Source organism: Pyrus communis, chromosome 6, assembly GCF_963583255.1.
Source record: "Pyrus communis chromosome 6, drPyrComm1.1, whole genome shotgun sequence".
NCBI lineage: Eukaryota > Viridiplantae > Streptophyta > Magnoliopsida > Rosales > Rosaceae > Pyrus > Pyrus communis.
This window is the reverse complement of record NC_084808.1, coordinates 26,794,554-26,860,984: the sequence shown is the minus strand read 5'-3', so window position 1 is coordinate 26,860,984 and position 66,431 is coordinate 26,794,554. Positions and strand designations below refer to the sequence as shown.

The window sequence follows — 66,431 nt, the reverse complement described above, 5'->3', positions numbered from 1 at the left end:
ATCCCCTCTCTAATTTTCTTTCCAACTCTCGTTTTTCTCCTGCCCATTGCTCCTTTTTAGCTAACATTACAGGTCCCTCTGAGCCCACCACCTATGCCGAAGCTATCCTCGATCCACATTGGCAACAAGCTATGCGCACTGAATTAGATGCCCTACACCATAACCACACTTGGGATTTGGTTCCCCTTCCTGCTGGTCACAAGCCTATCGGCTCTAAATGGGTTTTCAAAAAGAAGTACAAGTCTGACGGTTCTCTTGATCGTTACAAGGCTCGTGTTGTTGCCAAAGGCTACACCCAAGTTGAAGGTATTGATTACCAAGAAACGTTTTCACCCACTGCCAAACTCACCACCCTGCGTTGTCTTCTTACTGTTGCTGCTGCTCGTACTTGGTTCATCCACCAGTTAGATGTTCAGAATGCATTTCTTCATGGTACTCTTCTTGAAGAAGTCTACATGGAACCCCCTCCAGGTCTTCGCCGACAGGGGGAGACTCTTGTATGTCGGCTCAACAAGTCCCTTTACGGACTCAAACAGGCATCTAGAACCTGGTTTACTACTTTTTCAGATGTTATTCAAAAGGCCGGATATCATCAATCGAAAGCAGACTATTCCTTGTTCACCAAGGTCCGAGGTACCTCAATCACTGTTGTTCTTATTTATGTTGATGACATACTTATCACAGGAAATGATCTCCAAGAGATGGAACAACTCAAAGCTTTTCTTCTTAAACGCTTCCGCATCAAAGACCTTGGCGATCTTAAGTATTTTCTGGGCATTGAGTTCGCACGCTCAGAAAAGGGCATTTTTATGTCACAACGAAAGTATGCACTCGATATTCTACAGGATTCTGGACTACTTGGTGCACGGCCAGATCTTTTTCCAATGGAACAAAACTTAACACTTACATCCACTGATGGTGCATTGTTGAATGACCCAACCAAATACAGAAGGTTAGTTGGGAGGTTGATATACCTCACAGTTACTAGACCAGACATCGTTTATCCCGTTCGTACTTTGAGCCAGTTTATGCACGAGCCACGAAAACCACATTGGGATGCAGCTATGAGGATTCTTAGGTATATTAAAGGCACTCCAGGTCAAGGTTTACTATTTTCAGCGAACAATAATCTTGACTTGAAAGCCTTTTGTGATTCTGACTGGGGAAGATGTCGTGCCACAAGAAGATCAGTTACGGGATATTGTGTCTTTCTCGGCAATTCACTCATTTCGTGGAGGTCCAAGAAGCAAGATAATGTATCCAGATCATCAGCTGAGGCGGAATATCGTGCTATGGCAAATACTTGCCTAGAAATAACTTGGCTACGATACATATTACAAGATTTACAAGTTCCCCAGAAAACTCCTGCTTCATTGTTTTGTGATAATCAAGCAGCTTTGTATATCGCAGCAAATCCTGTTTTTCACGAACGTACCAAGCATATTGAGATAGATTGTCACATTGTTCGTGAAAAATTACAAGCTGGAATAATCCGTCCTACGTATGTGCCTACACTCTTCCAGTTAGCTGATATATTTACAAAGGCTTTAGGGAAGGATCAATTTATGAAGCTGCGAGGCAAGTTGGGTGTTCTTAATCTTCACTCTCCAACTTGAGGGGGAGTATTAAGAATATATTGTAATCAATGAATAATGTTGTGTTTGTACTAGGAAAGGTTATCCCGTGAATTATGGATAGCATCTTTATAGGATTAGAATTAGGGTTTGACTCTTCTATCTTGTACTTGTATATATATGGCTTACCTAGCCTCTGTAAAACATATGAAACACATTCAGCCGTATTGCTTCTTCTCACATTCTCGCATACATCCCAGAACCTACCTAGCTCTTTATTTAATTATTCTTGATAAGATATGCCAATATGTGGTTGTAAGTAAAAGCTCAGGCAGATGAGGATTCTTGGCGCGGCAGTCCGTATACGTCGAGCAGGCTCACGAGGGACCAATGTAGGATTGGGAAGACCAAATAAATGGGGTCTCGTTCTTTTGTTGAAATGGGTAGAAGTTTTTCCCTACTTTGGAACCCTTTTTTATTGCGGCATCCTTATTTGGCAGTAGACTTAAACATGTGAGATCGGGTGAGTAAAGATGTGGAATGTCGCTCCTTCGTGAGGTGTGTCCAGTGTCCCACGAGTTATGTGGTTCGGAAGTTAGACTCGACAGTTTTCTTAGAAGAGATTAAACAACAAAAGTTCAACGTCGACAAGACGAGAAAGTCCTTAGTAGCACAATTTGATCATCAAGCTAATCCGTGTGCATATTGAAAGTGGCATCTACTTAGAGTTAGATTGTACCTTAATATAGTGGGGGTCGTTCTTTTGTAGGGTGTTTCAGATGAGTTATGATGTCTACAAGACGAGAGAATTCGACCATCCAGCCAATCCGGGTGTATTAAACGTTGCATCAACATAAGAGTAGTATTAATACCCTAGTATCGTCGGAGCCGTTCTTTGGTAAGACTTGTGCTGACTAGCTGGATGGTCAAACAGCTCTACCCCAGTTCTTCAACTACAAGACTCCGTTTTGCTTCGAAAGCAAAACAATGGATCTTATGCAAGTGTGACCCAACATGCAACTTGGTATGAGGACTAGTGACTAGTCCCTCTCTGATTTTAGCAAGTCCTGGCTGCTTCCATTGAAAAGTTGGAAAAAAACAATCTCTTGTTTCTCTGGCTGTACATATTATCTTGGGCTAACTTAAATGGAGAAAAAGAAAAGGGAACATGCTCTTTTTGGTGTCCCTGAAATTTCAAAGCTTATAACTTTGAACTTAATTAGTGGTATTTACTTCGTAAACCAAATGTATTATGCCGAAATTTACAAGACCATTGCTTTCTTTCCTTATTTTTATGTTCTGCAAATGCAAAGAATAGAGGATAAAACGTACGCATTGCCTTGTTCGACTGGCCTAACCTATTTCTGCAATGTCTCATTTAGTATCAGCTACATCCTTTTAACATTTACCAACGTCAACATAAATACAAGGAGGAAAATATTTGAAGGAGGCAGTAAATGTGTAACTAGTGACTAACTAAAAATGAGGACTTGAGGAAAAAGAAAGAACAAACATTACTTCTGTAAGCGCAGAAAAAACACAGTTAAGTTTTGAACAGTAAATCTTCATCCTTCTTCCTACTACTTCCCCAGCTTGGAATTGGATGATGCCTGAAAATCCACCTCCAACCCTTCAAACTTTTGCTCCCCCTCTTTATCCCTCTCTCATTCACTGTCAATCTACATGAACCACCGTGTCTGAAAACACCAAACGAACCCTCATCGCATTCATCCCCCACAAGCTCACTCCTTCTCATGCTCCCAAAAACAGTTTCTCCATCTGCAATGCTCCCCACCCTCATGCCCGAAAACTCCGGCTTCGAATCCGCCGTGAAATCGAGCTTCAAATCGATAAACCTCGATTCATCCATGCCGAAATCACTCTCTTTCAGCGAAAAAACGCGTTTCGTTGCGCTGCTAAACCCTACAACATCTTCTTTCTTCTCACCATCAAAACCGCTTTTTCTCGGCTCTGCCTCACTAAATCCACTCCTTCTCCCTTCACTAAAACCGCTCTTTCTTCCCTCACTAAATCCGCTCTTTCTCCCTTCACTAAATCCGCTCTTTCTCCCGGAATCCAAAACCATTCCGGCAGTTGTAACGCTAGAGCTTCTCGCAGCAGAAATGGAGCTCCGGGCACCGGAAACCATCAAATGCTCGCCGCCATCCTCCGATCCGAAGAGGGCCCCGCCTCTGAAACTGCACAGAGACCTTGATCTCGAAACTCCCATGTGATCAACCAGCCACATCTCACTTTTCTCATCAAACCCACCAACACTCTTATTCCCACCATCTTTTTCCGATCGTTTCTTCCGAAAAAACCTCCCAAATCTCCAAAAATTACTTTTCTTGATCTCGACACAACTGCTGCTGCTTCGCTGGAGCACCACCACGTCCTCTTTCTCTTGGGTTTTGCTGGGTTTTTGTAAAGGCTCCTGCTTTTCGTTCTCGATCAAAAACGAGACTCTACCGACGCTGCCGACCTCCACAGTGGAGTTTCGGTTCGACGAGACGGCGGAGCAGGAGCAGGATGAGAGGCGCTGCTCGCCGCAGTCGGAGCAAGCCAGCTGGAGCAGACGATCTTTCAGACAGAATGCGCATATCCCGACAGAAGACGAATTGGGGTGCCTTCGACACGGCATTTCAGACGAAGAGTAATACTCCATGTCGATATTTTCACGAGCTGCTTCTACAGCTTTGCCCCTCTCTTTCATGGCTTCTCCGCCGCTTCAAAGAAGATAAATAAAGCTTCGACCTCTGCGAAGAAAGATAAAGCTTAAAAAAAAAAAGCGTATGTGAGAACTAAAAAAATTTGATGGGATTTTGAAGAAAGATCGAATGCCAGCTCCAACAAGCGTTGCGGGACTTGAATTTGAAAGAATGGTGAGAGGTTTTTTTTTTTGGGAAATTCAAGAAAATCAAGAGTGGCTGTGAGATTTCTGGAGTGACTGAATGGGAAATTGAATTGAAATGAATTGATGGATGGGAGGAGGAGGAGGCGTCAACTTTACGTTTTGCTTTCCAGAAAAACAGTGGGAGGGAAGAAAAGGAGTGATGCGAGAAAGCACTAAAGCCCGCTGCAGGCATTATTGTGTAGAGAAGTGAATGTCACAGCAAACTCGAGTAAAATCAGTGAAGTTATTTTTTCATAAATTTTTACTGTTACTGCGTGCATTTGTTAATTACGACAGATTTTTTAATGTGTTTAGAATAAAGAATAATATGTCATATGTTATTAGGTAGATGAAAGTTTTTTTCATGTATTCCTCTACTTGTATAATATTGGAAGCTAACTCGAAATCCAAAAAAAGAATATCTCATGACCTCAGTTAGAAAGTTAACTATCTCATCTTGAGTTTCGGCCTCGTTCATTCAAGCCTTGAATAAGGCCTAAGAAGGGTTTTCTCGAGGCTGGGCATAGATGTGCATCTATTTGGGATCGATACATGGTATATGCATATATGTTTCAGACACACTGAACAATATCTGATTAATTGCACGTTAGACCATCTCCAACTAAAGGGTCTAAAGGGACAGAAGGTGGAAAATAGTATGAAAATCGTCTCCAACCAAGGGCTAGGCCAAAGGGCTCGTGGGCCCCACGGGACAAAAAATGGTCAAAGGGCCAACCGGCTAGCCCAACCCAACCAACCCTGGGTCGGGCCGGATTTTGAATGCAACGATAACTAGTTGACATCAGCTAGCCGTTATATTTCAATTTTTTTTTTACAATTTTTTTTTTACAAAATTTTAAAAAAAAATTAAATTTTTTCCTATAACTTCCTAAGCCATTAAATAACATTAAACAATATAAAAATTATACAACATAAAAAGAAACATTTAACAACATGAATTTAAGTTGTTGAGTTTTTAAATTTAAATAATAAATTATGTTTAGCCCTATAGTCTTTTGACCCTAGGTTGGAGATAGTTTTTTGTCACATGACTATGTTTTGCCTATGGCTCTTTGGCCTCTCGGTTGGAGATGGTAAGAAATATAATCATGCATTGTTCATTAAAATATTAATTTTTTAGAGGATTATAGTATCAAAGATAACCTTCTGATCCTCTTTCGATTGAAGATGACCTTAATTACTATCAGTTCAGTGCTTTTCCGGACCCACCACTGTTCCCTACTCGACATAGATATACAGCCATGCTTCGCACTGCAAGTAAAGTTATTAGATCATAAGTCTAAATCCATCAAGCTTTCCATCTGTTTTGTCAACTTTTTTTCTCTCAAGATTTTTATACCCCTCCTTTTTATTGGTGCAAGATTATTTGTTTTTCAATTAATAGATAAATTGTATTAGAGGATAGCGTCACATACCCCACGTTTATAGCGTTTATGCTTGCTCATTGCACTGATGCATTGTCTAGGTTTACTGACTTATGCTGGGTTACTGGCTCAAATTGCAGGGAGATGATTTTAACATACTCATCCTTGTTTTAATAATTAAATTAAATAAGTCAAACAATCAGGTCACTTAATGCCGCGGTCTAATAATATTTATTTTTACTTATAAATGAAAGGTTTTAGTTTCGATTCTCGTCAAATGCGAATTTGAATTACATTATTACTAGCTCATTGTAAGGCTAAGCCCACTCATTCTCTCCTAAATAACCCCGTTTTAAAAATAATAAAAAAATAAAAAAGTCAAATGATTAGATTGAATAAATTAAACGAAAATAACGGCTAAAAATAAATTTAAAATGCATGAGATTGTGTCTGATTAGCCCTCAAAGTCGCAAAGCTAAAACGTTGATGATGATGATGACCACGATGGTTACATCTGTCACATTGTGTGTTAAAAAAAATAAATAACTTGTATGAAACGAATTTGTTGTCAATGTGATATTTCGAAGTTAATATTATAACTCTGGTTCTTGAGAATTTCTAGCTCCCACATCTGGTTCTTCAACGTCTCCAAACCTTAGTCGTCGCCAACCCTAGCTGTGGGCTGGGTCTCTGGCAGCCTCTTTCCCCCTCCTTCTTCCTATGGTCTGTCTCCTTACCTTCTATTGGGTTGGTGCTTCCTTACCCCCTATTGGGTGGTGCTCGTCCTGAGCGATGTCTTGCTTTGTTGAGCGTTGTCTCACCATTGATTTCTTGTTTCGTTTTCCCCTTATTTTCTTAGATCTTCTCGCCCTCCCTCCTTTGAGGAAAGGGGTTGCCATCGTCTCTTTATGTTTATGTGTTGTTAGATCACAAACATTAAGCTCAAAACTTGGTAAATCACCAACATAAATAGCTCTATGTATTGAGATTCGAGAGAGACTTGGTTAAGGTCGTCTTACTATAACAGCTCTCATATCGAACAGAACTAATATGTGATTAACTAATACGAAAATATAAAAATCTTATATTTTTATGAGAACTGTTTTGCGTGAGATTGTCAACAGCTAGCATAAATAGAAAAGCTTATTTATGCTTAATTAGTGCCGCTTGCACGACAGATAATTATCGCAAGCACGAATCTAATTATGGAGAGGTTCAATAAAGTTGGTTAAGCTTCAATCTCCATCTGATTAACTGATCGAAAATGATTTGACATGGAACATGACTTAGCAACAAATCCCTCCCTTTTAGTCCCACCTAAATTTGAAGCACACAAGAAAAAAAACAAAGAAAACAAAAAAAGAAACAACAAATGTAAACAAATTCATTCAGTCAAATTGCTTGTTTTACTTTTGTTGAACTTAATCCTACACTTGAGTTAAAGAAAAATATACATGCTACTAAGATGTCAAAATAGATCGGTATTCTAAACTAATAATGTGAAGCTAAACTTTAATCATACAATATCACGTAATTATTATTTTTTCTTTAAAAATGGGACCAGCTGACAGCTTCATTACAGTAGTTTATTCTTTCAAGAACCATGAAGACTCACAAAGGCATCTCAGCCGCTCCCTATTTACCATCGTGTGATGTACTAATAACAAAATCAAACTCAATACGTATTGTGTGAGATATGAGCTAAAACACTTCAACATCTCGATTGATTGAATCTAGTCGCTACCCTTTCTAACCAAAACCAATAGCAGAACGAAAATGGAGGTGGAAATAATAGCAAAGATGGCACGCCCAAGGCATGCAGATCCCCGTGCAAGGATTGGGACACAAACAATTATTTACCAAAAGAATGTTTTGTTTGATTTAATTTAGTAAAGACATCATGATGTTTTCCATTGTTCTGCTGCCTTGATTAATAATTTTGTTGTGCTGCAAATTAATGATGTTTTAAAATGTTTTGGGGATCATAAGATTGCTCTTGTTTTGAATATGCTTATCATTACGTACAAACTTTACCTGCAGATTTTTTCTATAAACATGCTTCTTGTCTGACATGCACTTTCTTTGTCATGTGCTTTTGCCTAAGCTTCTCCTAATAATTCAATGCTTAGCTTCAACGGTTGTAACTTTGAAACCAAAATATAAAAATCCCAAATCCTTTAAGGATTTTTGTTTGGAACTACTTTTAAATGGCTGAAAGCGTTTTTGTGAAAATATTTTTGAAAAAAATCTTTAGTAAAAATGCAAGTAAATATTTTGGAACCATAAACATTTTATCTATAAAGAATTTCAATCATTTTAAAAGTACTTCCAATCTTTGCCCTAAGACTACATATCTAATTCATCAAGAATCCATGATTGAGATAAATGTCCAAAAAAAATATATATATATATATATATATATATTTTAATTATTGATTTCTTTATCAAATCTCTTTAAATTATTAAGCCAGTGCAATAAGGCAATGAGTGCATTGATCAAATTATTGGGTGCACCACGCTCTCAGAACCCTTAAAATAAAATAAAAAAAACTCACACCAAACCGGACCATCGGCATTTCTGGTACCAAGGCCCACCCCCGTCTCATTATAACAACATTAAATCAGGCCCAACACTTTGACGGCCCATTAAGCCCAATCTAAATGTCCTCTCCCGCTCTCAAATTTCTTCACTTTCTCAGAGCTCTCCCAGTCGGTGACCTCCATGATTCCTCTGCAAGTCCACCACCTCACCCCACGTTTCCTCATTTCCCAAACTATCCCTCTCCACTCCGCTCTCTCTCCCACCTCTCAAGCTGTCAAATTTTCCCTCAAACCCTACCCCTTTTCGTTTTCCCCAATTTTGCTATCCAACCCCACCTGCAAATTTCCCAGGGCCGCAGGGAGCCAAACGTCGTCGCTTTCTAGAAATGAGGAAGAAAGCGCTGGAATCTCAACCGGGCTCGAAGACTTGTCGGCGGACGGCGTCGTTTATAAGAAGACATTAGCGTTGGTGGAGTGCTCCATGTTTGCTGCTCTCACTGGCTTGGTGTACTTCCTCAGCAATTCTCTCGCAATTGAGGTTCGTTAGGTCGAATTGAAATTGGGTTTTTGATAATTCAGAGAAGAACCCAAGTTAACAGTTATAATTTTGTAATGGATGATGCTTTTGTTAATGTTCTTGCTTGTAAAGTAGCTTGCTTTACATATTTTGTTGGGATTTTTTCTTCTTCTTAATTTTCAATTTTAACAGTATAGACACTTAGTTTTGCTGTTAGGATTCGCTTCAATCTTTGATTGTGTGCAGAGATATACAAAAACAAGTTTTGAACAATCTGATAGTTATTTTGGTTCTAACTTACAAGTCCTCAAGTTAATTTTTCTTTTTCTTTTTTTGTTTTTGTTTTTGTTCTTGGTATGAATTTGATGTTTATAACTAGTGTACTCGTGTCAGGTTATGTATGAACTTTGCTGTGATTATCTGAGACGTTTTCCGAAAATGCCTGCCAGTGGACGAAAACCTAAGGATAAGAGCCTAAGAGGCATAGGGCTAGAGAGAGGTTATGCATTCTAGTATCGGTTATCTCAATAATGTTTGTTTTAGTGCAGAATTATTTTGGCTGCTTCTTCTCGCTGCCGATAGTGATCACCTCAATGAGATGGGGCATCGCCACTGGAAGAAAAACTATGGTTTGTGACCATCCATGACCTGCCATGTTTGAAGTGGTTTGGTGTAGCGTTTTGTGTTACATAATTGCAATGGTTTTCTGATCTTGCTAGGTTGCAACAACTATGCTGTTGTTAATCCTGTCTGGTCCGGTGAAAGCCTTGACCTATCTGGTGAGCATGCTGTCTGTCAAGTTGTTCTTGTTATTGTGAATTAGTATGTATAGCAATTTTCTAATTCTTCATGTTCGAACAAGTTGCATCTTAGTATTTCAGAATCTCTCCTTGCATAAAATAGCTGAGATATTGTCATAATTCTCAAAACCATTCCAGATTAGTCGATCCATCCCAATTGATCAAGATGGCCTGGTTTCACCTTGAAAAGTGTTAACTTTTTTCTTCAAAATTTGGTGAATATCGAATGTTTGCACTTGACCATGCTAATTGATTATCTTGTGCAGCTTAAGCATGGTTTAGTTGGTTTCACAATGGGAAGTTTATGGAGGTATGAAGTGATTGAAATTAGTTTAAGCAGTGGCTAAGGGTTACCATTTTGACATCACAGTTTTATGGTGAGTCTACGTTGTGCTGCTTGGCAATTTTAACTTTTATTTTTAATCTTCTCAGGTCGGGAGCAAACTGGAGTCTTTCAATTTTCTTGTGCACAATTGTAGTGTTTTCTCCCTTCTGCACCGAATTCGTTATATCTATTTGAAGCAGTGGTTGTCTCTTAACCAGTCAAAAAGCTTTTACTGATGGTAACAGTTTATTATATGTGCAGGTTCGATCACTGGGTGCTGTAGGGTATGTCCTGATATCATCGTTCTTGATAAGTGAAAACATACTTGCTTTGGTAATTTACTATCCTTTGATATTTGTTTTATGCAGTACCAGTATTTGAGTTAAAATGGTTTTGTTCGTGGATCGGTTTGCTTGCAGATCACTATAAACATTCATGCTTCTCTAACATACATATTCACTGCAACGGGCATCTATACAGTCCCGTCAATGGAAGCGATTTATGTCTTATTTGGTACTCTGGTATGTCTGTCTCTGCCTCTCGCACGCACACACTCTTTTATATACTGAAGTATTAAGGCTTTATACTTGTAACAGGTATTGATTAATTGCGGATCCTTCGTGTTCTTGATACACCTATTATATTCGGTGTTCCTTACGAGGCTCGGGATGAAAGCATCATTAAGATTGCCAAGATGGCTGGAGAAGGCTATATAATTTGACTTCCCAGAGATCGAATAATTAATAACTCTATAGTTGCACATGTTATAGGTCGGGGAAAAAAACCGCAACCGCAACGGTGGTTTCATTTCTTTAAGTGAGACCATGGCAAAGATTCAGTATCGTGTATCATCACATTATTCATCATTGTCCATGACTACATTTCTGTCATGTATGCATAAAGCTACATTTTTTATCGAAAACAGGCAAATGTCGATATCCACTGTATGCATTTTGTATTCAGAGCTGCATCATCTTATACAAACTTATATCGACAAGAAACCTCGCTCGAGCTGCACCATTCTCGACTTTGCGAGCGCGTCTGAAACGAAAACTGAAAAACGCAAAGAGAACTCAGGAAACAGATGCAATGTGAATATTTCTAAATTTCTATTTATACTAACAATGCATGGATTGGAAGATAAAAGTTACCCTAAAGTTAACACCAGCATAATTCAAGCTTCCTTCTATATTATCCTGTAATTCAACAAGAAACCAGAAGTTAGTATCAAAAGTTTAGTAGGTGAACGGAAGCAAATTGTCGTGTCGTATGGGAGAAAGAATGAGCACATAATGTTGTGACCTCGTGAACGACTGATGTTGCAAAGTGAAGATAGAGTGTCGCTGTATTAAGAAAATGAGAAAATTCAACCAAAAGACATGATATCGTTTAATGAAATTCGTAAGTAGACACTATATCCATAAAAATAGTGGTGTGTCATGTATTTCCAATACACGGACCTAAGTAACATATTACTGTACCTGTAAATGCACAGTAACGAAGAAGAACCAAGCTCTCGTCGACCAAAGGAACTCTGCAAACACAGGAAGTTCAATACATGAGAAACGTCAAGACTATCAACAACAGAAGAATAACATTTCCACTTGAAGAGCTCACAACGTAATATCAAATGCAACATACCCGTCGTTCAGTCTAGCTATCGGTGCATTTGCAATGGCAAATGGAAGATACAACAGTGACTGCACAGATTAAAAAATATTGGACTTAGTAATCTAATGTGGTGTTGAGTTACAAAAATGGCAGAAGTTGTCGATGCTAAACAATGGCCGAGAAATATGACGTTGCAATTAGTGTGTTTCCAGAAATAGACACTCAAGCGCCTGTAAATTTCCAGTAGTTTAGAACGTTACATTCCATGTGTTGGAGAACAATTTAGAAACAACAAAATAACAAAAATATAGAATCGAAATATTTATATTTTATTATTAAAAAATATAGAATGCAATTACACAATAATTACAAAAAATTAAAATGATACTAACTTGAATGAATTGAAGGTACATGCTAGCGCAAAAGCTATGTCATTCGAACAATATTTCCGTCCCACTCTTATGCTTATGGTTCTACACCGTCTACTCGACCAGGATACAACTACCTAATTCTACAACCCACACTGGATTATAGAACTCTAGCGAATTGCTTTGTGTGTTTACTCTCTGGAAATTTTGTACGGAAGACAAGGAGGAAGAAAATATGATTTTTGATTGAACTGAGAACTCCAGTTATATAAGCTCTTTCATAACTCTTCAAACACATTTTGGATGTATCTGAAGCTATACAACTCTTTCCAAAGAGTTGTGTCTATTAATCAAAACGTTTTTAATTAATTTAATTAAAAACTTAATTCAAAATTAAAACTAATTGATCAGATTAATTTTAATTCTTTGACCCCAAGGCCCAAGGGCCTTGTCTTAATTAATTAATATTAATATTATAGTATAATCATTAAGCCTAATCCACACAATTAATGGCACAAACCTCAATTCTCATTCCAAATGGTCCAACACCTAATCACTAATAAAAAAGACTTGACCTATATAAAGGGCTTTGACGAATTGTTGTTTACAATGGGAGCTCAAAACTCCATCACCATGCACATTCCAGTTTTCAAACCCTTCGGCTCATCACACACGTGCGCAAAACAGAGCTTTCCTGCCAAAACATACCAGGCCAAAACTCCTCCCAAAAGGATTACTAAAGGGTAAAGCTGCGAAGAAACAACATGAAACACCCATTAAGCCAATCAAGTGTCTAGAATTAGCATAAAATCAGAAAGATGGAAGCATCACCATTGCCAGTGCGAATAGCATATTTGCTTTCCTTGCTTGAACAACCTTATGAACGTTGGACACACTGCACACATGCATAAACCAACATAAGGAAAAGTATCGAATGGCCTTCAATGGACTAAAGGCTTACACGTGAACTCTGAGCCTCTAACACAGGAATAGTTTGGGGAAGTGGTAAAATATACCAAGGCACTCACAAAAGAAACATATTGTTGGGAATATTAACGCCAGGTTGCTGTTATATCTATAGAAAATAGTGAATGTTAATTCAACCCCATACCCCAAGGAATTTTAGGTTAATAAGATCATGAAGATAGCAACGTAATAATTCTGAGTTCATGCCCACAATGTTGGGTTAGCAATGCAACCCTGCTTCCGTAACTCGAGTCTTCACAAATATGCCAAGAGTAGTATGGATAACAATTAATTACAAACTTGAATGCGAGCGTTGGGAGAACAGCAAAAGCTATCATTAGAAACAACCAGTGTATTAAAAGCGTGAGGCGTAAGCGAGACGTTCGAGGGATAGCCCGACCTAGACATGAGGCGTGAGGCGTGAGGCGAAGCCTCAGGGAACCTAAATTTTTTAATATATATACGGAGCGTACATATATATTATATTTAAAAAAAAAAAATTATTAACCAATAATCATCCTGAACACACACATATATTTTAAATATATACACACACATATAGACATATATTTTAAATATATACACACACATATAGACATATATTATATTATATTATATATATTATAGAATATGAAAAACACAATGAGTACAGATATAACAATGCACGCTAACAGCACACACGTCCATTGTATAAAAAAAAAATCAGAAAAAAAAAAAAAAAAAAAAAAGAGACGATAATGCAAGAAAGAGGTATAAGGTAGTTAAAACCCTACCCAAAATTTGGGTTTGGGAGTTATATAAAAAAAAAATAAAAAAAAACAAGCCCTGAGGCCGCCAACAGAGGTGGCAACCCTCAAGCGCAACCTCAGAAAGCATCTAGGCGCGCCTGGGGCAAGCCTTTTAAAACGTTGAAAACAACACAGGTTTGTCTGTTGTGATTTCTGAAGTAAAAACAAGGCTCGGCCTTACCATTAAGAACGGGGCCCCAACTCATAAAAGGCAAAGACTTTGCAAGTTGTAAAGCCCACCAGAACCTGAAAATGTAAAGAGAGAAAATAAGAGGCTTTAGAGTAATGGTTTAGAAGTAACTTTAAGCTGTGCATACAAGTAAAGAGTAGCAGAATGAAATTAGGAGTCTACCAACGAAAGCTAATTTAAATTATATACCACATTTATATATCACCTTATGTGACATCTGATGTGGACAACCACATCATTTAAAATAATAAGAATTTAATTTAAATTAAAAACATTTAATAAACCAATAATTAAAAAAAAAAGCTAGAATTAAATAGTAATTGTGGTATACGAGGAGTCTTTTCATTCTATCCCCATTCAATCCTGCAACTTCTTCTGTTTCTTTTTCCACGCTAGTTCTTTCACGCCATTTTCTTTCGGACAAGGATTGTCTGCCCTCCCAGTTCCAGTGCCCTCACGTGCCCTCCTGTTTTGTATGATCACGGTTAAGCCACGTTAACATTTTTTATTTTTTATTTTTGTAGAGATAATAAGACAAAAATGAATAGTAATATAAAATGTTAATGTGGCTTAACCGTGACCACACAAACAGAAGAGCACGGGAGGACACCGGAAGTAGGAGGGCAGACAATCCTTGTCCTTTTTTTTCACCCCAATTTTTTTCACGTTAGTGCGGACTACCACCCTCTCTTGTACTTTTCACATCCACAATCTCCTTTTCTAGAAGAACCCTCCAAATCTTAAGATCCCAATAGTGGGTCGAAGGTAACTTTGATCATGGTCGTCACCGTTCCTGACTCCGTTGTCAAAAGTGGGTTAAAGGTAACTTCCACTACTTACATGAATTTACTTCAATCTTGCATTGACACCAATTCTATTCAACTGGTCGGAAGATCCATGAGCGTATTGATGTAGTTGAGGAATTGAACCCATTTGTTGAGACGAAGTTGGTGAGCATGTATACAAAAATGCGGGTTTTTGGATGATGCACGCAAGGTGTTCTACACAATATGTGAGAGAAATTTATACTCTTGGTCGGCCATGATCGATGCGTGTCTTAGAGACTAGAGGTGGAAAGAAGTGCTGGAGCTTTTTTACTCAATGATGAAAGATGGGGTTTTGTACTATGGGTTGAAAAATAATGACATCTGGTGTGAGTAGTGTGAAGTGGGTACAAAAGTATTGGCGTGGGTGGTAGTCCACACTTACGTGCAAAAAAAACTGGGGTGAAAAAAAATGGCGTGAAAGAACTGGGGTGGAAGAAGAAATGGGAGAAGAAGCAGGATTGAACGGGGAAGGAAGGAGAAGATTCCTTTGGCTTGCGTGGGCCCATAACCGTGGGCTCTGCCCCGAGCAGATGTGGGACTGCTAACACACTCTTACACGTGTAACCTCATTTAGTGGTTCACACGTGGAGAGTCACACACTTGTTTTCAATCTTTTTCAAGAAGTGGCTCTTAAAAACTCAGAAGCCGGTTCTATGTTAAGAGTCCAAACTTGTTTCCAAGCCCACACTTCCTAGTGACAAGCCTTTGTCTTGCACTGGCAAGTAACATTAAGCTCTAACACCATGTTGAAATTTTTTAGATCGTCGGACTCAGGGAGGCTCCATTCTAACGATACCAATAGAGTTCCCAACTTTACCAAATGCGTAATCCATTAGGTGTAGAGTTTTACCACAAAAGATCTCGATATTAGTTAGAGTAGGGTAATCATATTTAAAGCCATCCTTGTTGACTTCCCCCACCGATGTGGGATTGCCAAAGAAGACATAATCTAGTCCGAGAAAACAAATGCTACAAAATTTCGTTCTTGGAAGTCCACAAATCAACTAAGAGACGTATTCCATCTCCTAAGCAAAAGATAGCTGCATATTGCTGGGCTTGTAAATTTACATAAAGTCAGCTAAGGATCTCGAGCTCGATGTGCAAACTACAAATGTTTGCTCGTCTATTTGGCAGTTTTCTTAAAATAAATGTATCAAAAGTAGACTATTGACTAACCTAAATCCAAGATAAACCCAGCAGAAACTACTAAAACAGAAAACTTATGCTCCTAAATTCGAGAACAGACGCTTGAGCGCGCTCATAACACCAGAAAACTCATGACTGTAGCCACCAATTAAAGCCAAAGAGAAGAGTACATAAACTTAACTTTAGTCAATCATAACACTCGTAATCAATAGAATCAGAGAAGAAGATTAAGAAACTTACGGCATCCAAAGGGGAAAGATTTTAACGAAGCTACTCCAAAAGGGTTGCATGACATATTTGGCAACGCAAGAGTGATCCACACCACTGTACTTGTTTTTATGTAAAGCAGCCACACCATGTGCCCCAATATACCCCATCTCTTCCAAACCAAGCTTCGATATTTCGTATGGATTCAAAATCCAAATAAGCCTTAGTACAACCAACCTGCTACCAAAATGAACTGAGATAATACAATCATACATGCTTGTCAACTTGCCCCCAAGATAATCCGGAACAACACAAACCCAAATACTAATTTTTCTGAGATTCAACACATTTAAGCATCTCAACTGGGTAATGCCCAAAATGCAGAAACAATGAAAGATTAGAACCCCGTAGACCTTTTTTCCAAAACAGAAAAAAACATTCAAAGCTCTAAACTTTGTTAACAAAAATAAGTACCCAAAACTTTGGGGTTCTCCTCTTCCGAAAAAATGGGTGGAAGGGATGCTAAATATAACGACGCATGGATCTAAATTCAGAAAATAAGTTCCAAATTAGACAAATGAAGCAGATAAGAGAAACGCGAGAAGAACAAAACAAAATCTAAACTTAAATAAATAAATAAGTGTTTACCTGTTCGAGCCTTGAGATCGTCGGTTCAATGGTAAAAACAAAAGCAGAAAAAGAGCCGCTGGCCGAAAACAAAAGAGAGAAGGAGAAAAAGTTGATGCTTTTTTAAAAAATTTATTTACTATTTTAATTCTCGGGTTCCCGCCCCTAAATGCCAAAGCAGAAAAGGAGCCCAATTTCTGGAGAAATTTTCCCGGTATCAATCCAGTTGAGTTGGTGTTCCTAGCGAATAGAAGCTTGACACGTAATTCATCAGGCTTCTATCTGAGAAAATGTCAAACTAGCAATTTTTTTTTTGTCAATGAAAATTTCTAATTTACCCCCAACTCCAAGATCATCTCATATCCTTCGGCTTAAACTTAAAAGTTTGAACCTTGAAATAGTTTTCTCTTCCCACCCTTATGGTTAAAATTTTAAGTTGGGATTATTAAAAAATAAATTTAATATAATTATTTTCTTAAACTAATTTAAAAAATATATATTATGCAGATTATCCTAATTTAATTTTAAAAATTTTAAAAATATTTATATTTCGATAAAAATTAAAAAAGATTTAGGATAATTCAGTGATGAGTTGTTTCTTCTTGCCCCGTTGTATTTTCAATACTTTTGGGAGATGTGGGAACTTCGCACGTGGGTTGCTAATCAAAATTCTCGAAGCTAAAAAAATAAATATAAACTAGTCATATGCCCACATATTATATGTGTGTAATTAAATTTGTTTATTATTTGGAAGAAGCGGGGTTTGAAGTGGGACACGTGGGTTTAAAAAAAAAATTCTTCTCAATTATTTAATTTTTAAATAGGGTGTGTTATGTTTATTTGGGTGTGAGGTTAATGTAAAAGAAAAGTAAAATTTGTGTTGCATGTAATTATCAAATTGTTCATGTTTTTATTTTTGTTTAGTGTTGATGAGAGGTTTGGAATAGTAATTTTATGAAGTTTTAGTTAATGAACAGGTTTCTATTAATAAGTAGTTTAAATAGGCTTTTTGTCACCCCAATTAAGATATCTTAAGATGACACGTTGTTATCACATGTTACTAACAGCACATGTAACACAAGTGTTTACAATTCCATGGATATTCAAAATACAGAACACCTTTAAATTTTTAAATCGTTAATTCTTGATCTTTGTGTTTTTGAGCGAATACTAGATCATGTAATACTCCACTATAAAATATTTCATACTGCATATAGCTTATGAGTCCATTTTATTGTTCACGCAGTTGTAATTTGACCATTTATTTTTTATTTTTTATTTAAAAAAAAAAAAAGAACAAGTTTGTGGCAAAGCTAAGGCAGTCCAATCTTTCAGAAGCAAAAATTTTTTATAGAGGTATTTCAGTTTTCCATGATCACCATCATGCAATTATATCAACATCAAAAATTGAACTCAGAATTAGCCATGTGAAATGCAAGCCTAGAATTCTCTCATAGTATTGCATTGAATCGACTCGTGATTGCTATGAACTTTTTTTTCTCATAAAACGTAAGTGTTTTCATTAAAAGTATGTTTTACCTAAAAGTTATTTCTTCACTATAAAGCACTTTTATACCAGAAACACTTGAATTTTTTTCTTCAAATGTAGCCATAAAGCACTTTTTATTGCCTGCAAATATTTTAAGCCACTCCATAAGTAATCTCGACAACGTCACAAACTAATGTAATCAATGCATGCGTGACATACAAAGAGAAACTCACACATCGAAAAATAATTTAACATCAAATTAGGAAATGAACCAAGATCTAAATCTTGATCACACCAACATAAGAAGTCACCACTGATCCAATCCACAAAAGCCCATTGTGTTCTTCAACCTCACTAACAGCCTGCAAAGTTTTACCACCCTCTCCATCCAAAACCTGCAAAACCCCACCTTGTTCGTCAAGTTTCACCCCCACAGGATCATTCGCATTCAACAACTCCCCCGAGCTTTCATTATTATTCATCATATTCTGCACTTTGTTCTGCACTCCCTTCACTCCTCTTCCACTGTTGAGCCCAACCCAAAACTCTCCTTTTTTTGTTCTCTTGATGTTATCCGGGGGCCTCTGCAGCTGAATAAAAAGTTCCAACACATGAGCTTTGGGTCCTCGGAGCCACAGCCTGTGGATTCTAAACTCGGCCGATTCGACGATGAGGACAAAGGACTTGTCGCCGCTCAGAGCCACGCCGTTTGCAAAACCCAGACCGTGGAGCAGTACTTTCACTTTCTTTGTACGTGGGTCGTATTGTAGTAGCCTGCCAGTTTTGTCACCGGCTAGGACCGACTGAACCCATACCCTTTGACATTGACGACAAGAAAGTATAAGAAGGTAATTAATAGACCAAAACAAATTTGACAAATCTAACCAACAAGAGTATATAAGGTTAAAGTCCAAAACATTATGGGAGCAACAAATATCCTATTAATCTGTGAATTTTCAATTCCTTAATCTTGACAAAAAAAAAATAAAATAAAATTCTTCAATCACTTTTATTTTATTAAACATCGATTCTTTCTTTTAATTTTATTGAGTCTAAAACAACCGAATATCTCGCCTACATAAGTAGAGCATCGATTTTTTTTTCTTAAAATAAGAATGTGTCAACAAAATATCACTTATGAACTCAATAGACACTCTAATTTGAGTGAATCGCATACATGTCATGTCAGCCTATCTCTTCTCAAACATATTTGGTTCTTTACTTTTGGCATCACGATCTGCTTTGACGCACTATGAGCTCGGCTTGTGTAATTGAGACCATTGAGTTAGCAGGGGTTCATTGAATGCGAGAGTTTTAAGATAATTTATATGTGAGAGATTTTAAGATAATTTTTAATAATTGTTGAGAAATAATATTGTGATTTTCAATTGTAATAGTTAAATCTTAATAAATTATTAAATTGTCGTGACTTTTTCTTATATATGCGAGATAAATAGAATTTGCAGACTATATCTCCAATTTAAAAGCAGTCAATTCAAATTGATCTGGGCCATTTGGCATGTGAGCGTGTGGGTTGGAACAGTTGGAGCTTGGCTGGAGTGGTTTTGTTTCCACATTTACGTGGGTACAGTGCTTATCTTTCAAAAAGCCGAAAGGTGATAGGTTTGTATTTGTTCCCCCTTGGCTTTAATGTGATAAGGACATGATGAGTGTCGTTCAAAAAAAAAAAGAAGGATATGACGAGTGATTCAATGGGATAAGAATACTATCATGCATGCATGAGATAATGGGATAATGCATGGAGTGCATGTGGATGGGGGATGTGAACCGAATGAGAATGGGGGGTCATGTCTTCAAGTACTAAAAATACGAGATACCAACATAAAAGGGACTTCAACTCAATACACAAACGTTCTGCACAAAACTTCGCACTGCACGAACCCTTCTCACATTGTGAGAACAGCACAGCCTTACTTCAAAGTTTGAATTAACATCAGTACTTCAAGCTCTTCAAGTTCGGTTGAATATTCTATCCAAGTCTCAACCAGCGAAGAGTCTTTGATTCTTTCGCAGAACAAAGTCATTTCATTTAGCTAAGTGTTGTATGATTCGTTATCCCAATTCATTTCAAGGTTCAACATTCTGACGGTTGAATGATTTACCATCAAGACATTTATCTCCTTCGAGTACATGTGTTCTTACATTTTAATGCCGATTCAGTCCACCTATATATATTTTTACGAATATAGTTAAAGCGGCCAAACCTGGTGCAAAAGATCTTGAACTTCGCATTAACTAGCAACCTTGTTTCCAGGTTTTAAAACCCAAGGCCGAGACATGTTCCTTCCTCGGCTGTGACCGCTTGAGCACATAAGTCAGTAGCGCATTTGACATCACCACCACATCCATTTTACTCGCCGATCGAGCACAGTTGTGAGTTGGCACGCCCGCATTCAAAAGGACGTAATTAGCTCTTAATTATTTGATCTACGTGCCACGTAGGCTTAGTAATTTTTAGAATCAACACAACCTCGTTTTGTGATGGGAATAATTATTTAGGTATATAATCAAAATTTTAGACTTAAACCTAAAATCCAAGCAGTCGATTAAACAGTGATTATACTTCTTAAGTAATCAATCATATCAATAATTGTGGTCAAAAGTGAAAATACTTGAATAGAAATGGGATTTCACTGACGTGCCTGTGTTTTTTTTTTCTTTAAATCAAAAGAACTCGTGCAGTCAGCAAAGGAAAATGAAGGATGAGTTAGAAATGATGTACCTTCTTTGGAACACACTGCTTGTGTCTGTGAAATAAACGATTCCTGTTTCTTCATCAATATCCAAAGAGTTTACAAAAAGGAAGGGGACTCCTCCTATAGAATTGGCAAGAACTTCCGCCTTACCACCATTAGGCCCCGTCTTCATCAGCCCGAAGTAGGCATCTGCAAAGTAGAGATCACAGGTTTTAGGGTGGAACATCAGACCCAGTGGCCTCCCACATATTGGTTCGTTCGTCACGTTGGTTGAACCATCACATAGTTTCCTTGCCCTGGTTTATACAAGACGATATAATAAATTATTTTGATTTAAGAAGAAGATTCAAACTTGAATGTATGCGAATAAGTTTTGTCAGCTGACTTAAACCACACTACGGCCTACTTTTGGTTTATCAACAAAGTGAATGTGGAGACTCAGCCTTTGATTGTTATTTTTGAAAACATTAGAAGTCAACTTTGCTTAGCACCCTAAAACAAAAACCAAAAAGTCAACTTTCTGGAGTTGGCGTCACGATTTTACAACTCGATTGGTGGGTAGGTAAGCATAACCCAAAAACTCCAACCTACCACTGTTCCTTATCCTTGGACAAAAAGAAGGAACAACAGAAATCTAAGAACTACAAACTGCAGTGATTTTATTGGAAGGATCGTTGATTTACTAATGCTTTCAAACCAAGTATATATCAACCTATTTTTCATTTGCAAAGAAAAAAAGTGAGCTCAACTAACGTTCTTATATATTAGTGGCCATATTAATATGTTGCAACAACAATCGAAGTTAGTTTTGTATGTTGTGTGTGTGTTTGTGATGTATTTTGGATCTCTAAGACTCAGGCTAGCTAGTTAGTTTTGTTCTTCTTGTTGGGTTTCGCGGGAAGTTGGTGGGCGGAAACCCAACAAGAAGAACTAAAGTGATTAATATAGCACGAGTCTGGAGACCCTACATACACGTTTCATCAAAGAAGATAAGCAAAGAATAATGAAGGGAGATCTTGCCTGTTTGGGGAGGTGAAGGCGAACTCCGTCCAACCCAAGCGAGGTCCTTGCCATTTGAGGATCGTACCATCCGAAACCCCAACGTAGGGTCCTTTTCCACGGCAATCAAAGGCAATGCTTTCAGGGCCAACAACCCTAGCCAGCTCTATCTCACGGTAGTTTCCAAGGTTGACGGACTTACAAGAAGCTGGTTTGGATGATAGAATGGCGTCAGGAGCTATGACAGTTAGGAGCAAAAACAACCAAAGAAATGAAGGTGGCCACATGGCTTATGGCTAGCTGCTGAAATTATGCAGATTAATCTGACTTTCTCTGTCTGTGGTAGAGGAGAGGAGAGGAGAGTATTTATAATACAACTTAGCAAAGAAAAATAATTCATATTAATTAATGTATGTATGTATGTATGTATGTACGTACGTACGTATGCATGTATGTATAGCCTATTCACTTTTTTGTTTTTTTTACTACGGTCTGGTGCTATTTATCTTCACTTGGAAGTGAGAGATCTTAGGTTTGAATCTCATGGATGGTGAATTCGATACCAAATTAGGTTGCTCATTTTGTGGCTTTGCCGAACTCCCCTTCCCCATAATGTAAAAATATCGATGTGCTAAAAAAAAAAAAAAATTATCTACACTAACGGAGAGGAGATGGGCTTAGCCTCACAATAAGCTTAACAATAACGTGGTTCAAATTCACCTTTGGCGAGAATCAAACTTAAGACCTCTCGCTTGCAAATAAATAAGAATATCACTAGACCGTAGTACTAAGTGACTAGTCTATTCACTTGCCAGCTAGTCTATTCACTTGCCATTCTGTATTTTGACTCACTGTTGCCTTTCCTATGTCAACTGATCACTTGCCTTTGCGACAATACTCCTGTATCCCAACTACTTACCATTTCTGGATCGAGGTAATTAACTATTGATCTAATTATGTTCTAATCAACAAATTAATAAGAGAAAAACGCACACTGGTTTACGACTATAACTTCACATGAAATTTGAATTTAAAACATATTGTGAATGAAAGATCAGCTGGTCAATGGCACAAGTTTTTGAATGAAAGATTAGCTGATCAATGGCACAAGTTTTCAAGCAAAAATTAAGTGGACTACGAAGTGATAAGGGTAATGCTAGAAAAACTAAATTTGTAGACAAAATTTTAGAAATTAAAGGATACGAAAGTTAATGATTGGTTTATTTCTTAACCGTTAATAAACATGTTTATTCCCATTTGTGATATATCATTTAATTTGTAAATTTTATCTTCAAATTTATTTTTCCTAACATTAGCCGTTTGATAATGTAAAAGAATGAAGCTAATTAAAAGGCACCATGATTACTTTCTCCGCGATAAAGGAGAATACCGCATGTTAGCTAGAATATACATGAGTTCTGTTACGTGTATATGGATATGGGTGTTCAAAGGGCAAGTCTTTTTTAATTATTTCTTTTGGGTGAAGTCCAAAGGTTAAGTTTTTAGAAAATATTGTGCTGAAAGTGAAAACATGAGGTGATAGAGTATACAGAGAATCTTACTTTTAAAAGAGGTAATGTATTTTTTTTTTTTTTTTAATTTCAGTAAGATAGGTAATGTTTTAGAGATTAAATTTGCAAACAAAATGATATGGCACCAATAGGAATTAACACGTTTATCAACGCATAAGTAATAAACCGATAATCAATTTCCATGTCCTTTATTTTCAAAATTTTGTTTATAAATTTAGTCTATCCAGCATTACCTCTTTTAAGAAAGTTCCGTTAACATTTCTCTTTGCACGAAAGATTAACCAATCAATGGCACAACTTTTCAAGCCAATTAAGCGGACTAGCATGTGAATTTTGAAGGCACATAAAATGGGGCTGCGGAGTGATTAGAAGCTTATACATTCCAATGCTGCAACCCCCTTCCTTTTTGCAATGCTGCAAACCTCACCGAACTCTAATTAAGCCAATTAATTTAAATTAGTTACACACAATCGATTAATATAGAGCTGTTGGGAGTCCTAAAAACAATAAAGGCTGAAGCTCTTCCAGCTATATCCACTAAATGCTTATACGATTTGTCACAAAATACTTGCACAACTTTACATTAGGAACTTGCAGATCACTGAGTAAATAGCGTAATCAAGTGAACTCGCAAATGAGAAAAAATTTCATCTAAACGAAGAAAGCTTAGCCGAAGTTTTGGAGGAATAGGCTTCAAATTTCAACTTGCTCAATCGAGTTTCAAATCTTGGATCTGTTCATGAATACAACCAATTACAAGATAGAATCTTTCGTTTGGCTATCTATGGACATGCCCATGCTCTTTCTTAAGGGTAAGAGATGCACCCTCAACTGTTGAGCATTGCTTAAAATATTAGTATCCGTAAAAATATCGATATACAAATTTATAAAAATATTATTGGATATATCGAATATTGATATCAGGCCATCTCCAACCGAAGGCTGACCAGATGGCTCGTTTTAGCCCTTTGACCCTCTAAGAAATTAATATTTTAATGAACAGTACATTGTCATATTTGCTTCCATCTTCAACCGATGGCCAAAAGGGCCATATGGCTCGTTTTAGCCATGTCACAAAAAACTGTCTCCAACAGTGAGTCAAAGGGTCATAGGGCCAAACATAATTTATTATTGAAATTTAAAAACTATAACAACTTAAATTTAAAAACAACAACTTAAATTTAAAAATGACAAATTAAATTTAAAAACTACAAATTAAATTTAAAAACAACATTAACTTAAATTTAAAAACTACAACAAATTAAATTTAATATCCATAATCAACATCATCTTCATCATCCGCCATTATAGGAGTATGGTCAGAGGTAAACAACTGTCATCGGGTCATAATTTTTTTTTTCTTATCAAAATAGGCCTTATTAGAGTGTGATTCGAAGTGTTCCTCTCCATATCCTTTTATTGCAGACGATACCATTTGAAAATTATTGAAATAATTGAAGAAAATATTTTTGAAAGAGGTAAGAAAATATGAGAATTGAAATGGGGTAGGAATGGTGAAAAATTTGTGAGGAATGATTTAGGTATTTATAGAAGAAAAAAAATTAGAATTTTTAAGAATTTAAAAAAAAAATTGGCCCAAAAAGAAAAATTGAATCTAACTGTAACTGGCGTCAGCTAGCCGTTGGATTCAAAAATTGTTTAAGAATTCATGTCAAATATAACCGACATGATTAATAATAATATTGTCGGTTATATTCGACATCAATTCTTAAATTCCTGGCCAAGTCGGTTGGCCCTTTCAAATTCCATGGGGCCCACAAGCCCTTTGGCCTAGCCCTCGGTTGAAGACGGTTTTCGGGCTATTTTCGGCTCTCTGACCCTCTGGACCTTTCGGTTGGAGATGGTCTCAGTTGCTTTTGATAGAATTTCCAATTGAAATAATGGAAATTTAAAGTGAAAATTTAGCTGATCTCAAACAATGGTTTGGATGAAATATAAAAGTTTCTTTGATGTTTAACCGAAATGTCGAAAATATCGAAAAAAACTATCAATTTTTTCCCAAACTTAAGAGTTTCTCTAATGTAAAGTGATGTTTAGACTTCACCCCACCCCTCTTTCCATATTTTTTTTTCTATACTTTCGAATATTTTCACGGATATACAAATTCATAACAAATGCAAAAAGGGTTCAGCCCAACCAAAATAACACAAGTTTTTGAATGAGAGATTAGCCGATCAATGGCACAAGTTTTCAAGCCAAAATTAAGCGGACTAAAATGTGAAGTTGATCATGTTAAAGGATGAAGCTAATTAAACCGGAGTTGAAGGCACCATCATTACTTTGTCCGCAATAGAGTACCACTTGTTAGCTAGAATATACATGATCAATTTATATCATGTGTATATGGGTGTTCAAAGGGCAAATTTTTTTTTTTTTTTTTTGAGTGAAGTTCAAAGGTTAAGTCTCTAGAAAATTGTAAACGACAGCGGATTTTAACTCATTATTATAACTTTCACATATCTATCTTTAATTTTTGCATCAAACCGAACAAATCAAACAAAAATAACAGATATAATTAAACATGAGTACGTTAGAAAATAAAAAAGTGTGCCTTTGTGATTTCTCTTCGATATAACCTCCCATGCCACCACCTATTTATATTCACGTCCCACGGATAATAAACATGCAAAACATATAAAATTATACTATTCAACAAAACTTAAGAATAGTTATCATTTTGTTAACATCATACATGCTAATCTTGCGTTCGTGTGGGTTTAGAGTCGTGAAATTATCACCACTAAATGTACATGCAAAAGTAAGTTTTAAAGGTATATGAGATTGGGCTACGGAGTGATGACAAACTTTTACATTCCAACGCACACACCCTCCCTTTCCTAGTCGTGTCGTGCACGCCAAATAGAGAAAATAAGTTGTGGCTGTTATTTCAACGCTTTAAACCTAGTTTAAAGAATTTTTTTTAAAAGTGAGACTCATCATTGATTTTTCGTTACCTTATATTTAAAGCATAATTCTACAAACCAACATTATAAAACGTTGTACAATACACACAAGGTGTCAAAGAGTCTATGAAGAGTCTCTTAGCATTTCTCACCTAATAATTCAAACTAATTAATTATATATAGTTGATTAATATAGAGCTGCCGGAGTCCTACAAACAATAAAGGCTGAAGCTCTTCCAACCATATGCAATAAATCCTCCTCAAGTTGCTACATCATTCTCAATCTTGTTCCCTTGATTTTCTAATCACAACCAATTTCTGTGTACTATGTTCGAAGACCGTGTTGGCTGCTATGGAGTGCTCCTTGATTCTCACAAAATACTTTCAGAACTTTATATTAGGACCTAGCTGATCATTGACTACATAGCGTAATCAAGTGAGCTCCCAAATGAAAAAAATACATTGAAACGAACAAAGCTCTGCCGAAACTTTGGAAGGAAGAATTGGCTTGAAAGTTCAACTCACCGGAGTTTCAAATCATGGATCCATATATGAATATACAACTAATTGCAGGGTAGAATCTCTCGCCAGGCTACCTCATGGTCATGCAACTGTTTTTTTCCTATTGTTAGGCCATCTTTAATAGAGAGGGCTAAATGTCCAAAGCTAAAAAATAGTCTGATTTGTTCAAGAGCTTGTCTCCTACCAATGGTTGTGCTATAATTCTTTAGAGCTCACCCGGTCATTATTTGGCCAAAGGGCCTCGTGGTGCCAAATGTAGCAAAGCACCCCCCCCCTCCCTCTCTTAACCCTTTTTTGGGGATTAGCTCCTTAGTTGCAACAATTGATTTAAACTCAACGGCTAAATTTGAAAACATCGAACGGTGGTTTAATTAAATTAACCAACAAATTTAAAGAATAAACTTAAAACTAATAAATATTGAGGGGGTCATGTTTAGCCTATCCGATTGGAGATAATATATGAGTATGACCTAACACTGTTTATATAAAAATATATTTTATAGGGCTATAATTTCAAACAAGGTTATATTGTTATATTTTAACCCTTTCAATTGGAGATGACCTTAAGAGGGTGCATCCTGATTATAGCAAATGCAAAAAGGGTTAATCCCAACTAATATAACACACCAGTTGGGCTACGACACCAACAAAGAGAGGCCCAATACAGTACAGGCCCAGATTAAATAAATAAAAGTTTATATAATATATATATATATATATATATATTTTCAAAAAAAACAAAAGAAGGAGAAAAGGTTTTGCTATTGATCATCCTCCCAATTTGCTTGCTGAGTCAAAAAGCCGTCCTGCTGATAATTGGGTGATGATTATCCAAAATATCTTGCACATTCGCTGACCTCATTTTTCATTTTGTTAATGGAGCTTTACAAGTGCATAACAGCTCACCAACGTTACATCTCTATACTTAATTATTTTAGTTTGACAGTATCTTTGATTAGGGGATAATTAATTAGCATATCATATCTTCATGCGTATTTAAGCACTGGAAATGACTTCATTGAGGCGTGAAATTGTTGTACGGTACTGGAAAAATGCTATTTGACATAAGCAATCTACTCATACAAAAACACTTGAATTGGCTGTACCACATTTTTCTTTTTACATGTATCCACATTTCTTGGTCACGATCAACTAAAGCTAAAATTCCATTAAAGCGTGTTTCCACGGGGTTCTTTGGAGAATTGTGTTTTCATGGGAGTGCACGAATACCTTTGTTTAAGAGAAGATAACAACTCAATCAGATCTTCTTGTTTGCTTACTTTGCATCACAATTGTATGCGATGGTTGTCCGTTCGATACTGATAGTGAGCTGGTGTATAAAAGAAAATCTCAATTTCTCTGCTTAAGAAATCTTGTGGGAATCGAAGTAATAAGCACGTAAGTTATATAATCAATCCATTCATATTATAACATGAGTTACACAAGACAGTTGAGTTGAGTAGGAAAATTATAAACCGTCCATGCAATTTAAAACTTGATAGGTATATTAAGAAATTAATAAGTGCGTTAGAACCTATCCCACATATCTTTGCAGATCCAAACGAAAAGATGCTTATAATGTAGAAGGTAAGCCGGAATTTAATTAAATTACTTCACCGAGAAGCAAGGAATATCTCGTGGTAATAGAAGTCAGAAGGTATGGCTAATCTCAAGGGCGGCCCCATCGGCCACAGTTAATGTTTGTTTAACGCTCCCCAAAGGGCACAGATAATGTTTGTTTAACGGCCCCAATGGCCACGGATGTTCTTTTACATATATAATATGCTAGATGCTCCCGAATCCAAGCATAGGAACCTCCTCTTTTTTTTTAGTTGGACAAACCGAATCCAGGCAAAGTTAGTGTTGAAATTTTGACATGGCATCTTGATGTATCTTGTGTGAATTGTGATGTTAAAGAACATTTTTATCATGATTTAGATGAAGGATAACAATACTTAATTATATTATAAAATAATATTATACTAGCTTCTTGTTACACACGTACGGGTGTGATAATTGATTTATTTATTTAAATATATTTTAAAAAATAATAATGCACTTATTAACCACCTACAGTCCAACTAGATTGTTTGTTTTTTTTTTTTTCTTTAAATTCTTAGAGCAATTTGAGTATTATGAAGCTTCATCACTTTTTGTGCCTTCTCATTTTGTATATACTAGTCTATTGCCCCAAGCTCACGTGGCAATTTTCTTTTGTACATTTTCTTGTCTATTTTTAATTTTTATTCTTTTTTTTTTGTTTAAATATGTTTTTTTATTTAAACAAATTAAAGAAATAAAAGAAGAAAAACTACCCACTACGTGGGTGGTTTTATTTTGTAAAATCTTAATTAGGAAGGGGCAATTTTGGAATTATGAATCCACATCTAACACGAGTGAGTCCACAAACCACATCTAACACGTGCAAGAACTCTTTGTTAATTTGTTTTTTATTTTTCTATTAATTTCTTCTTCGTTACTTTTTTGGAAAGGAATCCACTCCGAATCCATTTCATCAAATCCACCAAATCAATAAATTTGGATCTTTAAAATTTAATCAAACAGTTAGAATTATCATAATTTTTAAAGGAGTCCCATGTTTTCAATCGTTAGATCAAATTTCAAAAGTCCAAATTCATTGATTGGGTTGATTTAGTGGAAGAGATCCAAAGATGATCACTTTCCTACTTTTTTTTACCAGATAAGGAGGAAAATTTCATTCCCAAAACGCGATAATTTGAAAATATTTACGTGCCTAAGAGTGTTAATATAGTAATTTTAGTAAGGAACTTTTTTAGGTACGACAACATTTTCATTTAGTCAAAAATTAGTTTGATAAAAGTTGTTGAAATTGCAGCGAAAGAAAACCCCTTCATCCGGTGGCTATTATTGCCAAAAAATTAATAAAGAAGTAGTAAGGGTGCAGTCTGCATTTCTCAATAAACAAAAGAATATAGAAGATCTCATATTTAATGTTTCAAGCTGGTAAGTTTGTTTAACTGTGACGATAAACAGAATGATATTTTCCATAACTTCTCTAGTTGCAAAGAAATGAATAATTATGTTTTACCACTAGTTGTCCTAGTTTTAAGAAAACAATAAAGAAATAGTAATTATTGGAGGAAAATAAGGGAAGAAAGCATACAAATTGCGATGCAGGACAAGTACTGGTGGAGCGTGTGGACAGAAATGAAGGGAGCAATCGGAGGCAAGGAAAATAAAAAGGGGAAAAAAGAGCAAAGGATAGAGGCCACAGAAGCCGAACATGTGTCAGAAGGTTTGAGGCTCTGTTAAATCAGGTCCCCACTCACCACGGACCAACCTTATCGTGACAAAAGTGCCCCCACGCGAATCTGATTCTCTCTGTCCCTTGTCCTTACGCGGCTATTCTGAGTGAGGATCCGTCATCTTCTTAGTAAGGATTTCGAATCATATTTAAAATTAAATATAAACAGTGTCTGATGAAAATTGATCATATGATACATAATGAACAAATGTGATTACAGAATCTGAAATCCTCACAAGTGGATCCTCTCTCGACTATTCTATTCTTAAAAGACTTCAAGGTCAATGTTTAATGTAGAAATATAAGCGTCTTGTCATTATATTGTTTTGACTTTAATACAACTTGAAAAAAATATTTAGGGGACTCTTAAGATTGGACTCTCTACAAACTATCTGAGACTTCATTTTTTTTTTTCACAATGACTTATAATGTCAATATTAAAATTAACATATAACTGTGAGGTAACAGATAATTCATAAAAAACTCACTTTAAATGAATTCTCTTAATATTTATAAAAAAAAATGTATCATTGTCGAATTTGAGCCACTAAAAAGTGATGTATACTAGAAATTGTTGTACAGTTGGACTTTTTGCACAAGCGTTCATTGACGAATTTGAGCCACTAAAAAGTGATGTATACTAGAAATTGTTGTACAGTTGGACTTTTTGCACAAGCGTTCACTATCTATAACTTTTGAATTTCGTGCCAAAAATATTAACCTTACAATGTTACCATTTGTAAGAAAAATAGTTTTTGCAAATCATTTTTCTACTCTTACATATTTATGTTTAATTATGGCATTTAAAACTAAATAGATGAAAATTAAAGCCTATGAATAAAAATGAGTGTATAACTAGAAAAAGGAAAATGAACTGTCCATTTTTCAAAGAAGTAGGATTCTCTCTGTTTAAATTTCATTATTCTTTATTTCCTTCATCTCTCACTCTTCTTTTTGTTCTTCTCTTTTTAAAGAAGTCAATATAAAATGTTGAAGTGATTTAATCGTGATCGTTTAAATAAAAGAAGAAAAAAAAAAGTTTTAAAAGGAAGAAAATCCTACTTTATTTCCATAACGATTAAAATATTGATTGCACACGTTACCAACCTTCCAATTTTCGATTAGTGCCGTTACGAATTTTCCAATTTTTGGGAAAATGAAATAACAGAAAAAGCAAGTAACGCATTACCGCGAATAGGTTTTCTCGTTCAAAAGGCCCAGCGGCTTCCAACAAGCCTCCTCGCCAGCCTAGCAGGCTATACGGTGTAGGGCTAATACCGTCTTTCCACTATCACACAGGGGGCAAAATAGTCACAGAAGTCTCACGTCATCTATAAATAAGCCCCATATCTCCCTAGTTTTCAGAAAAACGAAACAGCCAACTGGAGCAATAAGCAGCAATCAAAATCCCTAGGGTTTTAGTTTTAATCCGGTTCCAAATCGCTTTGAGATCTCAATTTTCTCGCCGCCCGCTGGTTCGGTCAATTTCGGTATCGATTCCCAAATCCTAGGGTTTCCTTGAAGCTTGATAGCCATCGTCCGCTCCTCTGGAGAGAGAGTGCCTAACAATTTCGCATATTTGTGAGTGAAATCATTGTTCTTTGAATTGAATTTGTTGCTTTTTACATTAAATTATGCTTTGATGATTTGAATATGTGGTTTGAATGGAAAATGACGAAGCTTTGGTAATCTGTATACGTCTATAATTATTTGTTAAATAAAGCCTGTATTTTGATGTAAATTGTGTTAATCATCAATCTGGGTCTGGATTATTGGGGCTAGATTGAGATTTGTATCATAAATTAATTTTTATGGAATGGGGGTGAATTAATTTGCTCAATGATTATATATATACGTATTACATTTTCATGTGGTGATGCACTTAATCTGATTCTTCGATTAAATTTGTTTATGATATTCATTTAAAGCGATGGTTTTGTAAGAAAGCAGTCATTTTTGACAATTTTCATTTTATTTTTTGGTCTAATTTGTTGTTTTAATTGTTAACTGTAAATTATATAACTTTTGGCAAATGTGGTATGTATTTATTGCAAGAATAATTTGAATTCTGATCTATAACATATAGATTTGATCGGTTCATGCGCTACATGCTTTACTTTTGAGAAATTTTTTTGCTTTTGTATCTGATTACTGATATCTTGATTGGTTTGTTATGAACAGGAAGACCTGAATGTCCTAATGGAGTCCAAAGGTGGTAAAAAGTCTAGTAGTAGTAGTAGTAAATCATCATTATTCTACGAAGCACCTCTCGGCTACAGCATCGAAGACATCCGACCCAACGGTGGAATCAAGAAGTTCAGATCGGCTGCTTACTCCAACGTAAGTGTCCGTTTACTAGTTTTTATGTATGCTATTGTGCTGTACAGTTGGGTTATGGATTCCTTCTAGCTGGTTAAATTGTACATGAAAAATGCTAACTTTCTGTTTCTATCTTTGTGCAGTGCGCTCGCAAGCCATCCTGATATTCCTCAGTTGGATTTTTAACCACGAGACGTGGTTTCAGTTTTATTGCTTTCCTAGGTGTTTGTTTCCGTTTTCTTCAATCGACATCTTCCTCTCTTTCTCTCTTTTGCGACTGTCATCTCTTTGCAACTGCAATCTGCTTTGATTCTCTAATCTTCTTGCAACTGTAATCATTCCTGTTAGTCAATATGGCCATGGAGGGATCTGCTATTGGATTTGAAGGTTATGAAAAGAGGCTAGAAATAGCATTTTTCGAGCCTAGTGTCTTTCTCGACCCTGAAGGAAGGGGTCTTCGGTCTCTGTCCAAAGCTCAGATAGATGAATTTCTTGACCAAGCTGAGTGCACCATCGTCTCGTCATTGTCGAATGACGATGTTGACTCATATGTTCTTTCTGAGTCAAGCCTCTTTATTCATCCATACAAGATGATCATCAAAACTTGTGGCACAACCAAGTTGCTCCGTGTGATCCCGACTGTCCTGCAGTTGGCTGAAACCATTTCCCTTGCTGTGAGATCTGTGAAGTACACTCGTGGGAGTTTCATTTTTCCGGGAGCACAGACGTACCCTCATCGTAGCTTCTCAGAAGAAGTTTCGGTCCTCGACAGCTACTTCGGGAAGCTTGGGTCAGGAAGCAGGGCGTATGTGATGGGCAGGTCAGACGGACCTCAGAAGTGGCATGTGTATTCTGCGACTGCCGAATCAGCAAGCTTCGTTGAACCTGTGTACACTCTTGAAATGTGCATGACTGGTTTGGACAGGGGAAAGGCTTCTGTATTCTACAAATCTGAATCGAGCTCAGCCACAACGATGACAAACGAATCTGGTATCCGAAAAATCCTTCCAGATTCCGATATTTGTGATTTCGAGTTTGACCCCTGTGGTTATTCCATGAATTCCATCGAAGGAGCTGCAATTTCGACCATTCACGTCACACCAGAAGATGGCTTCAGTTATGCAAGTTTTGAAACTGCTGGATATGATCTGAAAGGTGTAAACCTGAACCAGTTGGTTGAGAGGGTATTGGTTTGTTTCCAACCAAAAGAATTCTCCATAGCTGTGCATGCCAATGTTGCTAGCAAGTCACTCCAGCAACATTCTCTCGTTGATCTGAAGGGATACTGTCGCGAAGAGAGCAGCCACGAAGAGCTTGGACTGGGTGGAGCCATTGTCTACCAGAGGTTCCTGAAGACTGAGCGGTGTGGTTCTCCTCGATCGACTCTCAAGGGCTGCTGGAGAGAGGAAGAGGAAGAAGATTATTAAGCACAATTGACTAGTAGTTACATTAGTCATTTTTCGGATTTATGAATAAATACTTATCAGCGACGGCCTGATAATGGTAAATGGTAGGATGTCTGAGTCTTTGATTAATCTTTCCATTCATGTTGAGTGTTGTTTTCGCATGATACAGCACATCAAACCCTAAGTTGGATTTAGTTATTGTATTCGTAAGAGATCTGATGTTGAAGTTCAATGCTTGGTTATATGAAAGCTATGTTTTGTTGTTTCTCTATTGCATTGTTGAGCGACTTACTATGTGCGTGGAATCCATCCCGACTGTCGACTGCCGACTGCATCGTATGAGAAAATGAGGTTGTGATTGTCCGACTCCGTTATCATTTATTTACAGACGTTAGTTTTTTCTGTCGCCTTTTTTATCTTCCCGGACATTGAACCCTGCATGAATGTTGAAATCGGAGCCTAGGGTTTTGGCGATTTTATGGAGTTTGTATTTTAATCCGGGACGCCGTGGTAGCTTCCACGTTGGCAATTTTATTGGTTCAATTTTGTATGAGCTGTGAATATGTGAGATCAGCGGCTGATGTATATCAGGACCACCCGGAGTCCGTGTTCATCAAGTGTTTGATGTAATGACTGCTAGACATATCTTGACAGATTGTGTCTACAACACTAATCAAATTCTCTTTACTCATCAGATTAATTCGGCATATATCAATATATGTTGACGCGTGCGCAACATGGTTTGGCTGACGAGACAAGTTCACTAAATATTCAACGAAATGCCTTAATGAATCAATTAAAATTTAATTTTGTTTGCACGCTTCGGCTCTATTTCTATGTAAAAACTTGAACTTTTAACATTGAAACAGTGAGACTCCTAAAAATTCGAATTCTGAATCTGCCACTATTTGAGGTGTTGGACGGACAGTCATATGGCGTTGGTTTTGAATTATTTTATTTTTCTGTTCATGTGAGAAGAACCCATTGGCCCATGGTAGAGCTAGGCCCAAGCGCAAGCTATACACATTGAAATGTGTGGCCCTACTAGCTTAGGGACATTTGAACCTTTCTTTCTGTGAAAACTTCCCGTTGGAGTTGGCTCTACCAAGGATCTTTAAGGCCAAGGTTTTTTTAGTTACTATTACAACATCACCATCTAGTGTTGTTTACTAATTTCTCTATATTATACATTTGAATTTATTTGATAATAGTAGTATTTCGAGTTATGGTATGTTAATTGTAAAACAACAAAGTATTATTTCATTATGTGGCGTCAATTGTACGAATCCTAGAACGTCAATTTTGCGCCAAGTATTTCATTAATATTGATCACTAATATTATCACATATAAATTAATAAAATCACTTGTTTGTGTGTGACTGTCACACAAAAAAACTTCTCAACCTAAGGTATGTTTAGTTAATCTAGAACCAACTAGTTGGGCACTTGTTTAATGAGTAATTCTGGAACCTACTAGTTTGGAATAAAATCCCAAAAATCCTAATCTTTTTATTTAATTTTTTAATTAAACAAAAAACACATTTACAAGACTTTGTTGTTTTGTTTGTGAGTTATGGAAGCCAGCTAAGTAAGGTTAATCCCCTTGCAAAAAGGTGGTTTAACTTTTGATTATTTTTAACGTTTTCTTTCTAGCAAATCTTTGTTTGGTTTGTTTTTAGCAGCTAGCGTTGTCTAACTTTTACTTTATATTTAAATGGTTGTAGATGTCCCCTCCTTTTATGGATAATCAGTCCCAAAACTTGTTACATCAAAACCAAATTATTGACAAGAAGTGGATCTTACGCATAGCATTAGCTTTCTTTTGATATCATCAACTGTGTGAACCCGACAAGTTGGATGGCTACCAAAGAGAGAGCCTTTACTTTGTCATCTTTATTTTGTGAGGCCGAGTTTCCATCCTCTTGTGTAAATCACAAACATACTTGCAATCGTTTATCCAGCTAGTCACTGATTGAAACGAATCGTAATATGTTTGTAATATTGTTAATTGTTTGGACTGCGTTAAGTACGGTGTTAGGTTTTGTTAGCGATAATCGCCCATGCGCGAGTGGAGATTGACTCAGAGGTGTGGTGGGTTGGAAAAAATCCCATTGATTAGCTTAGCATCAACCAAACTTTGGGTGAAATTAATTAAAAAGAAAGAAAAAAAGTGGACTATATAGCATATTCCTTTCAGGATGAGTCTTGGTGCAATGGAAGGGTTTATTCTTTATGACCAAAATGTCACGGATTCGAGTTATAAAAATAGTTTATTTGCAAAGTAAGGGTAAGGATGGGTACAATAAACGTTCATTTTCAATCTTCGCAAAATGGAGAGCCTTTTTGTTTTTGGCCGCCCCTTATATAGCATATTCCTTTCAAAAAAATACAAAGATATATAGCTACTTTCAATTTCTTCCACCCTTTTTTGGGTGGTATAAGGAATATAGAGAGATTTTTTATTTATTGGGGTTATTAGCAAAAAGTCTTCTGTGCACTACTAAAGGAAAGAAAAGATGGTTTATGGCGTGTATGGCATCCTAAGCTTTAGATGGCACCATTTGTAAAGGAATTTATTCCATATTAGCCATCACCAGAAGTGGGATTTGAGAAATTTGCAAATAAATCCTTCTGGCATCCATTTTGAAGCCCATAAAATCCTTTAATTAACATTTTCATTTCAAATTTTCCCTATACCAAGCTATATTAATTAAGTAGAAGATTTGAACAAAATACATTCAATATAAGGATAAATGCTCTTGATCACTTCAGATAAATATTCATCATATATTAAGATGTTGGTTAGACCGGTTGACAAGTGTGTTACATTTTTGCACCCGAGTTGGAATTTCCTCGCCTTCGGAATGACTTTTGGTAATATATGAAGGATACCTACATAGATGACAAGGAAGATTGGCCCCTCGTGAGAGAATCATATACATGGTGATGGAACAAGATGGACAGTGATATCATACACAGAGTTCTTTGAATTAGGTACAATATCCTAGTGGGTGGGGAATACATTCAGAAATAAGCAAGTCCTCTTTAGGGTTTTGTAGAGAGATGGAAGAGAGTGAGTGGGGTATAGGACACAATGTGGGGTTAGGGAGTCTCCTGTACCAGTTCATAATTGTCCTACTCTTTTGAGATATAGAACCAAAAACACGATCAAATGCATGTGGCTTTTGGTGGAAATTGTTCAAAAAACAGTGACCATGCACTTGGAACAAACCAAGCCAACTTAGTCAAGTGGTAAAAAGAACAATAATTTCCTACTCATTTGGGGGGGGGGGGGGGGGGGGGAGAGAGAGTCTCTTTTAGTAGTGCTGCATGTCTTGATTAGGAATTGTGGTCAACTATCTCTTTAAACTCGTTTGTTTGACTCCCCTTTTGGCTCCAAAGAGGACCATGACCTTGCTAGGAAGCTTTCCTTCATTTGTTAGTTGGACATGGATTCTGTTGATCAGGGAAGGTGGAACAGGTGGTGGGAAAGGGTTTGGAGAGGTAATGAAAATGTTATAACAGTGGTAGGGGTAGTAACATGTGCGGTTGTCAGCCATTGATGAAAGTGACTGAATCATAAGCGAATTAATTGAAAGCGAAGTGATTAAAAGTTATGTTAGAATTATAGTTGCACGTCCATGTGTAACTTTCGGCCCTTGATGTAAGTGAGTTCGACAATTTCATAAACGACTGCCATGAACTGGGTATAAAGCCAAAGAAAGAGACATGAGATGACCTAACTAACAAGAACAGAGATACCATATCTCTGTCTAAGGTGCAAGCAAGTGGAATGGTACTTGTTTGGTTGTAGTTGTGCGATCTTAATCAATGGCCTGATGCTGTTCATCATGTACCGGTCTGCATCTGCATGTTCCAACCACGACGGAGATAAGCGCGCGCCTGTCGGTGAACATGAAGGGGCCACGGACGACAGGTCGTATTAGCATTCCTACTTAGGGAGATTTTTCAGTGTGACCTTCAAATGAGACGGTATACCACGTGTCCTTATATAAATGGTGGGATATGTGTATTAAAATGTTAATAACTTAAAAATTAAAATTTACCACCACTTACATAAAAACACGTGATGTACTATCCGTGTTCCCGTCACAACTAAAAATTTCTTCCCTACTTGATAGAAACACTTCCACTTATCATTCATCATTGCCATGCAATATATTTCTTCTCTTTCTTTCTTTTTTCATTTGAATTTTATCACATACCAAAAGCAAAACGTCAAATGAAAAAAGAACAGCTCTAAGTTAACAAGTCTTTATATTTTGTAAGGATTGGAAAAATTGTCTATTATATGTAGTCTTAATTTTACTTTGTAAAGAGACTGTTTCAGTAACTCAAACTCGTGACCTTTTTATCACAAAAGAATAATCTAAAACCTCAATTGTAGGGTTATAATTATTTGTGATATATATAATCTATGCATTTATGCCTTGTACTTTCTCTTTAAGTAGACAAATAATAAGATAAACTTGAAGCTGAGGAAGAGTCATGACGCACGATTATGCATGGGTGTTCGGATTAGGCTTCAAACCATATACAAATCGACTTGACTTCAAATCTTTAGAGTGTACAGGTTGGAACAAAGTGTAGACAATGATGATGCTAGGCCTTTTGAGCGGTAGTGCATCAGATTCAAGCTTTCTTGTTTGAAGTGGCAAGTAGTGTACTATTTTGTATAACGTAGTTAAATTTAAGAACCAGCTCTCTGTGCTTCCTCACCAGATCTCTCTCTCTCTGATTGGCCCATTGTTGAGGATTCCAGAGCGATTTTCTTGGAGATCATTGGAGTTAGTTTTACCCATATCAGGACTCCAAGGAAACGAGGTGGCTCACAGACTTGCCCGTTACAGTCTCTCGTCCACTACGCCCGCTCTTTAGTTTGAAGAACCATCAGACATTATCTTAGATGTTTTATTTGAAGATTGTTTATCGGAGCTCTGATCACTCCCCTTGATGTAATCATCTTTCTCTCATCAATATATCTATCGTTTTTATAAAAATAAATAAATAAATAAATAAATAACTAGCTGGTAATTTCGTTATGGTAGCCCATTCTTCTGAGGGTAGGGAGATTCACATATGCTTTTTAACCTTATCTAACCACCATTATATTATTCACAAACAACAAGAATTAAACTCAAATATAACTATGTGGAATATAGACCGTGAAATTTATTCCAACCCCCGAGTCATCCAATGACGATTAACATGGGTTAGCTACAATAACAAAATTTTAGTTAGTATTATATATGCTCGTGCTATTCCAACCGTTGGATCAACATTACTATATGTAGAATCTCCAGATTGAAAATCATGAAAGCAACAGGCTTATTCGTCCAAAGAAACATTTGAACATTTGGTCAACGTGCACTGTTTGGGGCGGGGTCCACATTACACGTGCAGCCATGTACAACGTATTACATAGGCCATAATTAGGAGTATGATTCTCTCCTTGTTCTCATCATCTTCTCTTCTTTTACACATTATTTTTTATTTTTATAATAAAAGTAATATAATATATTAACGTAATTTAATTGTAACTGATTAAGTAGAAAAGAAGAGAAGGGAAGAGAGCTTAAAGGCTCTCTATAATTAAGCCCTGCTACGCTTGCTTTGGAATATTAGTTTTATTCTGTAGCAGCGGGTCCCGCGTTACCATTCCGGTGCAGTGCAGGCACAGGTAAACCTCTGTTTGCCTACAAGACCAGGACCGTTGATTCTTCACCACTGAATGTGGGACCCACGTATATTGCATAAAGTTTTATTTTTAGTCGAAAGAAAAAAAAGAAGAAAAAGAAAAAGCAGCTTTTGCTTTTGAAAGTTGGTGCTTTTGATTGTTTATCAGAGGGTTGTCTGCTGAATGAGGAGACAGAGGCTGGTGTGGTAAGTGGAGACTAATTCTACTTTCATCTGTGATCTTTGCACAGTCAAACTTTGTGACGAGTGAGATTTTCTTGTTAGAATAATTCTACGTTTCTAATTATTGACGTACGTTTTGCAAGCGCTCGTGTAAGCAAATGATCTTAGTATCATAAATAATTTGATCATTATTTGATTAACAGATTCATATTTTCATGATGAAGTTTGGTCTCATAAGCACCTATTAAATCTGTTTTTATTGAACTTTTATTGGTTTCGATCCAAGTATGTCCAAGATGACTTACAAGTCTGATGGTTTGTTGATAAAAATTAAAAACCGAAAACTTGATTTGATGATAGTCTTTTTCATGATACAAAGTTTGGTTTTATTTTGGTAAAGTTAAATACTTAAAACTAAACATATAAAGCTCGTTTAGAAAATGTTTTTAAATGACTGAAACTCTGAAAGTACATTTAGAAAAGAAAAAATTTTTGAAATTAATATTTTGAAAAAATGTAAGCTAATTCTAGAAAATCCTTGGAGTGCTTTTCAAATCTTATTTTTTATCTAAAAACGATTTCAATCATTTAAAAACATTTATCAGACGAGCCGTAATTAACTGAGAAAATGACGTAGAGATTCGGGATCCCTTCACTACACGCTCAACTTTCTTTTTTTTATTATAATTCATTAGAAAAATATGAGATGGAATTTGAGAATCAATAAATGGCCAACTTAATGGAATGTTTGATTCCCAGGAAGCCGCGCTATGGAAGCTCAGAATATCATCTCTCTCTCAAAGCTGACCACTATTAGTCTTAATTATAACGTTGACAGTGCTTAACAGGTAATAATTCACTTGCTTTACATATTATACTCGAAGGGAATAACTAATAAATATATACAAATATGCATGTTGCTTTTCTTTAACCCAATACATGACCGAAGGAATTTTCTTTGGATTTCCAATCTTCTTTTGCAATTATCTAGTGACTGAGTTTGCTTTACATTTTATATTCTCCCTATCCCCCCCCCCCCCCCCCCCCCCCCTTCGCTCCCTCCCTCTCTCTCTCTCTCCCCCCCCTCCCTCCTTTACTTTTTTTCTTTACTGAGGCAGTGGCAGCATGCCAGGCATGCTTCTTCTCCTTTAAGTGCTTTTTTCCAGCCAAACAAAACCCTGCTTCTTTCTTGGCTCTTGGGTCTGCTAGTAGACTATGAGTCAGTAAGTGAGTGAGTGCAATTCCCTGGATTTTCCTCCGAGGCAAAATCATCATACTCCTTGCAAACAAAACAAAAGCTTGAAACTTTCAAGTTTTTTGGATAAAAAGCTAAAAACCCAAATTGGAGATTTTTGGTTTTCTGCAAGTTTTCAAACTGCTTGTTCTCCAGCTTCATTTTTGCTTCTTCGTGTTGGGTTCTGTTCATTGTTGGTGATTCAAATCAATGGAAATTAGGAAGGGAGGTAAAGCTTTGTGTTTTGTGGCCTTTTTCTGCTTGTGGAATTGTGCAACTGGTTTGCTTTCTCCAAAGGGTGTTAACTATGAAGGTAACTGAGTTCTACATTTTTTTTTGGACGTAACGATATTTTAAACTACCTTAATCTACTTCAGCGATATTGAAAAACCAGGACAGAGAGTAGTCTCTTACTATATGCAAACAATTTTTTGCAGTGCAAGCATTGGTGGGCATTAAAGGAGCTCTCGAGGATCCTCGCGGCGTTCTTCGAAATTGGGACGAGACTTCTGTTGATCCCTGCATCTGGAATATGGTTACTTGTTCTCCTGATGGTTTAGTCATTGGACTGTAAGTAATATTTGCTCAAAAACACCAAAAATACTAATTGGAAATTTGAATAAAACACCATGCAATAATTTTCTTATATTTATTTAAAAAGAATAATATTTTAACCTGTAGAAATTGTTTTTGTGCAGGGGAACTCCAAGCCAGAATTTATCAGGCACTTTGTCGCCATGCATTGGAAACTTGACAAATCTCCAGCTTGTGTGAGTACTGAGTGACCAATTATTATTGCAGTAACTACAAATGTTATATCATGTTTTAGTAATTAATGAGGTGTTTTGCAGTACATTTCAAGATAATCATATAACAGGAACAATCCCGGCCGAGCTTGGGAGGCTGCAAAAGCTTCAAACACTTGATCTCTCCAGCAACTTGTTCAATGGAGAAATTCCCAGCACTCTATCACACCTGAAAAGCCTACAATACCTGTGAGTTGACTTCAGAAATTCTTGCTTTTCCAAAACTGAAATTCTCGTCACGAAATGGTTATCAAACGGTGCCTTAAGAACCGAAAACGTTAGTCACAGGGTTTGGAATTTGTGTTGCACGCAGGCGGCTAAACAATAACACTCTCTCTGGGGCAATTCCTTCCTCTTTTGCTAACATGACTCAACTGGCGTTTCTGTAATTCTCTCCCAACTTTACACTTGTGAAATTTGTTATACTTTCTGTTAATCCTGTTCAAACATGATCTGAATAAGGTTTCTGTGGATTTTCTGCAATGGTTTAGGGACATGTCGTATAATAATTTGAGTGGTCCGGTCCCAAGGTTTCCTGCTAGAACATTCAAGTGAGTTATTTCGGTTTTGTTTTTTTTCCTCCCAAGTTTTTTTAATGTATTTCTCCCATTTTTCAATTTCGGAACAGAAGATGAACAACTCGAACTTATGCAGTTAATTTTTGAATTGACAGTGTTGTGGGAAACCCTTTGATATGTGCCACTGGAAAGGAGCAAGACTGCTTCGGAACAACACGAACGCCGCAATCTTTGGCCTTGAATAATTCAACAAGTAATCATAGTTTCTGCTTGTTCATGGTTTCTTGTCCTGTTCAAAGTTTGAAGTTTTGTACTTTTAAGTTGTGCTCAATGATGCATCTGTTTTTAATTTCTCAAAATATAATTTATGTGCCATCATTGTCTGCTTTAAGGTTTTTGAATTTCAAAATCTGCTTTGTTCATGTTGTTCTCTTGCAAATTATGATCTTCATGATTCAAAAACCCTAATGTGCTTTTCTTGATGTGTCAAGATTCTCAGCCTGCCGGGAGACCTAGGAGTCACAAAATCGCCTTAGCGTTTGCCTCGAGCCTAGGCTGTATCTGCCTTCTAATCCTCGGTTTTGGTTTCCTTCATTGGTGGAGGCAGAAACACAACAAGCAAATATTCTTAGATGTTACCGGTTAGTATATAAAAGCAACTGATTTAATCAAATAAAGTGAAACAAGCTGTCTTTACTGACACTAATTATGAATTTCAGAACAACATCACGAAGAAGTTTGCCTTGGAAACCTGAGATCGTTTCACTTCAGAGAACTTCAAGCAGCAACACACAACTTCAGCAGCAAAAACTTGGTTGGCAAGGGAGGTTTTGGAAATGTCTACAAAGGATGCCTCCGAGATGGTACGGTGATAGCGGTCAAAAGGCTCAAAGACGCGAATGCCATAGGTGGTGAAACCCAATTTCAGACCGAACTTGAGATGATCAGCCTAGCCGTGCACAGGAACCTCCTGCGGCTTTATGGTTTTTGCATGACAGCCAAAGAAAGGCTTTTGGTTTATCCTTACATGTCTAACGGAAGTGTTGCTTCGCGTCTCAAAGGTAAAAAGCCTTCCCTCTATTCTGCAATTATGCAGTCTAACCTGGTTGAGTTTAAATTAGAGTTAACATTCATAATTTACTTCCAACATCGCAGCCAAGCCGGCCCTGGATTGGAATACAAGGAAAAGAATTGCATTGGGAGCTGGAAGGGGTCTATTGTACTTGCATGAGCAGTGTGACCCCAAGATCATTCACCGCGATGTTAAGGCTGCGAATATTCTGCTAGATGATTACTATGAGGCTGTTGTGGGTGATTTTGGGTTGGCAAAGCTGTTGGATCACCATGATTCGCACATTACAACAGCTGTGAGGGGCACTGTAGGGCACATTGCCCCGGAGTACCTCTCAACAGGCCAGTCCTCTGAGAAGACTGATGTTTTCGGGTTTGGTATCCTTATACTTGAACTAATATCTGGCCAAAGAGCTCTTGAGTTTGGGAAAGCAGCAAACCAGAAAGGAGCCATACTTGATTGGGTGAGCAAAGCAGAGATGTTTTCATTGCATTTTTTTAACCAAATCAAATGCTTGCATTTGTTACCTAACTCAAGAATTTTTACTCCAGGTGAAGAAAATCCAGCAGGAAAAGAAGTTTGATGTGCTAGTTGACAAGGAACTGAAATATGACTATGATGCAATCGAGCTCGAAGAAATGATTCAAGTAGCTCTCTTGTGCACTCAAAATCTTCCAAACCAGAGACCGAAGATGTCTGAGGTGGTTCGAATGCTCGAAGGAGATGGGCTCGCGGAGAAATGGGAGGCTTCTCAGAGAGCTGAATCGAATAGGTGCAGAGCCAATGAGTTTTCCTCCTCCGAACGGTACTCTGATCTTACCGATGACTCTTCATTGCTTGCACAAGCAATGGAACTGTCTGGACCAAGATAATACTACTCTCCAAGTATTTAGAGAAACTGTCAAGTTGATAGTAAAGAATGAAGAATATGTGTCAGAGTTGAGGTTTGTTTGTATATAGCATCATAATGTTTTGTCATGTTGAACCTCCAAAGAGTTGTGTTAAGTTGGAGAGAAACTCTCGTGTAACCAAAGACACCATGACAAGCATCTGTTGGACGGATGATGTCACCAAGATTGTCTTGATTACAGGAGAGAATCTCTCGTTAATTTCGACATGTATAGAAATCTGATATGAAAAACTGACATGTAGATTGACCGAGTGTTATATACCTTGTTTTCGACTCGCTTGAGTGAAATGGATTTAAAGAGAACTTCCCATTAGGATTAATGTCCTTTGGATTGAACTTTGATTGTTTTTCTTGATTTCTTGAGACATCTGATATGTAAGAATACTGTTGCGTGTTATGTTTTCTTGGATCTCTTATTGTGTTTCTATATTCATCGTTGAAAAGACCAAAGAGACCTTTACCACTTCAGCGAAATTAACGTCTCTCTCAATCTAGTGGACGGAATGGGATATCCCCACGGAGGATGATTACAGGGGTGGGAATAGACACACTGTAGTGAGTAATAACTACAGTACAGGGAGCGTAGCTAAACATAAACCAACTACTTTCTGGCACACTGAAAATCTCTTCAAATCGAGATCGAGTTTTCAACGCATATTAAATGCAAACTATTTCATTATTCTTTTTGTTTATAATATATGATTGAACGGGACTTCGTAGACAATTGCTAACAAACTGTCACCTCTTAAGAGAACAACAAAACCCAATTGAAGGGCAAAGGCCAGCTCTCTCAGACAAACAATTAGACTCCAACCTAATCTTGGATGAAGATAACTTCTGCTTCCGGAGATGCCCGTTTAAACCTCGCCAACTCAATCAACATATTCAACCGTCCTTCCAAAACATACGCGCAAGGCGTAACGCTCATCATCTCAAGCACGGGTGATTTCTTCAATAGAAATTTCATGAATTCCATCTCGTGTGGCACTCCGGACATATCTGTCATCTTCACAACTTTAAGCCTTCGGAATGTGCAGTCGGAAGGGCATTGTTTCTCCCAGAAATCCAAGTCGGTCGCTTCTATTGCTGCTAAAGTATTTGAAGATCCCTATGGTGGCAGTAATCACAATTAACAGAAATGTAAAACTAAACAATAGAATGTCCAACAAAAGAAGAAAGAGGGTAACCCTTCAACATGTTCACAATAACTTACCGAGATTTGAAGTTCCTTTAAGTTGGGAGCGCTCGTAATCAAGCGAAGAACAACTAGTATCTCTTTCATATCTTCGAAACTTACTTGATATAATTCGATAATCTTTAAACGTTGTAAGTAATCGGAAGAATTCCTAGGTCATTACCTATACTCAAATACTTGAAACACGGAAAATAAACAAAAGAATGTATCAATGTCAGAAACATATATGTGCTACTGCTGCTCGAGATAAAAAGAAAGGAAGAATTAACAAAACGGAAGCATCTGATAATGTTACCTTTGTAAAGTAGATATGCCCAACAAGCCTCTCAAGAAGTGGAATGCCACCAAGAAACTTGACAAAATTGCAATTTGAACTTTGCTCAAAGTGCTCAGCAATGTCGTCAGTCATATACATGGCAACAGATATGGCAACCAAAAGCGGCGTATTTTCAAGACAGATATCCTTAAATTCGCCTTCAAGACACAAGTATCTGAGATTTGGAGCGCGGATGTTTAGAGCTAAGCTATCAGAGTATGACAAAGCCAGACTCTCAAGTAGCGGGCAACTGGAAATAAGACTTTCAATTGCATCAGGAGTAACCAAAACCTGATGAAGATTGAGGCCCTTCAAACACAAAAATCCTTTAAAAGCAGGAGGCGGATCCAACTCGCAGCGAAATAGCTCCAAACGGGTCAATTTTTTACAATAAAAAAGGCACGAAGGCACCCTAAACCACTCACCTTCCCCCAACTCAAGAACCAGTTCTTTGATATCTTTCCTTGAAAGAAAAAGTATCCATTGATCTATATCCGGGCAGCTCTGCAAGTATGAAGTCTTAAGCTGGAACTTGTGAATGGGTCCTTGGTGAAGAAAGAGTGCCCGAGTAATAAAACGTATGAGGCTTTTTTCAACAAGAGCTCGGTCATTTGATAGAGTGACACATTTTTCGTCGAATGAAAGATGAGTGATAGTAGTCCATTTGTATCTCCATTTCGTTGATAAACAGCTAGTTCTTACAGCATCTCTTATTGGCAGACGCGCGAGAATGCTCTCTATAATGGCCTGAGGCAAATTGCTTATCGAATCACAACCCGAAAAATCGCCCATTTGTTCTGTATTCCAACTCAATCGACTACAAAGCAATGTAACAAAACCAATCAGCAGCTGAAGGACTTCACAAAAACTGAAATTCCACAGTACAATTACACTGATAACTCCAAAACCCCACAAGAAGATAAAAAATTGATCAAAACCCATGAATTTCCGGCATGTGTTCGATTTGCTTATGAAGAACAAAACAGGAAAAAGTAAAGAAAATTCCAACCTTCAAATTTACAGAATTTCACTATTAGAGTGAATTTAATCATTATTCATAAAGCAAATCGACAAAGAACATTACTTTCTGTGGCTTTTTTTTTTTCCCTTGTCGATTGTCATCAAACCAAACAAAACCCATCAATCAAAATTCTCAAAAATCCAAACAAACCCAATTGAATCACGGATCAGATCTTTGGAACAGAAAGATAATGAAAGCAATTCACATAAGAAAAGACATGAATGTAAAGAAAAGGAGAAGTCCCAGATACCAGTGGGCTGTGGGGAAGGATTAGACTTTCGAGCACGCCTCATGTCTCATTTCCGACTTCCCTTCCTCTCAGCGTGGCCACTTGGCCGTTGCTGTTCAAAATTTCTTTTGTTTTTCTTGTCGTGTTTTATTTTTTATTTTTTTTATTTTTTATTTTAGAAGTCAGCATCTGGGTAACAATTTAAAGAAAAATGCTAAATACTTTTTTTTTTTTTTTTTTTAACTTTTCGCATATTCACATTTAATCATGTTTGTGGCAAAAAGCAAATAACAATGTAAAATTAAAAGAGAATTGTTATCAGTACTCCAAAAATCTTATTTGGCACTCCAAACTTGCTATTATTAGAAAGAAAAATACACTTGTAAGAGTGTAAAATGAGATTTTTGGAGTGATAATAACAATTCCTAATTAAAAAGGGAATTATTAGTAACACTCCAAAAATTTCATTTTGCACTCTAAACTTTCTATAATTAGAAAGAAGAAAATACACTTGCCAGAAGTATAGAATGAAAATTTTAAAGTGCTAATAACAGTTTTCATATAAGAAAAGTAATGATCAGTCGTTTTTAAAACAAACAAATTTTTTGACGAAAGTGATTATACGAACAACATTTGAGTACAATGTGAGGGATAACATATTTCGAGTTTTAATGCGAGAAACTAAATGAAGATTTTCTTATGCATCTTGAATCATTTGCGATAAAAACTTAAAAAAGTTTAAAACTTTGCAAAATGTTAAGTGGACCTATTTTATATAAATACTAAAAACAAAATTGCACACAATACTTTATTTTAAAATGTCAATAACAATTCTGTAAAACGAAAGACTTCACAGGTCCAAATTGTAATCGAATTTGAGAAATAAAAAGGATTTATTTATAAGTAATGACCACTTCGAGTTGGCAAGTAATTGTGAATAATGCAATATTAGATTACAGTGAAATTTCTCTATTTTCATATCTGCTTTCGATACGTTAGAACTAGCAATTTTCAAAATAGCCCCCCAAAATTTCAAAATTGCAAAGGCAAGGGTCTCTACAAACTCTCAGATATAAGAACTAGAAAGCTTATGCTTTTGCTTCCACCAGCATCTCTATATGTCAAGTGTCTCTCCCGACCAGTAGGGCAGAACTGCAACGAACTTAGTTGGACCCAAAGAGGAGCAAATTAAAGTCAAAGTCGATGAGTCTGATAAAATTTTGAAACAACATCAGTTTCTAGTTAGGATACCCTTGTATATGATCACTCCTACAACTCCAACTGCCAGCGTTATTGCAAGAGGAACCGTCAAGGGTTCGGGTTGAGCTACGATGTTCTTCCTGCTGTTAGTTTTTACCGGGCGAGGTCTTTCCCCATTGCTGTCCCGGAGAAGATTGCTGAGATTGTCTAACTGATGCATGATTTGACGTTGTCCCCTCGCAATGCTTGACATCTGATAGAATGAGGAGGAAAGATGAGAAGGGAATGAACTAGTCAAGAAGGCAAAAATATGATAATATGCTTTGCTACTACTTAAACGCGTGTCATGATTTGTTAATCCTCACTTTCATTAACTGCCTGAATTTCGGTATATGAGTACGAAAGTACCTCTTCCATTACTGAAGACTCCTTAGTCAGCTGTGAGGAAGAGGAGGAATTAGGCATTATCGCCCCAGTTAACAAACCGTTGCCTAAGCCAGAAAGGAAATAAGACGTGGGAGCAGAGCCATTGCAGTTTTCAGCTTGAAGAGCCATGTTTTGTTGGCTAGGAGAGTTCTTCACGGTCAGCTTGGAATTCAGCTCTTCGATTCGATTTGTAAACTCATCCATTCTATCATTCAGCAAAGACATTTGCTCTGATAGCTGAGTCACTACTCCCTGCAATAGCAATGAGAAAGAAAAAGCAACAGTGATGAGTGATTATATTAACTTGCTGGGGCTCCAAATGCCTAAAGCAGATAAGAAGCGTTACTCTACCTGGCTTGCTAGCGTTGTTGATGACTCTGTGTTTCTCTCATCAAACCTTTGACTGCTGGAAGAATATCCGGTAAGCTTAGATGTACTTTTGTCCCGTTGGGTTGTATAGGACTGTGACATACCACTGTCCAAAATAAATTCAGGCTAAATTCAGTTTAAGGCAACCAGTGACCTTCGAATTGAAAATAAATAAAAAAGAAGATTTTGTGCTTAATGATGTCTTCTGAACAGTTACTATGTCAGTTGAAAACACTGCCAGTTGACTATGACAAAATACAGACTCAAGTCTCGTATGGTACATCTCAAACGCAGGAACTGGCCAGATTCGGTTTTCTATACCCTCACTAAAATGCATTGCACACATCTAAATTCCAATTTACACAGAACTAAACTAGACGTGAATTACAAGGATCAAACCTCTTGAGATTCTTATTTCTCATGGCAACTCTATCTGCAGTGGCTCTGGAAAGTGCTTCTTTGGGGCTTGAAACAAGATCCTCATCTAGGCTAAGTCTCGTCTTCAAATCATCTGGCAAAGCCTGCGAGATGATCAGATCAGGAATACAGACGAAAGATAAGGCATCATACACTTTGGAGCTTTATCATAGCCGGATACTCGGTGCATACAGGATAAGATGTAGTTATCATACCATGACCTCATTTACAAGCTTTTCCAGTTGAATCTGTTCAATGTACGTACGAGGAATGTATGAACCTTCCAAGCCAAGCTGCTCAGCAACACATCTTACAACTACCCGATCTTTTCCTTGCACCTTTTTGTCAATAAGCAGACAAATTAGATAAATATGAGTTACAAAATAACTACAAATGAGGGTTTAAAAAATAAAAAGATGAACAATAAGGTTTCCATTCAATGGACATGGTCGGAAATGTACAAAAAGACGAACAATAAGGTTGCCACCTAATCAACCTATAACCATTCATTCGTTCAGGCAATCAAGAAAAGAGAACCAAGATTAGCAAGTGTCCATATCGAAGCACATACACAAGACATGAAGCATCTAAGCATTAATAGGTTAACTTCAGTGAACAGAAAATAGCGGTACCTGAATATATCGACGATTCAGTTGCTCTAGCCAATCAATTTTTACACATACTCCATCGTTGGAGAATACATGGCTGCTTCTTTTAAGGATGGTTGCAATGGTGTAGCCCAAGGCCATTAGTCCACCAAGAAGACGCACACTGACCTCAAAAGTTATTCTCGGTGATATAACAAATGGGTTATCTGTCACCCATTCCTGAAATATTGTCTGATTATGTAAGCCCATGCAAAGACATTTACCAAGGCCACAATTCACAAGTGCTTGGGACTCTTTGGACAATTTAGCTAATTCAATTTTAATTGTCAGTAAGTCCTATACAATCTTTCACATTTAAAGCAAAATACAGAAACAAGTTTTGAAAGGCAAACCTCAAACATTAGACTATATTTCCCATCTTTATCCCGCATCCTCAGATATGATTGGCAAGATTCCGGATCTTCACCAGGTGGTAGAAGGTATATATCATAGGTCTCCTCCTTGACTTCTGTGTGATCTTCAGAAAAAACAGCCTTAATTTGATCCGCAGACAAGTTCTTTGCTGACTACAAGAAATGGTAACACTTAATTGTCAATTTAAATGAAAATGAAAAGACTTAAGGTTAGAAATTAATACCAACGCAACACAATAATCGAAAAATGATAAGATATTAACCTTCAAAATGTAAGTGGGGCTCTGAAATCCAGTAAACGGGTTAAACTTGTTGATAATTTTTATATGTGCTGTTTGAAGGTCTGGCTCAATAAATGCCTTGTACATTGGATATACCTGTAGACAAGAAAGAAGTTCAGACTTCTGGAAATGCATCAACCTATCAAGTGCTTAATGATATAGAGGGTTAGAAAAGTACAGTTTCAGATATTTGATGGATTATTTCTTCTGGTTCTTGGCCAGCTCTTTGTATATCCCGTAAAACCCTTTTGACAAGGTCGAAGTGAACACCACCTGTGACTGATACTCGTAAATCCAGAAAAGGTCGCAACTTTTCACTCAAAGCATAGATGCCCTCAATGATCACAATACGGGAACTTGGGACTTCAACTGTCCTGTCACCAGTAGATTCTACAATATAAGATTTAAGCTACACCAAAAAAAATATTGAAATTTGTACAAACTACAATCTCTTTGATGAATAATTTTACCAAGGTACTGTCCAAGCACCCAGGAAGCATGAAAGGTGACGTTGCAGACCATAAAAACTAGAAATTATTAATTAACAAAAATACCAAACGTTGCATAAAAAAAAAACATCAAAAAATGATCTGACTTATGAAACAAAGGGCCAAAACAAAAATTCAAGTTTTCAACAGGAAGCATAGAAAGGCTCTATAGGCTACGATTCTCAAAACGAAAAAACTGATATCTTCTTAATGATGCTTGTTCTTCAGATTCCCATGTACAATAAGCACAAAAGTATCACAATCCACTAAATCCATAACCAACAAGTAAAACACTCGGAAAATCACCATACAAATACTTGCAACAAAAAAACATAAAGTTACAAATCCACATCTAAGGGTTCTCCTGAAGTTTTAGGTGCCATATCTTCCCTAGGGTTCTACAATTCAAAAGCTTTGTCAAAGAAATCCAAGGATATGTTAATCTATCCAACCTGTAACCTGTCCGGGAACTAGACTTGAAGTCATAAACTGGAACCTCAACCTGCTTCCCTGCTTTTAAATCATTGACATTCTGGAGCAATGTGTCGTAGTCTGTCAAGCGTGGATCTGTTTTATATAAAAATATAAGCAAAAAGAAGAAAATATATTAATTATATAAACAAAAACATTGCGCACCATATTGTTCCCCAGCTTGAAAAAACTAGCCCTCAGTCATGCAAGGAACACAAACTTGAGCAGATTTATGAATAGTTCTCAAATTTAATATATGGATGGATGTCAATAAAATTTTCATGCTGTCCTCATCATGGCTAGGTAATCATTTCTACGAAGTCAGTATCATAAGTCCATCACCATATAAACATGTATCACAGAATGAATAAGGACCTTACATAATTTTCAGTTAGACTGCATAAATATTACACCGTAGCCGATCCAATTAGGAAAACTAATACAAGTACGTGTCTGTTATTGTGCTCCCTGAAAACGTATGCTAAAGCTTCATAACAAGAGAAACAAAGTAAGCTAATGATTTACCATCAAAGTTTCCATCGACAATTCGACTGGCATCATTGTAGTTGTCCATTGATATGACAGCAACGCTGGGCATAAAGTTGAGAATCTTTTCTGTAAATATAGTCTTTCCAGCCCCAGAAGGACCCGCAACTCCTACTAATATTATTCCGTCATTCTTTTGGGCCAACAACTGGCACGCACGGATTACTATAAAGAACCCCTTCTCAAATGACAAAGAACTTTGAATCGGTACAATCTCGTAAGAAGAAGAATCCCTTCGCTTAACCAATCGAACTTGATCTTTTAAAAGGCCTTGCCGTCTTTGGTGTGAATCAGAACCAGACATATCTTGAGTCATTACCGTTATGCTGGCTTCCTCAGTTCCTCTGGTAGGCAAAAGGAAAAAGGAAAGGTAAAGAGTTATACAAATGACAAAACAGCAAAAACATAAAATGAGACAACTAAAGAATGCAAGTGTGCATTGTGCAAGCTTAAGAGGCAAAACGTAACAATTAAAATTGCAGGTCACCACCACAGCCTTCTTCATAACTAAAATGCGTCTTCTTCTAGTTACTCCAAGAGATGTAACATGCATGGCATGCATCTTCTTCTAGTTACTCGAAGAGGTGTAACATGCATATGTGTGGACGCACACCTGGATGCCGATTGTGTTGGCATTTTGGATGTAAATTTAGAAATTTGAATGTCATACAAAAGTTAAGGAACTGCAATATTTTGGCATTAGCAGATATGACTTGCACCAAGAGACAATTTTCCAAACCTACGCCATTAACCAAAGATGGTTCGACTTTCCAAGGATCTCAGGGTATGGAATGCCTCTAATTAATGAACCAACAAGGCACTGACAAACGTCTGTATCATATAGCTATTTCCAGACTCCAGAGTGAGAATTACTATACTGAGTCTTAGAAGAATCAAGAATTTGACAACAATACGCCTAAAACTTTTGTCTAAGATTTCGTTCAACTTGCTACAACCACAATACTCCTTGTTGTAGTAGGATGTAACCATAGGAACTGTAGACTGCAAATGAACAAGGCATACTACATGAGTTGTAAGAAGTGCACCAAACAAAACTGTCATAGCAAAAACTCAAACTTTAAATACAAAGATCATTTCTTTTGCGCTCTCCTGAAAAACACAGGACAAAACCTTGACCCAAACAACATCCACCATCACAACAGCTTAAATTAAGGATCACCCACTTAACAAAACAGGCTCAAGAATCTGTTCTGAGTTCTGACACCCCCCGTGGATCTAAAAACGAGCGCACAAATCATAAAACAAAAAACACAGGATTACCCAGAAATTGCAATGGCAAAACAAGCAGAACCCAATTTTTGTTGAGTAAAAATTCCAATGCCGGTGTGGATCAAAACCAAAACCAATGTGTGTGCTTGTGGTGATGGGAGCAGTAACGGACTCACTTGTTATGCGGCAATGAGTCGAAGTGAGCTCAGCAACAATAACTCAGAAGGAGCCTGGCCACGGTATCGAGGTCGGTTTCTGCTTTTGCAGTATTTAATGTTTCGTTGATATTTTGCTTCCCTTGAAAGAAAGAGAGAGAAAGAGAGAGACGGAAGTTTTTGGGAGGTGGGACGAGAGAGAGAGAGAGACGAGGTATTTTATACTTTAATTCAGTTGCATATTTACAAAAAAAAATTATATATTTATTCGGATTTATTCGTTTATTTTATTTTATTTTGGTGATGTTTAACTTTTCTGGTGATGTTTATCTCGTAGTCAAAGAATTCAAGTCCTCCTAAACCACATTGAGGGTTAGGATTCCTTATTATCCTTTTACTTTGGAAATATTATGTAGGTTTACAGGGAGAAAACACATCTTTAGGTGATAATAGGACTCTTTTGTGGACATGTGTTGTGAATGTTGTTTCTTAATTTTTGACGCTTTAAATTAAGAGAGAAACATGATTTAACGTCGATATATTTGGTGTAATTTTCTCTACATGCAAAAGAACACAAAACTATCCGTTTTAATATGCAGTGAGACACGAGATAGCTATTGTTTTTTTATGTTTTTAAGCTCACTTAATCGAGGGAAAAATGTCAGTAACACAGACGTTTAATTTGTGTTCTTCAACATAAATTTCTTTTTGACGCAAAAGAACCCAAAACTATTAGTTTTAACCTACATTTTGACGCGAAGCAACAGTTATTTTCCGTTTCTTTTTATATGTTTGATCCAAATAAGAAAGAACTAAAACTTAGGAATAAACAATGACTGTCAATCCTATTAACACTTTGTTTTTTTATGTACATTTTCCAAATTTGAATCAAAGGTTCATTTAGCTCATATGGTTGTGTGGTGTACAATTGGTGTTCCATGTTTAGCATGTTTGTTTTTTTTTTTTTTTTTTTTTTTTTGGGTAATATTTAGCATGTTTGGTTAGGCAAGTTTAGTTTGATTCCTAACTAAACTCCTCTCCTGGCAAATTCCCACAGCTAATTATGTAAATGCGAATTTTAGTTAAGTGATTATATTTATATATGCGGCTCCAAATTTACAATAAATTTTCTCGTGAATCAAGAACATGACTCGATATATCAAATATTATAATATAAGTAGTTCAAATTTATTTTTTGAATATTCAACAACTTATATTATCATACTTAAGATATTCAAACAGTGTATCTAATCAACCAAAATAAACTCCAAATTTACATTGGAAAAAGGTGTTAAATGGGACCCAATGAATTTGCATATGTTCAATAATTGTCAGTGGGATGATGGGCAATTGGGCATTGGCCCTAGCAAGGCTGAAGAGGCGCCGCCGCAAGGCATTATGCTATACTGTGCATCATGGATCAAACAACAACTTTGTACTAGCGTAACATGGCTAGCTCTAGCACACATGGTACCATCATAACCATTCGTTGGTTTCGATTCGCTCGACAAATTCAAAAAGTGATTATTTCAACACATTCGTTTTCTTCTTTTCTACTTTTGAAAACTGAAAATGATAACGCGTTATTTATGTTAAATACGTGAAATATAATGCAATGTAAATACTTTAATTACAATATTATCATGCCTCTTACTGTTATAATTAAAAAAAGATCATTGAGTGTTTTTGAAACTAAAAGTACCGAAAAACTCAAATTGCAAAGAATTAGAACATATTCGAAGAAGTAAGGCTTCTTTAATTAAATTTAATTTCCAATTGACAAAAGAGATTCTCATTTCTCAGTCGTTGACTAAAAGATGTAGAAAATAAAAGAAAGGACCCGGCGGATCGAATCCACCAATTGATGCTTGTTTGTAATGGATGGGGGCATATGGTCTTTTGGACACTTTGGCAATGGCACGCACCAAATCATCCGATCAATATGTTTTCTTTCCCTTTCCTAATAAAGTGAAACAAGCAACAATTTTCAAGCGTGTGAAGAAAATCATAAGAAAAACAAAGAAAATAAAAAAGATTAATTGGGAAAGAGCAATTAAGGATGACATAGGATTTGAATACACAAAGAATTTTTGTCAACCACATATGACCAATGACCTTATAAAGTCCTCACTTTTGTTCTTCCTTGACCAATTCAAAAGAGTTTTGTTATTCAACACATATGATACGTTAATTGATTTGATTGATTTGAAATGTTAAAGAAATCTTCATAAATTCTCTGCATTTTGCAGTTTAATTTCAATTTTTGTATCAATATTATAAAATATTATGTTAAAAATATAAAGAGATAACAGATAGCTCATAGAGAATCATTTTAGATACTTTGCTTAGCATTTCTCATTGAAAGTTATAAAGAGTGCTAGTATTTTTTAACAAAGTTAATATTAACGCTTTAAAAATATCATTTTGTACTGCATGAAAGAAAAAAACATTTTACAAAACTAAATATTACTTTTTGTTAAATGATATTCTAAATTATTTTATTTATAAGAAAATATTCAAACCTAAATACAAGAAGACGAGCACACACGATGAATTGCCAAATTTATCTTTGTTTAAATATAGAAAAATGAACCCTTGTCTGAGTCTAGCTTCTAGATACGCATTAATGTATAATAAAACCCTTAGCCCCCTAAACGGGGTGGATCGAATTAGAAAATGACGTTTTCCTCTTTTTCCAAGTTGCTTCTGCGCACTAAGATTCTCTCACCTCATTTTTTTCATCTCCTTCTCTTTCTTTCTCTCACATTCTTTATTTTATTTTTCTCTTTCTATATAAAATTAATATAAGATGTTTACGTGGCTTAACCGTGACAGTTCAAATAAGAAGGGAAGGAAGGAAAGGAGAAAAAAGAAGGGAGAGAATCATGCTCTTTTGCGCACATGTCGACAAGGTCCTTTTTTTAGTTCAACACCGACTCATAATTTTGTTTTGCGGATTTTGTACGGAATATGATTCTCTCCTGCTCTTTTCTTCTCCATCTCTCATGTTTTTTATTTTTATTTTTTTAATAAAAAAATTAATATAAAATGTTGACATGACTTAATCGTGACTGTTTAAATAAGAGGGAGGAGATGAGGGAGAGGAGAGGAGGGAGAAGAGAGGGAAGATAATTACTCCATTTTGTACAAGTACCACTTGAACTAGTAAATTTGTGCGCAATTACTACCCAAACTTTATGTTTTGAGAATATACCACCATAATTTCATGGTTGGTGCAAATGTATCACCTCAGTCAGTTACCATCCATATTGTCATTAACTCAACTCATGATGCCAAGTACATGAACTAATATGAGGACAATTTAGTAAATTTGATCCATCTTGATTAGAAGAAAAGAAAATTAAAAAGTTGAAAGAATTCAAGAACAAATTAAGAAACTAAATCCCTGCACCAACTTCCCAGCTTCCACTCTCTCTCTCTCCACAATCAAAATTGAAAGTTGAAAGGGCATTGTGTGGGTCGAAAAGATTTATAGAAGCATTTTAACCTCTACTTAGCCACAATTGTATGATTCACTAGCGCCATAAATTAAACTTAGGATGTACCCTATAGAATATGAACCTAGGACGTGCCGTGTGTTTATGTACTTACTATTACGTACTAACATAGCCTTATATATGCACATGTTTAAGTAAATACCTAACATAAACAATGTAGTCATTTCATTGCATTATTAATTCAATTTTCCTTTAATCTGGTCTATAAATTCTCCTCCAACGGCAATACATAGATTTCTGGCTGATTTATTGGGATCCTTATATTGCATTTAATTCCAACTTAATTGGGGTCGATATAATTTGCTTTTAATCATTAAATATTAATCACTAAAAAGTGCTATCTATTTTCCTTTTCTGGTGAACCAAATTCGGCCTATTCAGTCTCAGTTAAAGTTCGTAGAGGCCCATGATAGCAGCCGACCTAGCTTTGCTTGCTGGATTAAGCATGTCGTGACTCGTGATCCATGCTAGAAAGTGATCTGAACGTTTTTTTTTTTTTTTTACACACAACTCTTTATTTATAACTAACGAATCAAAGAAAGAACGATGAATGAAAATCACAATTAAAAATCAATTAAAAGTCAAACTATTCGAGTTTGACTCAAAATGTTGTTGGTGTTGTGAAGCGAGTTTAATAGATATGATCACATAAGAATTAAACTCATTAGATCCATATATTAAGACTCAAAAGCATTCAGCTCATCGTGTGAGTGAATCAAACTCAAAATTTTCGGCCAGCCGTGCAAGGAGTATTGTTTTGTAATCTCTTTCAATCTTTCACTTTGCACAAGGTATTATGAACGAGGATATAAAACATTCTTATTTCATTAACTTTAAAACATAAATTAACATTTAAATTTGTGATCATTTCTTGGTATAATTATAACAAAATATGGTTTTCCAAATGAAGCTTCTCTCGTGAGGACTGGTTGCAGCATTTTTTGCATCTCTCAAGTGTTGACAAACCTGCAATTTTTTCTCACTTCTCCATTCTCAAAGCTTTCATCGTTAACAATATTTCCCAACTTCACCATCGACTCCGAAAACTGCTCGAAGAAAGCAATTGGATCAGCTGCATACTTCTTCACAATCTCCCCCGTTTCGATCCCCAACAAACTAGAGTACATTTCCTGATCTGAGTTTAGCACTCCCTCCCCTTTCAGCAGCAGTTGATAGAAAGAATTATCAAAGAGTTCGGGAGTCACGTAATCCATGGCGGTTACGTTATTGTCCCCACCAACTAGTGGGCACGTCGATCTCAGGTCGCTGAGGTGCGACTGGGACGACGGATTGAATCCTGAACTTGCTTCGAATTCGCCGCTATAAATCCTTTCTCTTACGTTCTCACACCGCGCCATGCCAATTGTGTGAGCTCCTGATATGTATATATTGAGAAAAGTTTAGCTAGCATCAATCGCCTGTGCGCATATACATGTGTTTTGAACTGTTTACGGGTGTGATGGTCACATGCATTCAAGTCCGGCTTATGTGTGAGAGGAAGGTTACATGTGACGTTAACATACAATAAAATTTGGTTTTGTTTTTCGAGTACCTGAAAGAGCCACCATATCTGTGACTGATAAGCCTTGGTAAAGAAATTTGGAGATGATTTTCAGAAGGCCTTCATTTGCAGTAGGAATGTTAGCCTCTGCAAGTTCAGGGCTAGCAGTTATGGAATCTTTTCTTCCTAGAGGAACGTCCCAATAAGGTCCACCAACCTGCAAAGTTAAAATAAAACAATAACGAAGCAAGTGTGGGTTAGGGCAGGTACTGTGTTCGCCAACTTACAAAGTAAAAAATAATGAAAGAAGCAGATGTGGGTTAGATAGTGAGTCAGTCGGTCAAGGCGGTATGTTCACCCCTTGTAACAAGTTTGAATAATCCAGGCTACCAGACGAGAACAATGAATGAAAGGGTAAGAACCCCGCTTTTGAAGAAAACTTTACAGACATACATGTGAGAGGTTTGTATTCTAATTTGTACCAGAATCACAGCATCTCTTGCAGCAATAGTGAGAAGATCAGCGCATGAAACGACTCCTGGGCATTCTGATTCGAGCTGGTTCTTGATTCTGTCAACAATTCTGAAACCTTTTAAAGAGTGTATGTTGGGCAAAGCTTTCTTCTCCCCTGTCAGGTCGATTGTGTCCTCTAGCAAAACCGATCCATCACATCCCTGTTTACACGATCCAAGAGCTCAAATGGGATTCTCTTAAATTTTAAGAATTCTACAAAAACTTGAAACTATAAACAATGGGAACCTGAACAAAACAGTCGTGGAAATGCAACCGAACTACCAAGGCAGCGTTACGAGGATCAGAGAGCACAGAACATTCCATTTCTTTCTTCACAATGTCAAACACAGTCGGACACGCAGATTTGTAGTAGTCCAACGTTAACGGAGGGTCACCTGCGCGCAAGCCAGTGCTCAAAACGGAGAAAACTAGCAGCAAAAGTTGCACAACGAAGGGTCGGAAGCCAAGGGAAGGAGCCATTTTCGGTTGCGATCGAGGGTTTTCTTGGAGGATTGGTAAGAGTGGGAGAGATGGTTGGGACTGAGAGAGATATATATAAGTGAAAAGTGCATGAAAATGTCTGCATAGCAATTTACTTGGGGAGTTTGAGTATTTGGGACAAAGACGAGTCAATTTTGGATGCAACTACTATTTGGCCCGGTTGGTGGGTTTTTCTCGGACCAGGAGTTCCAAGCAAAAGAATTAAAAAGACGTATGCTTTTTACAACAAACAATGCCTAATGACAGCTAACGTTTACCCTTTTACCTTTTACATAACTCTTGATTTAACAGTAATCAGACCGCTTGAGGGGATCAACTCACATAACACTGGTTAACTGTTATCGTGACATCCTATGCTAATAGTACAATTCTACATGGAAAAAATTACACATATCTTTTTAATATGGGACGCTACTGCAGTGTATCCATGTCATAAAAGTTTTGTTACTGGTTGAGGCTTCTTGCTCACTATCTTCTGGAAAAAGAAAAAGGTCCAGCATGTAAATCTGTTGTACAAAAAGTTCGAATATGGCGTGGACTTGTTCATAGGTGGATTAGGTTAAACGGTGAAGTATGTACTCTTGTCTTAATTATTCATCTTTTTGTAGTAATGTTTGGTTGGAAAAATCGGATTTCAATTTGTTCGGGCAAAGAACTCGGATTAGTGATCGAGTTGCACGCCATCCTTGTTAATGTTTCTTTACACACAAGAATGCATTCTCTCGATTATTTCTTAATATATGTGATTAAGTGCATGATTAATATATGATTTGTCTCACCTTTCACGTGTTAAAATACAATAAACCGATCAAACCGATGCGTTTTGGAGGAGATATCCTTGTGTTTGCTTGTCTATGTCACTTCACCGTTCGTCCAAGACACATACACAAAAGAATCCTTTGCATTAGGGTCCACACGAGCTCATTTTGGTAGACCCGAATGCATGAAATCTTTTGTGCGTGTTTTGGGCTGATGGATGAGGAGGGTCGAATTGTCAGACCCAAAAAGTTTCTCATATCATATCGCATCATCTCGTGTTATTTGTCTGCGATGCCACCGTTTATAGAGAAGTCTCTCTCCAAAATTGTACTCAAATATCAACATTCAATAAGTTAATTAATCTTAGTACTTGAGCTCGTTTGTGAGTGATTTTAAAATGATTGACCGCGCTTCTACTAAAAATGATTTTAGAATCAACTCTTAGTAAAAATACAAGTAAATTCTGAAAAAACATTCAAAGTTCTTTCTGCACGAAGCATATAACTTTAAAAACTTTTAGAATCCAAAATTATTTATGTTAAAAGCACTTTCAGTCATTTAAAAGCGCTTCCAAACAATCTCTTAACCCTTAAGCAACAAACATGCAGAAGGCAAACAAAGCAAGGCTTGAATAGTTGGATTACCTCATTGACAAGATTTGGGAAGCTGTTGGCAAATTTGAGCTCCCCCGAAATGATTTCTACACACTAATTTTCTCGTCTCGCACAGTTTTATTTATTTCAATCCCTTAATTCTCTTTTAAATCTTATCAAATCCATATATCAGAAAAACGAAATTCGAATGACCAATACAACAACATTGCAGAAAATTCAGAATTTCTACGAACCTAGAAACATGTCAAGTATACAAATCAGAATCAGAAGGATGATGGTGATCCTTATCTTGCCCTAGAATCACATAATCCCCGCAACCAGAATCAATGCTCAATTCCAAATCAAGGGCACGGAAGATGTGGGACCTGATCAGGGACAGCACCGGAGCTCCGAATTGCGGCCATGTCATGCAGAGCGCCGCCCTGATGTTCTTGATTTCGCACGCGGCCAACAGCGCCGCCCCCAGCCCATCCACGACGCTGCCCGACGGGAAATACTCCAGCTTCAAAGACGGCGCCTTTCTTTCCGCGGTGGTCTCCAGCTTGAACGCCGCCGCCTCGTCCCTCGAGAGCTTACCGCGGAAGTTCAGGGTCTGGACCGAGTCGAGAATCAGGACCCTCTGGGGGACGATCTGATGAGAAGTGAGCAGCTTGGCCACGGCGTGGCATCTCTCGGCGGCGATTGGGCACTGGAAGGAGACGAGAAGGGTTGGGGATTCAGGGTTTCGGGGGTTTGGGAGGGAGTAGATGTTGCAGGACTTGTCTGTGAGAGAGGGGTCGATTGAGTTGCCGGAGAAGGGGGTTTCCGGGAGGATTAGGGTTCCGATTAGGGATTTGGAGGAGACGCTGTGGAAGAGGTGAAGGGATGGGGAGGATAGGGCGACGATGAGAAGAGAGGGGCGGATAGGGAACTCTGCCGCCGCTCCGTCAGGGTTTTGAGAGAACAAGAGGAAGGGAGAGGGAAGGGGCGGCGACGGAGGTGTGAAGTTGTTGAGATCTTCCTGGAAGAACCTCGATGGTGGCGGAATCTCAGTCAGTACATCTTCCATGGCGTATCAAATGTGGAATTATCAGAAACCCTAGGAGATGAAGACGAGTTAAACGACGTCGTAACCAGTTCACAACTTTAAATCTGGCTTTGTCTAGTGACTCTAGTCTAGTAGCTGAAGCCTGAAGGCAAAGGAATATTGGGGAAAAAGTAAGAGCGGGGAGAGCAGAAGGAGGACGATGTCGTTTTGGTACAAATTATAAACGTATATATCTTATTCTCCAAGAAAAATACAATTGTCCTTTCTGCAGTATCACTAATTAGTAAAATTGATTTTCTTTTAGTAAATCAATAACGTTTATGAGTTAAATAGTTAATTATATTTAATAATACGTATCTTCCCTAAATGATTTATTTTCTAAATATAATTACGAGAAACAAAGATAAAACATGTTACACAAACAACACGGACAGTTAACAACGGAGATTAGGAGATTGTAAAGACAGCTTTCAAGACCTAATTACTTAAAGAAAACGAAAATTTTTGCTAATCACGGATGCTTTAGAAAAGAAATGATCCATTGTATTCACAAAAACCTTACAGCTGACTCGAAAAAGTGCACAAATATTACAGTTGCAATTACGCATAAAATTCCTTGCATTAGCATATCAATCATGCCAGCAGATTCAAATTGAAGGCAGTGAAGGGAGAGCTGAGTCAGAACCAAACTTCTGCACCCTTGCCACTTTGTTCATTCAACCTGCTTCCGTACTGTATCTCGGTTAACTTATCATCCCTGCAATCACGACGCGCTTCTTCCACCAAAATCGTTTCACCATCGAAAGAGTACATCGAGTGTTGCAAACGTAAGATGTTCCTTGTCTGCAGGAAATATGAAAACTACATTCATCGGTCTAACTAGCAACGGAAATAAAGCATACAGCAGTTTTTAGGTGTCTCGTTTCTTTACATGTATGACATGTGCTACTAAAATAGTGTAACAGCTGCCTCAAGTTCTATGATTACGGGAATTCAACTTGAAAATGTGGTTTCTTTCTTGTGGAATCCCCATGTCTTCCCTAAATTTAAGAGCACATTTGCCTGAGGGTCACGGTGTGGCTGTATATTATGTTTCTCAGTTAATCTTCGTGATCATCTTCTTCGCCTTCAGAATCTATACAGAGAAAATCGATAAAGAAACAAAAAGCAAGGATCAGGCAACGAACTAAGATGATGGATAATCAAAAGAGAACCAAATCATAAGTGAAAATTATTGACTGACTTTACGCTACCATTGTAAAGAAATTATTCTACAATGCTTAACTATAAATAGAGAGGGATGCAGGTGCAAATACATCGGTGCCTTGTAATCAAATTATGTACTTTGTATATGACAAAACAGGAAGGAAATACGACAATTCACTCACCTGACCGAACATCGTCACTAAGCTGGCCTCTTGCTTGGATTTGTTTAACAAGCATCCGATACATCAAGACCCACCAGAATATGTGAATTACAAGCAAGCTGTATAGGAGAGTATTGAACACATAGTAATATATTGGTCCATCTATAGAGTGTTTGTCCATGTCCAATGTCAGGAGAACTTCATAGCTGCCAGAAAAAGAAGCAAGCAAAAATGAATAGAAGATAGACCGAAGGTTCGTTGTAGAACTACTAATGTCTGTTCTTTCATAAAAAAATTGAATATGATATGTCACTTTAATATAGGTTAGTATAAGTTAAGCATCAAGTTAGACAAACCTTGTACTCCAAAGGATCCAGAATGGATAGTAAACGAGTCGCAGTATGATCCAAGACAATACAAAAAGAATAAACGCAACGCTAGCAGTCCTTTCAGCACCACTGTATTTGGACATCTTCCCTACCTCCAGAAACACATCATTAGCATCATGAAGAGCTAAAACAATTGAACCCACACGGGCAAACCTGCAAGAAACAGGAGAAAGTGATTAAATTTAACACATTGTAATACATAGTTAATATTTCTTTATATTTTCCTACATGTTTTAACCCGAATACCTGTAGTGCTTGTATAATAATGCTAATACTTAAACCCTCCTTCATACCTTTTCTAGGTTTTAGTATTCTTGTTTTGTTGGTTTTGTGACCAAGAACATGAGAAAGCTACAAACTCACGCCATCAGAATATACCTGAAAATGTAAGACAGCACAATGAGAATGACAGAAGCTACGTGATGGCTCATGGATACCCCAAAGTCGGAACGCCTTGTTTCCCAGAAAATCAAAGCAAATATGGAGTATGTGTAAAATCCAGCACAATACATATAAACCCCCTTCAATTTCAACCTGAAATTCATATGTAGCATTTTATGGAGGATAAAGCTCAGATTTCATATGAATGCCTTTTTTAAACAAACACAAACACGACATACATTCTAATTAAGACTTACTTCATTTTCTGGTCAGGCCAGACCTGGTCTCCCGGTCCTACCCAAAAGTATTTTGTATTTGTAAACCAAGGCTCATCATAAGTTACAAGAAGGGCTAGAAACTCTGCTGAAAGAAAATATATGCATTTCCATGCTGACTCCTTGAATTTTCTAATCTTCTTCCTTTGTTCATAAGTTTTTACATCCTGTTTCTGAAGGCCCTTTCCAAAAATTAACCGCCTCCCCACTTTCTGCAGTATGAAATATAAATCAACACTGAGTAAATAAAGATCTTAAGGGAAAGAAAGTAGTCAAGTTCACATTCCTTGATTAGGAATATATATAGAGTACTAGGAGATAAGAATGAAACAAGTAATCAAACGTTTAACTGAAAAGTAATGGAAAACGAAAGCTGCCCTGGAAAACTTTAGCTCGGGTGGAGAATAGGCTGTACATTTTACACAGCTAAGTATAGCATTCGAGCATAATCAAGAACATCAGTATTTTTAAGCAGAAGCATTCACCGCCAACATATAGCTAGTGTGAGAGAGAAATGGAGAAAAGTAACCGATCCTCTTAAACAATGATCTTACGCCAACAATCAACACTGAGACCCTTACGTTTATCGATCTGGCCATACAAACTAATCGGTCATATTCAGGACGACTACTATAAACGGTTTAAGTTGCTTGTCGGAAATAAAAACATCAGCACCAAACCAATACAGAAAGCAAACAACTTTAGTTTTACATTGCTTTTATGGCACTGATGAAAAAGGGGCTGGTACAATTTTGACACAATCATTAACATTAATCGACATCGGAGGAGCTTCTCACTCGAAACTTCCCATGTAAAACAAGTTGTTCTCTTTCTAATCCTTTTCATTGATTAAAAGAGAATACAAGATGCAGCAGAAACAGGACCTAAAGGAAACTGAGAGACAATGCAAACAAACACTGAATCTCAAAGACCAGAAAACCAGTCAAACCACTTCAAAAACAATAACTCATATCGCGCTGACCAATCTGGCATTCAATCATGCTAATCAAATAACATAAAATTAAACACAACCCATCAAATACAAGTGTATTTCCGACATAGGTCAACCAACATGACACTAAAAAACATCATTAACGATCTAAAATGTCTGATAAACAACATTGATAACATCAGTAAGCTACAAAAAATAAAAACTTGAGCTGCTCCAATCAATGTTATGTACCTCAAAGACGAATCTATCCAGAAAAAATCGGACAGTTGGGAAGTAGAGGACGAACAGAGGAAGAATTACGAAATCTTCATACGCTGGGTAGGCTTCTTCCTCCCAATCAATTGTCCTCAAGTATTCCGTCAAACCCATCTCGGGTTTCACTTCTCCCGTGATCCAAATTTTACCAGGAAACAAACAAGTCGCTAGCTTTGGGTCGGATAGAGAGGCAGAGACATCCAGGGGCACTGGTATCTCTCCCTCTCAATCTGCAATTCTGAAAAGTCACAAATACTGAAAAGGCAACAAATAAACTAGACTAAACTAAACTAGTTTGGTGCATTGTCGGACTAAAAAATAAATAAAATAACAAATTATATTATTTAATATGAAAATTGTTATTAACATTCCAAAAATCTCATTCTACACTCCTCACAAGTGTATTTTTCTTTCCTATTATAGAAAATTTAGAATGTATAATGAGATTTTTGAAGTGCTAATAACAACTCCCTTTAACATATATCTAATAATATTTTATTATTAATTCAACTTTTTTTTCCCTAAAAATTTGAACACACTTCTACCTCTCTCTAGAGAGTTCTTTACTTTTGTTCCTCTTTGGTTCCGTCCCCAATACTTTCCCTTCCTCCCATCTTTTTCCTACAAAAAGCTTC

At 36.9% G+C, this 66,431-nt stretch overlaps 9 protein-coding genes and 1 pseudogene across 10 annotated transcripts; 3 read left to right on the top strand and 7 right to left on the bottom strand.

Annotated features, from left to right (window-relative positions):
- Positions 1–3,028: 3,028 nt before the first annotated feature.
- On the bottom strand, positions 3,029–4,648 carry LOC137738370 (uncharacterized). Its single transcript, XM_068478006.1, has one exon. It carries the CDS (start codon positions 4,285–4,287, stop codon positions 3,118–3,120), a length of 1,170 nt encoding a protein of 389 aa, XP_068334107.1. The 5' UTR covers positions 4,288–4,648; the 3' UTR covers positions 3,029–3,117.
- A 3,913-nt stretch (positions 4,649–8,561) lies between these two features.
- LOC137737950 (uncharacterized) lies at positions 8,562–10,995 on the top strand. The gene is made up of 8 exons (XM_068477538.1): positions 8,562–8,931; positions 9,459–9,539; positions 9,630–9,689; positions 9,977–10,020; positions 10,143–10,185; positions 10,297–10,368; positions 10,455–10,556; positions 10,632–10,995. The coding sequence occupies exons 1-8, from the start codon at positions 8,575–8,577 to the stop codon at positions 10,749–10,751; spliced, it is 879 nt and encodes a 292-aa protein (XP_068333639.1). The 5' UTR covers positions 8,562–8,574; the 3' UTR covers positions 10,752–10,995.
- Positions 10,996–18,512: 7,517 nt separating this feature from the next.
- Positions 18,513–22,265, bottom strand: LOC137736592 (protein STRICTOSIDINE SYNTHASE-LIKE 10-like). Its single transcript, XM_068475835.1, has 3 exons — positions 21,992–22,265; positions 20,998–21,267; positions 18,513–19,070 (listed from the first exon to the last, which is right to left on the bottom strand). Exons 1-3 carry the CDS (start codon positions 22,255–22,257, stop codon positions 18,533–18,535), a joined length of 1,074 nt encoding a protein of 357 aa, XP_068331936.1. The 5' UTR covers positions 22,258–22,265; the 3' UTR covers positions 18,513–18,532.
- A 9,347-nt stretch (positions 22,266–31,612) lies between these two features.
- LOC137736789 (S-adenosylmethionine decarboxylase proenzyme-like) lies at positions 31,613–34,230 on the top strand. The gene is made up of 3 exons (XM_068476059.1): positions 31,613–31,815; positions 32,416–32,574; positions 32,697–34,230. Exon 3 carries the CDS (start codon positions 32,907–32,909, stop codon positions 33,978–33,980), a length of 1,074 nt encoding a protein of 357 aa, XP_068332160.1. The 5' UTR covers positions 31,613–31,815; positions 32,416–32,574; positions 32,697–32,906; the 3' UTR covers positions 33,981–34,230.
- Positions 34,231–40,909: 6,679 nt separating this feature from the next.
- Positions 40,910–44,763, top strand: LOC137737275 (protein NSP-INTERACTING KINASE 2-like). The gene is made up of 11 exons (XM_068476711.1): positions 40,910–41,386; positions 41,511–41,643; positions 41,772–41,843; positions 41,925–42,068; positions 42,193–42,264; positions 42,371–42,430; positions 42,553–42,650; positions 42,889–43,038; positions 43,117–43,458; positions 43,553–43,932; positions 44,021–44,763. The coding sequence occupies exons 1-11, from the start codon at positions 41,284–41,286 to the stop codon at positions 44,339–44,341; spliced, it is 1,875 nt and encodes a 624-aa protein (XP_068332812.1). The 5' UTR covers positions 40,910–41,283; the 3' UTR covers positions 44,342–44,763.
- A 260-nt stretch (positions 44,764–45,023) lies between these two features.
- LOC137738061 (F-box/FBD/LRR-repeat protein At1g13570-like) lies at positions 45,024–47,287 on the bottom strand (annotated as a pseudogene).
- A 756-nt stretch (positions 47,288–48,043) lies between these two features.
- LOC137737677 (inorganic pyrophosphatase TTM2-like) lies at positions 48,044–53,947 on the bottom strand. Its single transcript, XM_068477220.1, has 12 exons — positions 53,766–53,947; positions 52,339–52,703; positions 51,795–51,909; positions 51,033–51,228; positions 50,837–50,950; positions 50,553–50,726; positions 50,185–50,379; positions 49,768–49,890; positions 49,535–49,656; positions 49,118–49,241; positions 48,749–49,018; positions 48,044–48,593 (listed from the first exon to the last, which is right to left on the bottom strand). Exons 2-12 carry the CDS (start codon positions 52,673–52,675, stop codon positions 48,372–48,374), a joined length of 1,992 nt encoding a protein of 663 aa, XP_068333321.1. The 5' UTR covers positions 52,676–52,703; positions 53,766–53,947; the 3' UTR covers positions 48,044–48,371.
- Positions 53,948–58,067: 4,120 nt separating this feature from the next.
- LOC137738412 (peroxidase 11-like) lies at positions 58,068–59,813 on the bottom strand. Its single transcript, XM_068478049.1, has 4 exons — positions 59,523–59,813; positions 59,246–59,437; positions 58,815–58,980; positions 58,068–58,637 (listed from the first exon to the last, which is right to left on the bottom strand). Exons 1-4 carry the CDS (start codon positions 59,754–59,756, stop codon positions 58,213–58,215), a joined length of 1,017 nt encoding a protein of 338 aa, XP_068334150.1. The 5' UTR covers positions 59,757–59,813; the 3' UTR covers positions 58,068–58,212.
- Positions 59,814–61,288: 1,475 nt separating this feature from the next.
- LOC137737821 (uncharacterized) lies at positions 61,289–62,353 on the bottom strand. Its single transcript, XM_068477389.1, has one exon. It carries the CDS (start codon positions 62,196–62,198, stop codon positions 61,395–61,397), a length of 804 nt encoding a protein of 267 aa, XP_068333490.1. The 5' UTR covers positions 62,199–62,353; the 3' UTR covers positions 61,289–61,394.
- A 345-nt stretch (positions 62,354–62,698) lies between these two features.
- Positions 62,699–66,040, bottom strand: LOC137738017 (ceramide synthase 1 LOH3-like). 2 transcript variants are annotated; one of them, XR_011068854.1, is made up of 7 exons: positions 65,773–66,040; positions 64,572–64,801; positions 64,312–64,467; positions 63,901–64,086; positions 63,566–63,750; positions 63,109–63,312; positions 62,699–63,020 (listed from the first exon to the last, which is right to left on the bottom strand). XR_011068854.1 is itself a non-coding variant. In XM_068477616.1 (6 exons), exons 1-6 carry the CDS (start codon positions 65,908–65,910, stop codon positions 63,278–63,280), a joined length of 930 nt encoding a protein of 309 aa, XP_068333717.1. In that variant the 5' UTR covers positions 65,911–66,040; the 3' UTR covers positions 62,699–63,277. The 2 variants fall into 2 exon arrangements, 1 of the variants encoding a protein (XP_068333717.1); XM_068477616.1 differs by having other exon boundaries at positions 62,699–63,312.
- Positions 66,041–66,431: the final 391 nt, after the last annotated feature.

Excerpts from the sequence above, each read along its gene's own strand:
- LOC137738370 (XM_068478006.1), bottom strand. The coding sequence starts at position 4,287 with ATGAAAGAGAGGGGCAAAGCTGTAGAAGCAGCTCGTGAAAATATCGAC.
- LOC137737950 (XM_068477538.1), top strand. The coding sequence starts at position 8,575 with ATGATTCCTCTGCAAGTCCACCACCTCACCCCACGTTTCCTCATTTCC. Across the intron at positions 10,021-10,142 it reads ACAATGGGAAGTTTATGGAG|GTCGGGAGCAAACTGGAGTC; the intron begins GTATGAAGTGAT and ends TAATCTTCTCAG. Across the intron at positions 10,369-10,454 it reads GTGAAAACATACTTGCTTTG|ATCACTATAAACATTCATGC; the intron begins GTAATTTACTAT and ends GTTTGCTTGCAG.
- LOC137736592 (XM_068475835.1), bottom strand. The coding sequence starts at position 22,257 with ATGTGGCCACCTTCATTTCTTTGGTTGTTTTTGCTCCTAACTGTCATA. Across the intron at positions 21,268-21,991 it reads GCCTTCACCTCCCCAAACAG|GGCAAGGAAACTATGTGATG; the intron begins GCAAGATCTCCC and ends TGTATAAACCAG. Across the intron at positions 19,071-20,997 it reads AGCAGTGTGTTCCAAAGAAG|GGTATGGGTTCAGTCGGTCC; the intron begins GTACATCATTTC and ends TCAATGTCAAAG.
- LOC137736789 (XM_068476059.1), top strand. The coding sequence starts at position 32,907 with ATGGCCATGGAGGGATCTGCTATTGGATTTGAAGGTTATGAAAAGAGG.
- LOC137737275 (XM_068476711.1), top strand. The coding sequence starts at position 41,284 with ATGGAAATTAGGAAGGGAGGTAAAGCTTTGTGTTTTGTGGCCTTTTTC. Across the intron at positions 42,265-42,370 it reads ATGACTCAACTGGCGTTTCT|GGACATGTCGTATAATAATT; the intron begins GTAATTCTCTCC and ends GCAATGGTTTAG. Across the intron at positions 42,431-42,552 it reads TTTCCTGCTAGAACATTCAA|TGTTGTGGGAAACCCTTTGA; the intron begins GTGAGTTATTTC and ends TTGAATTGACAG.
- LOC137737677 (XM_068477220.1), bottom strand. The coding sequence starts at position 52,675 with ATGACTCAAGATATGTCTGGTTCTGATTCACACCAAAGACGGCAAGGC. Across the intron at positions 51,229-51,794 it reads AGTTCCCGGACAGGTTACAG|GACAGTTGAAGTCCCAAGTT; the intron begins GTTGGATAGATT and ends TACTGGTGACAG. Across the intron at positions 50,951-51,032 it reads TCCATCAAATATCTGAAACT|GTATATCCAATGTACAAGGC; the intron begins GTACTTTTCTAA and ends TCTTGTCTACAG.
- LOC137738412 (XM_068478049.1), bottom strand. The coding sequence starts at position 59,756 with ATGGCTCCTTCCCTTGGCTTCCGACCCTTCGTTGTGCAACTTTTGCTG. Across the intron at positions 59,438-59,522 it reads TCCACGACTGTTTTGTTCAG|GGATGTGATGGATCGGTTTT; the intron begins GTTCCCATTGTT and ends TCGTGTAAACAG. Across the intron at positions 58,638-58,814 it reads AGATATGGTGGCTCTTTCAG|GAGCTCACACAATTGGCATG; the intron begins GTACTCGAAAAA and ends TATACATATCAG.
- LOC137737821 (XM_068477389.1), bottom strand. The coding sequence starts at position 62,198 with ATGGAAGATGTACTGACTGAGATTCCGCCACCATCGAGGTTCTTCCAG.
- LOC137738017 (XM_068477616.1), bottom strand. The coding sequence starts at position 65,910 with ATGGGTTTGACGGAATACTTGAGGACAATTGATTGGGAGGAAGAAGCC. Across the intron at positions 64,802-65,772 it reads TGGATAGATTCGTCTTTGAG|AAAGTGGGGAGGCGGTTAAT; the intron begins GTACATAACATT and ends TTCATACTGCAG. Across the intron at positions 64,087-64,311 it reads GTGCTGTCTTACATTTTCAG|GTTTGCCCGTGTGGGTTCAA; the intron begins GTATATTCTGAT and ends TGTTTCTTGCAG.